This window comes from Haemaphysalis longicornis, unplaced genomic scaffold, assembly GCF_048455015.1.
Source record: "Haemaphysalis longicornis isolate Haplotype H1 unplaced genomic scaffold, Haemaphysalis longicornis Haplotype H1 scaffold_5, whole genome shotgun sequence".
Lineage (NCBI taxonomy): Eukaryota > Metazoa > Arthropoda > Arachnida > Ixodida > Ixodidae > Haemaphysalis > Haemaphysalis longicornis.
The window spans coordinates 58684039-58754788 of NW_027526385.1; the positions used below are offsets into that span (position 1 = coordinate 58684039).

General features: G+C 49.6%; 2 protein-coding genes across 4 annotated transcripts in view; both read left to right on the forward strand.

Moving 5' to 3' along the window:
- The first annotated feature begins 32599 nt into the window (after positions 1-32599).
- Positions 32600-58548, forward strand: Gw (trinucleotide repeat containing adaptor protein gawky). Of its 3 annotated transcripts, XM_077670481.1 has the most exons (12): positions 32676-33236; positions 34894-34960; positions 41317-41580; positions 41718-42410; positions 43318-43833; positions 43903-44187; positions 44278-44410; positions 44779-45023; positions 45113-45277; positions 46587-46715; positions 46824-47749; positions 47986-58548. In XM_077670481.1, the coding sequence occupies exons 2-12, from the start codon at positions 34907-34909 to the stop codon at positions 48773-48775; spliced, it is 4200 nt and encodes a 1399-aa protein (XP_077526607.1). In that variant the 5' UTR covers positions 32676-33236; positions 34894-34906; the 3' UTR covers positions 48776-58548. The 3 variants fall into 3 exon arrangements, with proteins under 3 accessions (XP_077526605.1, XP_077526607.1, XP_077526606.1); XM_077670479.1 differs by having other exon boundaries at positions 32600-33236; positions 43318-44187; XM_077670480.1 differs by lacking the exon at positions 32676-33236 and adding an exon at positions 33273-34457 and having other exon boundaries at positions 43318-44187.
- A 3972-nt stretch (positions 58549-62520) lies between these two features.
- The window catches only part of LOC144138287 (uncharacterized), a 20498-nt gene continuing 12268 nt past the window's right edge, over positions 62521-70750 (forward strand). The window contains exons 1-6 of the mRNA XM_077670482.1: positions 62521-63451; positions 64059-64220; positions 64710-64863; positions 67780-67894; positions 69390-69629; positions 69748-69918. Of these exons, the coding sequence (XP_077526608.1) occupies positions 62962-63451; positions 64059-64220; positions 64710-64863; positions 67780-67894; positions 69390-69629; positions 69748-69918 (1332 nt within the window). The 5' untranslated portion in view covers positions 62521-62961. The remainder of the gene's footprint in view (positions 63452-64058; positions 64221-64709; positions 64864-67779; positions 67895-69389; positions 69630-69747; positions 69919-70750) is intronic.

Genomic DNA, 70750 nt, shown 5'->3' on the forward strand with positions numbered 1-70750 from the left:
TTTTCGCGTGGCTTATATTCCCATAAAAGGCACAAGTTCTTGTCAGCTATTGGGTTATCACATCCACGAAACATATTTTTCTACGACGCACATATTCGAAGCAAAGCCGCATTTGTTATCTGCGCTGCAAATCGAACCAACATTTTACAGTGGCAATATCAGGTCTAAACGAGGCGACAATAAATAGAATTCACTTGTGCTGACGTGTTCGAAGGTGACAGCGGTGATATGCTGCTACCGTCGCCGACGCCCGCAAGAGCCGCCAAGAAGCGCGCAGAACCGCCTCCCCGGCTAGCTCTTGTTGGCGTTAGAGCGCTCTACCAAGACACAGCTGTTTGTTTTAAGTGCCCTAAACGTGCAGTTAGCTTACAGACGTCACCATAACAAGTTGTTTAGTACGCGGAAAGGCAAAGGGAAGCGAAGGAGAACCAAAACATCGCAAATCCCGCAAACGCCGCGGAGAAGCGGCGGCAGGCGGCGCAGCGATCGCGAATCTCGAGGCGAATAACCCGTCCCACAGATTCCACCATGCTTTGGTGGTGCGCGTGCCCTTGTGCGAAACACAGTGTCAACTAGCGTCACTAATTAAGCTACGCTTAAGAGTACCGCCACTTCGAGCACCCGGAAGCGTATGGGGGCCATTTTGTTTCTGGCTGGCAGTGTTGCCATCTCTCCCAACGAAACCGCCGCCGGTTGTGACGGGCAGAGTGTGACCGGCCGCTCTAGCGGCCGGCAGCAGAGAGACAGAGAGAGAGGAGAGGCGCCGAGAAACAAAATGGTTGCACCCATATGCATATGTAAACAAATATCCCGTGGTGCCGACCGACCAATGAAAATCCTGGCGGCACTTAACAATGAGAGAAAAGGGTGCCGATACTCTAAAAGCCTTTATTTAGTGACGCTAGTGCCAACAGTTCGAAACATGAAAGTATCACTTCGTGAAGCTCTACTCACTACTGCTTCAATAAGAAAAGCAACAGCACTGAAGATAGGACAAAAGGGTGACCTCGACCCCGCAAAAAGAAGTGTGACAAATATTTTTTGAAAGGAGAAGACAAATGACAAAGAATTGAAGCGCTAGGACAACGGGACAAGCGAGTCAACACACACAATGCGCTACATCCAACAGTTTTATTAGTTGACGAATACACATATATATACATGAACACTGGCCCACGTCATAAAATAATTCCATCGCGTCACACTCGGCTAAAAAAATCACGCACTTTCTTTGATAACGCGACAGACGCAGTACTAACACACTCATGGTTCGATCGCTTTTGCAATCATGTGAGCTTCCAGTATCTCTCGCGAGCTGATTCTTGCAAGCAGCATGGTTGCAAGCCCCTGTTCGATAAGTGCGCAGTTGTCAAGCACAAGAATCAGCTAACGCGAGAGATACTGGAAGCTCACATGATTGCAAAAGCGGACCATGAGTGTGTTAGTAGTGCGTCTGTCGCGTTATCAAAGAAACAGCGTGATTTTTTTAGTCGAGTGTGACGTGATGGAATTGTTCTACGACGTGGGCCAGTGCTCATGTATATATGTGTGTATTCGTCTGCTAATAAAACTGTTGGATGTAGCGCCTTGTGTGTGTTGGCTCGTTGTCCCTAGCGCTTAAATTTTGTCATGTTCTATACCAACAGGCCCAAACGAGCACCCTCGTGAAGACAAATAAGATAGGGAAAGCGAGACTTCGTTTGAAACATAAAAGCCGATTTCAACCACCATCAGCAAACAAATGAAAGGAGAGGGTGATCCACGAACTTCGAGGAAGTCAGCCTGGGACCAGCTATCAAAGTTGAAGCCACGAACCCCCCCCCCCCCCGCCTTCTCATCGACATGCAACAGCCAAAAATGTAACTGCAAGACGAAATTTCCAAGAACGAGAAGGTCGGTACTTTCGCGGGAACCAAATGCCCTCTTTGACCAGTTTTCCTATGACGAGTTGGCTGCGACGAGGGGGCTTGTTCCCTAGGTGGTAAGGCCCCGAGCACTGATCGTGTTATGTAGCCGACGTCACCTCTGGCCCTAATAGCCATAGGCTAATACTGTGTTACTGAAGCTAGCTTATTTCATCAGAACTCTATTCAGCCGACGGTATGCGGAACATCTGGAACCATCTCAGTTCTCTCTTACAGAACCAGAAACGAAAGCGATTTGGAGGAAACAAGCTCACAAGAACAGGAGTGGACTATATCTATCTTCAACCTTGTATTCAGCCTCTGGAACCGTCTCTGGAAGCGCAGTTCTGACAAAGACGTACGGGAGGCGACAGCACCATGAACACAGATATGACTGTGAAAACAAAACAAAAAAATTAGCAGTGGCTTAGCTCGGCTATGCCAAGATATACGTAGCGTGAGCTAAGGTTCAGCTGGTTATTCTTAGCTTTCCTGGCTGTCTAGGATTAGCTTGATTATCATGCTTACTGCTGCTTCAATGACTCACACACACACGGTGATTGATTGATTGATTGTAGGGTTTAACGCAGGCGATGAGGCGCGCCGTAGTGAAGGGCTCCGGATTAATTTTGACCACCTGGGGATCTTTAACGTGCGCCGAAATCTCGTACACACGGGCGTTTTTGCTTTTCGCCTCCATCAGAAACACACACACACGTGTGACACATGTTTATTTATCAAGCGGCTCCGGCGCAACGTCACCAATCGCCCCAGAGCTGAGCTGGTTCCACAGGCGCACGCCGGTGTTGCTGCGACGCACGAGCCATCGGTTCCACACCCGGCTACTCCTCGCATGATCATCAAGTGGACCGGGCCGCCACGTGCGGAACGGAGGTCGGCGAAGACGCTGGGCGCGTGGAGTGTGTGAGAGCACGGCCGGACTGGAGTACGCGACGCGCGCTCTCCGCGCGCGCGCGTACTCCAGTCCGGCCGTGGTGAGAGACGCCGGGCAGCACGTTCTGTGCCCCGTGTGACGTCACTGCTCCTCGCGCATGCGGAGCACGGCTCTCCAGGAGCCACGCGAAACTGCACAACCTCGGCCAGTGTAGCTCACGCTACAAAAAAAAAAAAAAAAAAAAAAAAAAGTGGCGTCTTTACAAACGGTCTGCGCCTCGGGATACGGCCCGTTCATCACATGGGGTTTCGTCATAGGCCGGTTCGTAATAGGCCGTTTGGTCACATGGGGTCATTCGTCATAGGCCCGTTCGACACGTGGGAAAGTACGTCATAGCTGCACAAAACGAATGTCCACGTGCTTTTTTTTTTTTTTTTTGTACGCATGTGGGTCTCAGCGAAGTAGGTATACAATGGTTCGACTCAAAATAGAGAAGCGATGCACAGGTTTTCTTTTTTTTCTGGAATTCTTTTCTTTTTATCTGACTCTCAGAGTCTCTGGTTTCATCGTTTGTGGAGCCACGTCTGTGAATTCAAGTGACGTCGCATGACTAATCGTTGTATGGAGCCAAGCGTGGATTAGAGCAAAATTTTTTTCTCTTGAGTTTTAGTTAAGTCGCTGAGAACAGTCGGACAAGGCTTGGTAACCTGCTAGAAATAAACACCATGCCGATAAAGAGCTAGAAAGGCAGATATCGGAGAAGGCTTTTACTAGCGGTCCGGTTTGGAGTTTTGACATTTGGGCGCACAAGCACTGATTTGATAGATTTTGGGGTTTAACGCGTCGAAAATAGATCTCGGTTATGAGGCGCGCCGTAGTGGAGGGCTCCGGATTAATGTTGACCACTTACGGATCTTTGAAGTGCGCCAAAATCTCGACACGCGGGGGCTTTCGCTTTTCGCATTCATCTGAAAAGCGGCCACCGCGGAAGACATCGAACCCTCGACCTTGGGCTCAGCAGCACAGCGTAGAGCCACTAACAGTGCCTTAGCCCTTGCGCGACCGCGGCGGGGTTGCTCAAGCGCCAAGAAGTGCCTTACTTGCATAAACACACACCGCAAAATAATTATGTGCCGATACAAAAGCCGAGTATGAAAAAAAGTGAACAAATGTAGCGCAGCAGAAACACAAGAGACGGATAGAATACACACGGACGAGCGCTCGTCCGTGTGTATTCTATCCGTCTCTTGTGTTTCTGCTGCGCTACATTTGTTCACTATGAATTACCCACTAGCCCAGTCTACAGCTTTACTTAGTTATGAAACAAAAATTCACCATCTTCCCGTAGGGGAACCCTGAGTAGTATGCGAAGCAGCCATAAGGTCGACTCAAGTTCCCATTAGTTTTCAGTTCGATCGCGGCGTTGCGGGAGGAGAATGAGGGAGCGGAGCGCGCGCGCGCGTCATTTATACCGCGGATCTACAGTGGCGCCCCCAGAGGAGTATGCAGCGGCTACCGTCGCGTCCCTAACCCTAAGCTGCTTCGCATTATCGCGCACGGAGCCGCAGGTGTTGCCATTCGTTGTGCAATCCCGGAGAGGAGAGGAGGAATGCCTCGCATACTACTCAGGGTTCCCGTATACGGGAAGATGACGACGGTGGTTGAACGCGAAGCTATCTCGTGATGGATTCTTTGGTTGGCCATCCTGCCCCAATCCTGCCATCCTGCCATCCTGCCATAATCCTGCCACATCCTGCCACAATCATCATCAGCAATGCCTAGCCAGGCATGCGCAGGGGGGGTGTGGACGCCGTACAACGGCACCCACACAACGGTGGAGGGAACAGGCTCGACCATAAGCTGCTTCGCATCTAAAACTAAGAAGCATATACCAGGGGCCATTATAGCCTTTGCGCTACAATTACGTGGTATGCTGCGGATCAGCTGGGGAACGGAGACGGAGATTCGTTATAGCAGTCCCATCTGTACAATGAAGCGAACAAAAAATGTTGGTGAATAATAGGACCTGCTGTGGAGACGTAGTGGAAATAAAAAAAATATATATACGGCAAATTTTCTCAAATTAAAAGGCTGAGAAAAACATTTTCTATAAAACGGCTTCGATAAAACGTCCTTCCATAAAACAGCGTTCGATAAAACAGCGTTCGATAAAACAGCTTCGATAAACTTCCCGGAACCCAGCGAGGTTTAAACTAAAAAAAATTGGTTCCAGTCTGCTCTGTGAAGGTGGTTGAAAAGCAAAACTTTAAACAACACCCACAACAATTGCCCATGCGGCGACGTCATTTGAATTCACACACGTGGCTCTACAAAGAGTGAAACCAGAGATTCTGCCAGCCGTTAGCTGCAATTCGCGGGGGGCGGCGTACCGGACGCAGCAGCAGGGTCGGCCACGGCAGGGCTAGAGCGGCGGACGTCGCTGCTGTAGCCCGGCCGTGAGTCGGGAGAAACAAAACGGAGAGGAGCGTCTTTCGAAGGGGGAGACAGCGGAACCTAGCCATCCTGATGAGCTAGCTTGGGGCTGCATCACCGCACGACGCAAGCGTAGACACCGAAACAATTCGGCATGCGAGCTTAGTGGGGAACATTTATACCGATAGTTAGTTTAGTAGGTTTGAGAATTGCGAGAAAGCTGAGGAAACTTTTATAATCGCTATTTATCAGAACCAGTTGCTCCTTTCGCCTTTTGTAATACTTGTTAAAACAAAACAGAATTGGTATTCACCAACTCAGAAAACGGGGTCCATTCGTGGCAAGCAGTGGGTTTCTCTAGCGTTTCTCCAGAGGCCAGATGTCTGTATGTGGTCTCTAATTTTGTTTTCCCGCCCTGGAAACCAATCCTTAACGTATATTTCCCGTACGACCATATAATTCCGTCGGATCCGGGTTACCCAGGAGGTGCTGTCGAACAAGTTAATAAGCCGTTCGAAGGAGGAGGTGCTGTCGAACAAGTTAATAAGCCGTTCGAAGGAAGTGCGCAATGGACGCGTATACATATAGCTGCTCCAAAACAGGCCCAAAACAACCGTCGCTAAAGCATACGACAAAGCCGACGGAATGGTCCCGCCGACACGACCGCCGAGGTGAGCAGCCCCGGCGCGCGGGGAACGCTGGGTGAATACGCCGCGCCATCTACAGTGTGCTCCGTGAGTAAAACCCCTCCGCGCCGCCGCGTTGGGAGTTCATTGTCCCGCACGCCACGAAAGAACTGTTGGCTGGTAGAGGGAGAAAGCTTTGCTTTAAAAACGTACTGCAAACTTGGTTACACGAAAAGGCTGGAAAAACACTTTCGATAAAACGCCTAGATAAAATGCCCGTCGATAAAACGACGTTCGATAAAACGGCGGCAAAGAACGGCGTTCGATAACAGACAATTTATGGAACGCCGTTTGATCGAACGCCGTTTTAGCGAATGCCATTATATCGAACCACCTCCGTCCGTTTTACCAGAGTCCTTCAATGCTGGTTTTACTGAAAGTGCGGTTTGGTTGCTTTCAGTGTCATTTACAATGTTTATTTTGTTTAACAGGCCTTTGCACAAACCTAATCTGCAGATAGTTTCATTCGACATTGTCTCGACCGTGCATTATGTGCAGGAGCCTGCATATATATGTTGGCGCGGGCTCCTGACAGTTTATCGAACGCCGTTTTATCAAAAGCCGTTTTATCGAAGCCGTTTTATCGAACGCCGTTTTATCGAACGCCGCTTTATCGATGGACGTTTTATCGAAGCCATTTTATCGAAAGTGTTTTTGCCAGCCTTGTAACAAAATTTTCAGTACGTTTTTTTAGTTCCCTCTCCTCACTATGTAATTTGCCAATCTTGTCTCCACATCCAGCTATTCAATAGAATTTGTAGTCTTTGCACTAGTTGTCTTTTATTTCCTGCGTGCTTTTTGTTTTTGTGATGGGCGAAATTTGTCTCCACAATTTTTTGTTTGTTCTGTTTATTGCGCAGGTGGCACTGCCATAACGAGTCTCCGTGTGTCTCTAGTCCCCTGTCTAATCCGAAGCACATAACAACATCGTGGCGTATAGATTAGAATGCCTCGATATGCTTCGTACTATTTGTATAAACCGCTCTTGTGTGGACACGCAATCTAAATATTTCACCGCGTATGTTCTACATGAGTAAGGCACTTCTCGGCGCTTATGGGTCCAATGTCAGAAAGCTAACGGGAACGCTAGCAAAAGACTCTCCCGATTTCTGCATTCCTTATTCTTAATGGGCACGAAGTTCAGTTACTACTAGGCTACCAAGCCTTGTCCTACTGTTCTTCATGCCTTGGTTAGAACTGACGAGAAAAAGGTTAGTTACAAAATTAGTCACCATACTACATGCTGGTTTGTTTTCATCCCTACCCCCCCCCCCCCCTCGTTGCACCCCAGCATGTCTGGGATTTTTAGCCCATACTCTTTTACTTTTTTATCATAAGGCATAAAAAAACTGTAAGGTCATAATAGTAAACATCAAATATAGAGAAATCGTGAAGGTCTACTCAATACTGCGCCGTCACCTGTTGCCTGGAAATAAAAATGTATAAATTGAGAACGAGCAAACAAAATCTATAGAGTATGGCCGGTACGATTAGCTGGACATAGCACACAAAAACCAACAAAATGCACTGCCTGGTCGGGTGTGTTCCTCCAAGGTCACCAAGGAAACGTAGGGTAGAGAATTATACGAAATCCTGTATTTTTTATTTGAGCACGATTAACAAGAAAAAAACCGTAAATTGTGACGGGATGGGCAACTGTCCAGTTGTCCCATCGGTTACGAGTTTCCCTATTGCGAGATGACCTATGACGACTTGTCCTACTTGACGATCGAGTTCACCTATGAGGAGTTTGCTTTGACGGGTAACGGGTTCCCTTGTGACGAGTTATCCTAGACTCAACCACCTCTGTTAGGGCCTCAGTTTCACTTTGTTCTCTTTAGTTTTAATTAAGTAAGTCGTTAAGAACAGTAGGACAAGGACCCGCCGCGGTGGCTCAACGGCTAAGGCGTTGCGCTGCTGAGCACGAGGACGCTGGTTCGATTCCCGGCCGCGGCGGCCGCTTTTCTGGTGGAGGCGAAAAGCAAAAACGCCCGTGTGTTAGATTTCGGTGCACGTTAAAGACCCCCAGGTCGTCAACATTAATCCGGAGCCCACCACAAGGGCGCGACTCATCGCTTGCGTTGCGGCGGCGCGTTAAACCCTGCAATCATACACAATCATTGTAGGACAATGCTCGGTAACCCACTTGAAATAAACACCGCGCAAATAACGAGCTATAGCTCGTTATTTGCGCGGTGCGTCACCCATGTGACACACCGCGAAATGTGTCACCCATGTGACGGGGTCCGGACAGTTTATCGAACGCCGTTTTATCGAAGTTGTTTTATCGAACGCCGTTTTATCGAACCCCGTTTTATCGACAGACGTTTTATCGAAGCCGTTTTATCGAAAAAGTTTTTCTCGGCCTTTTCATTTGAGAATTCTGCAGCATATTTTTTCGTTTCCTCTATGCTACGCGTAATTCAAAAATATTGTCTCCACAGCGGTTCCTTATTATTTACCAAAATTTGTATTATATATAGTAGACGCCCTTTATTTCCTACATGCTTTTAATGTTTTTGGGTTTATTTCTTATTCGGTTTATTGTGCAGGCGGAACTTCTATACCGACTCTCTGTCTCTGTATAGTCCCCATGCATCTGATCCGCAGCATACACGTCCTTGTAGCGTATAGGCTATAATGCCCTGATACGCTTCTCAGTTTTTCATACTCCGCCGTTGTATCGCCACATAATTATTTTCCCGCGTGTGTTTATGTAAGTAACGCACTTCTTGGCGCTTGAGCAACCCCGTCGCGGTGGCTCAAGGTCTAAGGCGGTGTTAATGACTCTTCGCTGTGCTGCTGAGCCCAAGGCCGCGGTGGGCGCTTTTCGGGTGAAGGCGAAAAGCGAAAATCACCGTGTGTCAAGATTTTGGCGCGCGTCAAAGAGTTCTAAGTGGTCAAAATTAATCCGGAGCCTTCAACTACGGCGCGCCTTGTTGCCGAGGTCTTTCTTGGACGCGTTAAACCTCAAAATCAATCAAATCAGCGCTTGTACGTCCAGTGTCAAAACTTTAAACTGTACAGCTAGTAGAAGCCTGCTCCGACATGTTTTTTCTATAGCTCTTTTGATGAGTTCACATTTGACGAGTCGGCTGTTACGGGTTCACTTGTGACGAGTTCTCCCAGACTCCACCAGCTTGGCCTCACATTCACTGTCAATTCAAGGTGTTTTTGCTAAAAGTGGGTGCAAAGATGAAAAAAGGGTGTTCGTGGGAACATCCTAAAAAATGGTCTAAGGTTGTTCAACACCCTAAAATAAGGGTGTGGGCAGCGGAGCTACGTGTGACGGTGTGGATGGGCCGAGAGCGCAATTCTAATGGATTGAGCAAGAAAACCAACTGGATGCATGGGGACAGCGAGTACATACTTACTTAGGAATACATCTGTTCTTCATGCTTTTATAGCAACCAGATGAAAGTTCTCCAATATAGCCGGCGGGCTTGTTGCAAAAATAAGATATTTTAGCAATAATTTCGGAATTGTGCATTTTAATGTAAGCGTATAAAATCAGCATGCGGATTTTAAGAAACTTTTTTAATCGAGAGGTAGTTATTATGTTCAATAGGTCATAAAATTTTATGAAGTACCAGACAAATATTTCCCGCCATCTTAACATTCTTCAAGAACGTGTTCAATATTTTAACACCCTTTTTCCCAAAAGGGTGTAAAGCTACAAATTAGGGTGTTGGAAACTAAGAAAAAGGGGATAAAAAAAAGGGTGAAAGAGACCTCCACCTTTGGAGGTATTTCATACCCGTTTACATGGGTGGACAGAACATTTCCTACAAGCGGAGTATGTTTTGTACCTCACGATGTTTCACACAACATAAATAGCCATTCTTTATTACAAGTGAAGCTGTTTAACCTTGAACTAAGTTCGGTGGCGTTAGCAAAAAAGGCAGACAAAACGAACTGCGCCTTCTGTAAAGTGTGGACCACCGCAGATAAGGTATTATACCAGTGAAGCCGGCTTTGTAGCCTGTTAGAGTGTAATCACAGAAGGCGCAAGCGTATACGCCCCTCTTACTACACTTATACTCCGTTTCATACATCAAGCGCAACGCTGTGAAGGCTACACAAGTAGTCCGCAAAGAAAGGAGGTGTATCGCTCCGCGCTGTTTTGTAGCCGAGTTCCGGTCACCGAGGCGAACGGTCGTGAAATCATGAGCTCGTTTCGAGCGGCAACAGCGGTCGACGCCGACCGCGGAAACAGGACCGAAGGAAAAGAAAACCAGGATTTTCAGATTATCTTGCCGACGCTGCCTACCGGACGCATTGTGCTCAACACCGTGTTTCTTCACGCCGACGTAAAGGGACGACCGTACCGAGTCGAAGACTTCAGGGACGCTCTGGCCCAACTTGGTGCACTGCCCGAGGTAATTTCTTTGGGTGCCTATCAAATCAATCATGTTTGGGCTGTGACTTTTAGGAGTGCAGAAGCGACAAAGAAAATGCTGACCACGACGGAGCTGCAGGTGAAGGGGCGTCGATGCCTCGTCATCGACCCACAGAATCAGGAGGTGAAGCTGAAGCTCCACTGGCTTTTGCACGGGGTGGCAGACGAGGACATCCGGTCAGCGTTCGTGCCCTACGGCAGAGTCAGCGAGGTTACGAGGGAACGCTGGCGGGTCGCCGGCGTGAACGAAAAGACTTCTACTACGAGGACTGTGCTTCTCAAGCTCAAGTCAGGAGTCAAGATCGGTGACCTACCTCACCAAATTCGTGTTGCCGGAGAACTGGCTCTCGTCGTGGTGCCCGGCCGGCCCATGAAGTGCCTTCGCTGCAACGGTGAAGGGCACGTGAGACGGGAGTGCAAGGTGCCTCGGTGTTCCCTGTGTCGACGCTTTGGCCATGCTGAGGCCCAGTGCACGAGGTCGTACGCGAGCGCGGTTGGGCCACCTGGTCACGACGATGAGTCCGAACACCTCATGGATGCCGAGGAGGCCGAGGAAGCAGCCAAGGGCACGGGGGATCAGGAAAAGACGGAGGAAGAGGCCACCACGTCAACGAACGCTTGCGAGGCCATAGCGGCAGCAGGCGGAGGAGACAACGACGTGCCGGAGCAAGCTCCGGCTCCCACGGATGACCCGTCGAAAGACGGTGGCACCCGAACGAACGCCCAGGCAACGGTCAACTACGCCCCCGACGCCATGGACGTGCTCGGGAACCCGGTCGCCAAACGGTGTCACATCGACGTTGCCGAGGGTGGCGTCAGCGACCCCGCAGTTCAGGCCGACGAGCCGCCGATGAAGACGACGCCGGGACGCCGCTCGACGACGCGGCTTAAGCCAAGCGTCGCGGTGGAACGCAGGAGTGTAGAGGCGTCGGGAGCGTCTCAAAAACAGCTCGACGACCCGGGGACCAAACGTGTCGCTTAGCGACGCGCTGGATGTGAGCGGTGAATATTATGCCCCCGGTTTCCATTTCTTCACGGGGAAATGTCTTCTCTGAACCTAGCTACCCTAAACGTCCGTGGTCTTTCGAGTAAAAGACGGCAGAGTCAGGTGCACCGCCTGCTAACAGATCTAGACGTAGACGTCTTAGCGGTTCAGGAGACAAAGGTAGAGGGGGAGGAGGAGACCGGGGGCATGGTGCAACGTTTCACGGCGCGGTATTATGTGTGCGTCAGCCACGCAGTTGGTTTTTCTGCTGGCTGCATGTTATTGGTGAAAAAGTTGCCGGGGCTTGGAGTGCGAGAGGTGTGCTCTGGCTTGTCAGGGCGACTCGTTGTATGCGATGTAGTATTGAGTGGTGAAGAGTGGCGAATAGTGTGCTTGTATGCGCCGAATGAAGTTAGAGAAAGGGCTGAATTTTATAGTAACATTAGGCCGCATCTGTTGACAGACAAGCGTCTTGTCGTACTAGGGGATTTCAATTGCGTCTTATCCACGCGAGATAAGATTAGTAATCAGCCATTTCGTGACGAGAGCACGGCTGTGCTGCAGGAAATAATAAATACTATTGGGTTAGTGGATGTGGGCGAATGTCTAGAGGGAGGACGGGAGGTGCAATTTACACATTTTCAAGGAGTCAGTCACGCTAGACTGGATAGAGTGTATGTATCGTGTGATTTAATTGAAAAATGTGAAGGGTACGAAGTAAAGCCTGTATCATTTTCAGATCACTGCCTGGTGGTGTGTAATCTAGGATACAAGAAACGGACCAATACTTTCACGTGGGAGCTATGGAAATTGAATGATAAGTTACTTACGGATGAAATCTTTTTTGAAAAAGTGAGTGGTTTGATTCGGAAAATAGAAGGGGATAAAATCGGTGAACAGTGGGAGTGGTGTAAACAGGAGGTAAAAATGAGGGCCATTGAGAGGTCCACTGTCGTACGATACGAACAGAAAATTATAGAAAAGACACTAAGGTCAAACCTAGAAAAACTTATCCGTGAAGAGTGCAATGCGCCTGGGGTGTTTAGTGAGGATATCGGAAAAATGAAACAGAAACTTGAGGCGCTTGACGATGAACGCTACCGGGGAGCCCTCGTGAGAGCGAGAGTGGACCGATTAGCCGGTGGAGAGGCCCCTACCAAGCGTGCGTTGGGTATAGAACGGGCGAACGCTCGACGTAATCATATAAGGGAGATAGAGTGGGAAGGACGGGTGACGGGTGATCAGCAAGAGATTGAACGGGCTTTTCATCACTACTACAAAGATTTGTTTGCCTTCCGCAGGGCTGAGGTGGAGGCCTTTAAAACCGAGTTTATCAGTGCTTTCCCAAGGATTGATGAAGACTACAAAGAAAGTTTAAGCCAGCCTATTGCAGTTGCTGAAGTTGAATGTGCGATCGATAGTTTGAACAACGGAAAGTCACCGGGTCCAGACGGATTAACTGCAGCCTTTTACAAGGTCTTCAAAAACGATTTATCGCCACTTTTGGCAGCACTATTTAACGAGGCCTTCGAACTAAAGGCATTGCCACCCTCTTACGGAGAAGCGCACACGATACTCATACCTAAAACAGAGGACACGGACAAACTTAAACATGTTACAGCATATCGCCCTATATCCTTGACAAATGTCGATTACAAAATTTTTATGAAGGTGCTTGCACAAAGAATTCAAACAGTCATCAAGCAGATTGTTGGGCCACACCAGACGTGTGGCATAAAAGGACGCACTATTTTTTCAAACACACACAAGGCGAGATGTGTGCTGGAATGCTGCGACGCTGCCCGAGCTCGCGTGGCTGTTCTCCAGCTTGATTTGGAGAAGGCGTTTGACTGTGTGTCCCATGAATTATTGTTGCTGATTTTAGATCATGTGAACGTTGGAACAGTCATCAAGGAGGGGGTGGCTCTGGCGTACCGAAAGTGCACCACGAGATTAATTGTAAACAAGACGCTGGGGGCCCCCATCAGCGTGGAAAGGTCGGTACGCCAGGGCTGTCCTCTGAGCCCACTTCTTTTCTGCCTGTATATCGAAACGCTCTGCTTAAATATAATTGAAAGTGAACACATTCGCGGGTTTCAGCTATGCGAGGCAGAGGTAAAACTTCTGGCCTACGCAGACGACATTGCTCTTTTCTGTACGACCAAAGATAGTGTTACAAAAGCGGTGGACATTGTTAAACGTTTTGGGTCAATCACAGGTAGTGGGGTAAACTGGGGGAAATGTTTGGGATTCTGGCATGGGGACTGGTCTTTGACACCGGATTTTTTTGCCAACGTGAGCTGGGAAACGAGTCCCGTTAAGTATCTAGGGACGCCACTGGAGTGTTACCAGGACAGCGAACCGTATTGGCGTGCCCGAACGCAGGACATACGCGACAGGGCAGAAAAGTGGAAAGGGGTTTTTCTTTCAATGTTTGCTAAAGCGACTGTTTGTAATTTATTTTTTATTGCCAAAGTGTGGTACGTTATGCAAGTGTTGCACTGCTCGCGTTTGAATGTACAGAAAATGCATCGTGCATTTGCTGTATTTATCTGGTCATCTACATGGGAAAGGTGCAGTAGAGATAACCTTTTTCGACGCGTCAAGGAGGGCGGGCTTGGGTTGTCGCACCTGTTTGTCCGCCAGTTGGTGAATAGGTTCCTTTTTCTTCGCGATACAAGCGATCCTTTTTTACGAACAGTTTGCCAGGTGCGGCTGTCTCAAGCACTGCCGGAATTTGTTGTATCCAGTTTGCACATACAGGGAAGGATTTCAGGATATTTTAAAGAAGTTGTCATGTCACTCAGGTTTCTGTCAACTCGTTTTTCGATGGAATATTTGAGTACAGTGTCACGTAGAAAATTATATAAAGATGTTTGCGACAGTCTGTTCCCGATACCACGATATAGAGAACTGTACAAAGAAGGCCCAGGGCAGGATGTACTGAAAAGAGTTAAGCGTATGGCTGTAAAACCGGGGGTGAAGTCATTTTTTTTCAAACTTCATTCGGGGACACTTACTGTGCAAACATGGTTAAAAGAAAAGGGGTTAGATACACCGTGGGGTACTGACTGTACAATTTGTAAACAACCGGATAACATAGACCACGTTTTTATACACTGCTGGATGGCGGTTCACTTTTGGGATGTTATGCAGCGAACTTTACACAAAGACTTCCCACTTACCCCGCATGGTATACGGTATTTACCCACAGAGAATAACGAAGGAGTCCCCTACGATTTAATAATGCTCCTGGGCCTTCACAGCATATGGAGGGCGCGCATGGCGTGGCTCCATGGCGACGTGGATGCCCGACCGGCCCGGCAGTTTCTGCGGGAGAGTGTCACGCAGTTCGTTGAGGGGCTGAGAGTCCAGCAGCCAGTACCAGATTGGTTGGATTTTTTAGAGCCGCTAATTTCTCTAAAGTGATGATTAAATAACAAAGCCTAGCCGGAAGCACGGCTGGTATGTTAATGTCGGTGTTTGTTGTATCGAATGCAGTGTGGTTATTTTTGTGTTGTAAGTGTGTGTTGATGACTGGTTTTAAAGAAAAAAAAAAAAAAAGCCGAGTGGTCTAACGCGTCGCTCTAGAGAAAAGACGCTGAATTTTGAAGTACATGGGTTCGAAACCGCGTTCCGACGTTTCTTTTTTTTTTATCACATCTTCTGCGAGTTCAATTCTAAATCTTATTTCGTTTCCAGTAACTTAAACACTACGCGCATGTGGAAATGAACTGCACGTATGGGTTCTGGATGCATACCGATGTTTGACGAGAAATTGCTATTTTGTCGCGATTCTATACCATTGTCAGCTACCTCGTTGATTCTAGCGAGAACTTTGTGTAAGAAAAACACGTTAATTCGTTAATTATTTAACGCAGCTGCTCTAACCGTGGTGAATTACCAACAAATGTTCCCTTTCAGCTTTCGTTTTTGCCGTTGCCCTGACGATCCACTTGTTTAGGGGCCTCTCTTAACACACTCAGCATGTTATTGATTATATCGGGCCGCCAGCAGAGCAACGGGTTCAGTTTTTACCGAAACATTTTGGAACCGACTTTGGCACTGCACCCTGGAGTAGCCGGAAGCTCTTGGTGCGAATAACGTATCATTTGTTATTCATGGGAAAAGACAGAAAACAGATTTCTGTACCTTAGAATACTGATTTCTGGCACAGAAATGCATAATATATATTTTAAATTCGTTATTCGCCCCTTTCCAGTCCAAATATATGGAACATTTTTGTGAATTCTTGTGCGTGATTTATTTATTTCTTCACTGCAATATTTCACCCCGGAAACAAGAGTTATATTTTATTTTGTGATTGGAGAAAGAGCTCTTTCGCAAGACAATCATGAATAGGTCAATTATTTTTACATACGGAACCCTGATATGGCCCGTTTTTCTGTGTCAAAGAAATGTCTATGGTATAGTTAATGCTGTGACAAATAACAGTACTAGCTCATGAGTTGGATATTTGTTGCCATACATAAATGCATACAGGGGCAATACGGATTGTGTGTCATACACAAATATTCCAAGAGGAGGCTAACTTTCGCGGTTTAAAAAACAAACTTTATTTATAGAAGAGCATTTCTGGTCGATTTCCTGGTGGGTTCCGACTTCTTACTTTCCTTCCTTTCTCCCACCCAGTTTTTGCAGAGGTTATATGGCTGCTCCAGCTGTATACACTTCACGACCGAACAGGACAGCACTACAATGTAGTGTCTTTCATAGCACGGGTCACTTGGTGACGTTAAACTCCACAAACAAAACCACACGACGAGGAAACACAGTTTGCTTTGTCGCGGTAACAAAGCCTTTTCGGGGAATAGGCGCAGCATGAAGAAGCGCGAGCAGGCTGGATAGAAAGGTGTCCACGCTCCAGCTCTGCCAGTTGACCCTCGGGAACAAAGCCGCCACTGACAGGTCACACATTCCTGGGAAGGTCATCAACGATTCCCCCCTGCCCTGTCTTCGGAATTCCTTGATCGTCCGCAGGTACCTGCGGCGCCAGACAATGATGCCAAGCTTCCGTATTCTCTTATTGTACGTGAAGCCCATGTCCTTCATTAACATCCACAAGGTGGTTTTCGTGAAGTTCGGCAAGTCGTCGTCTTCGTTGACCGCCTTTCGCACACTGTCCAGGTTCGGGATCTCCCTCTTGGCGTACATGCTCTTCACATTCAGACGGATGGCATGGACTGTGAAGCTGTCATGCTTGACGGTGCGCGTGCTTGATATCGTCACGTCGCGAGGTCTTCTCTTTGGAGACACGAAATTCCCACGCAGTCACTCCGCCTTCAATTTCGCCACGGTACGGTGAGATACTCCGTTGTCCTCGCTCACAACACTCAGTACTTCCTGCACAGATTTCACCGGGAAACGCACCCTGGTACGGGCGCACACATTTGCAATTACTTGCGTGGCGTTCTTTGACAACTTTGGTGCGCAAACCCTCGAAAAAATACGTACAGGGGCGGTATTCTCGTAACTGTCCCTTTCGAAAACGTCCCTTTTGCGTCCCTTTCATCGTGGCGTACTTCCGGTTAAGCAGTGGGCCTTTTATTCAAATAGCGTAACTGTTCTTGCAAACGCATTTTAAAGAAGAGAAACCGTATCAGAGTATCTTTTATGTGTTTATTGTTACGCGAGCGAACTGCGACGAAAAATCGTCTGCTCCAAATCGTCTGCTCCGAGTAGCCACGGCTCATAGCTCCGCCGTGCTTGCATGGCGTCACATCCGGGTGTTCGCTTTTAGCCAATCAGGGCTCGCTCAAAAGGGACACTTTTAAAGGGACACAAAAGGGACAAAACACGGGAATACCGCCCCAGGAGGCGTGGTCGAAGCCCGAGCGCTGGACGCCATTTTTTCAACGCTGCCTCAAAGAGTAAACGAAAAACGGCGTTCAAGGTTGCGCGGAGAGCGAAAACCTGATACAAAAGCGACAAACATAAAATACAAACTCGCATATTTCGATCGTTTGTCCGGCAACACGGGCGTTTTTTGTCAAGCTGATGATAAATATTTATGCTTTAAGGTTGCCGGCGAAGCATTTATTGTATCTGGCGCACCGCAACCAACCCACTACTTTTGGTCGCGGAAGCACACAGCGCAAACAAGAGCGCTAGCTTTGACAGCGTTGCACCTGATGTATGAAACGGAGTATAGTTACAGCAACGGAAGTTTCCACTGTGCCTCGTCACTGCAGCAGGATGTTACTCCGCGCGGCGCAAGTAGTGCATTACTGGGAATATTTTGAGCGCGGCACAAGCCGTTTTAGTTCATTTTTGAACTTCATATGCTCATTAAATACTGCAGCAATGACAAACAAGCTACATGAGGAAAGGTAGACGATACCACGCATTCATAGCAGTCTCCTTTCAAAACGCGCGCGCCCGTTGACATCCGGGTCCGTCGCTTATAGGCGGATTGATATCGTCATGCCGTTCTTAGCCCTCTCATGCATGAATTAAATCCAGAGAATACAAAAATTATTTTGCACCAAAAAGTATTCGCAGGGGCCACAAAGACTATGAAAAAAATTTATTTCAAGTGATCAAGAGCCTCTGTATGAAAGTATCAACGTGTCCCCATTTGAGGACATCATGCTTTAAGTTGATATTTTTCTTTGGTTTCAGCACACATGAGATATATAATACTCTAATCATTCTATTGAGCATTCATGCTAAAACACTGGTAGAAACAATTGCAATTCAAAATTGAATGCTGAGGATCAGTCTTGCACATTCAGCTTAGGTGCTGTGGAAGGACTGGAAGCACTCGGGACACAGAGGCACGTTGCACCGACCGCAGAGGTACCTTGTCTTGCTGCGGCAGGCAAGGCTTCGACAGCGGCTGGCGTACTTTTGTTCGCTCTTCTTTGGGAAATGGCGCCCGCCATCGAGCCTCTTTTCCAGGGGCACATGGTTGAACACTCTCTTCTTTATGGGGGCTGTCGGCGAATCGTTGGATGGCCGTCCTCGTCGCTTCGAGCTCTGTGCTGCTTCACCACGAAATATGAGCGCCTTGGCAACGCGACTTCGGAACTCAAGTTGGTCCATTGGATGCTCCACACCTTTGTCCCACCTCCAGACAATCCAGGCGTTCACAACTGCGGCGTTTAGTAGATGGAAGAAAATCCTCAAGTAGCCCCTCTTATTCCGGACGTCGTTTCTGTACCTTGCAATCAAGGAATCCACGAGGTCAACACCTCCCATGTGTTTGTTGTAAAGTTCCACGGAGTACGGCCGGGTGACATCCATTACTTTTCTCTCTTTTCTGTTGTACCTTTTGGTAGTGCCTTCAGGCTGCCGTCCGGCGTAGCTGGAAACAACGTGAACAAGCGAGTTGTCCAGCCACCTTGTCACTGTGATGTTGTCGGCTGAGGTGCAAATTGATGTGCTTCCCCTTCCATCCGCTTTGAGCTCCTTCAAGGGCTTGAGCTTTTTATCCGCTCCTTGCAGACGGTTTGCACGGCATGTACCGACAAACAATATTCCATCCTCTCTCAGTTTCCTGACCAGGGCCATAGATGTGAATAAGTTATCAGCATAAACTTTATAATTTTTCCTTTCAAGTCCCTTGGACAACCTGTAGACAACTTCTCCGGCCATACCAATTTCGCTTGAAACATTGGATCGCCCCCCTGTTGCGCCTTGGTATACCTCAAAACGGTAAATGTAGCCAGACACTCCTGCTCTCACCCATACCTTGAAACCCCAGCGCTTCGGCTTACTTGGAAGATATTGCTTTATGGAGGAGCGCCCCTTGAATGGTATCACCATCTCGTCGACGGATTGGTATTCCTCGGGATCAACTGCCGAGCAAAATGCTTCGTTGAGTGCATCAATGACTGGCCTCATTCCAGCTACGCGGTCATTCTGGAAGCTCAGAGTGTCGCTGTTGTCTTTGAAATGCAGAAATCTTCGAATCTCCTCAAAACGGTTGACAGGCATTGAATCGGTGACAAGGTCCATTCGAAGTCCGGATTCCGTTGACCAGTAATTTCTGATTCTAGGATATCTGATGTAAGTCATTACCAGGCATATGCCAAGGAAGACTTTTAGCTCTGGCAGTGTCAACCTGAGGTTCTCTTTCCCTTTTTTGCACGGCATACAAGTTTGTCTGAAAAACGATGTGCTCCAGTAACGATTCAGGAAAAAGAACCAGGAAGTAGTCAATGGGGAGCGCACCGTGCACATTGACTTTATGCTTACCAAGGAAATCGGGAGCCTTTCCTGCCCAGTCGTTGTCTTTGTCGGCGATCCACGGTGTGCTGTTCTTGCTCACCATAGATGTTCTGGAGGGGGCTTTAGCTGCACCAGAGCTTGTCGAAGCGCCGTTATCACGCACAGGCTCGCTGTCTTCACTTTCGTCTCCCGAGCTGCTCGAAGTGCCAATATCGGTGAGGAGCGGCTCCCAATCATCCGCTTCGGAATCGTCACCAGAATCAGAGGAGAGCTCTAAAAGAGCATCAATTTCTTCCCTGGAAAGTCCCCGCTTGGAACACATCTTCGAAATGTGTGGTTTTGCCCAAGGTTTATGGAAGCGGGAGACTTTTTCACATTCAATAAACCGCGCAAAAGCAAACTCAACGATGCACGTAAAGCGCGGGAAAAAACAAGCACTTTCAGCACTGGCTTGGCATTTTACGAGTATTATTTTTTTTGGTGGCGCTGCAGGTAAGGCTATACGTTGCTTGCATACTGTCCCCACTTGAGGACATCTGTTCTTTTCTTTCTGTACGGCCCACCGCCGAGAAGAAAACTTTAACAAAAGAAGCTCATAATATTCAGGAATTGTTCTTTGCGACCATATTTTTTGTAGTTGAAAAACACCATAACCTGTCGAGCAAATGTTTTTTTGTTTTTTGGGAACATTGAACGACCTCAAGCAAGCCTACTGCCCCTCAGAACCTGGCGATTTAAGAAACACAGACAGCTAGCGCCATCTGTGAAACAAGTTAGGAACTCTGACGCGTCCTCAATTGAGGACACTATGCGGCTAATAGCTCGATGCAAGTAACTGGATGATGTCTGTAGTAAGATAAATATGTGTCCTCATATGAAGCCCGTATGCATGAAAGGGTTAACTTGTTCCCGAGTATACACCATTTTAAAGGTACCCGTCTTTTTGGATTATAAAACGCAAAAAGATTTGGCGCAGCTTCCAATGGTGGTGCAAGGCTGGAGAAAATCTTGTTTCCTTCTTGGATGCGCTGTCAGTGTGGGGGACTCACTGGAACAGCCTTGTAAAATCCGGTTAAACTTGGCCTCACCCCTGAGAGCTTATCCTAGCTTAGCAAGAACATCGCAAAGCCTGGAAAACGTAGCAAAACTTAGCGACACCGGAAGAAACTAGGTGGACCCGCAGCTGCGCTGTTATTTTTTTGCAACTGAACATTTTTTTCAACAGAGAAAGCCAAGCGTGTTGCCGTCTTTCAACGCCCTTTTTGCCACACAACTATAGTTTTTTTTTTAATTTTAAGTGTTCACATTGATATTTCACGTGCCAAAGCTGAACTTGGGGCCTGGGACACACCGTATATGGAAACGAACGATCATTGCAGACGAACAGTCTTTTTTTTTTTGCTTTTGGATATTTCTTACGAGTGGAGGAGGGTATGGGGGGATGTCTTGTTCTTTACAGTGCAATTATACATGCATGCATGGCCTTATTCAATGAACAGCTGAACACCTTTTCCACACCCTTTCAACACCGTAAGAAAAACCAAGGGTGTTGAAGTTGATCAACATCTTTTTTTTTTCAACAAAAAGGGTGTAGAGCTAAGAAAAGGGTGTTGAGATTCAAGAAAAAGGGTGTAATGGGCTCTCAACACCCTTTTCCACTTATGCGACACCCTTTTTGGCCAAACAGGGTGTAAAAGAGTTTACTGTGATGGATGGATGGTAGCGCTGAGCATCGATTGAAAATTTTGGTGCAAGTAATTGGATTAAAACCGCACAAACAACTGCGAGGCCTGGAACCGTCGGTTTAGTAGGTTAGTCGGACAGAGCCATCTCAGGGTCTGGAAGGCCATAGAAGCTCTACGCTGCGAGGTTTCATCAGCCTCAGTGAAAACTGCACAAGAAGCACGTGGGAACTCCACCAAAGAAGTGCACAGCGTCGTCCCCGGTCTAGGACGTTTCGGTGCAGGACGTTTCGGTGCACGGACATTTCGGTGCGCAAACATTTCGGCGACCGAATTATCGGCTGCTTGCTTCTTTGAAACAGCCGTTACATTTTTATTTTCGCTTAACATAGGTTATAGACAAGAATCCATAGCGCAGCGATTGCATTTTTAGATTTATGCCGTGTTCGATTTTTACCATGTATTTTCAGAAACTGAACATTTGTATATTTTTCTTTAATAACTCGTTCAGGGAACAGCTGATTGAATTCTTTTGCACATGTTTTTTTTTTAACGACAAGACGTTATTTATATTCGCTCTTTTTGGGGGCATGCAAATCAGCTAAGACAATTAGCCGCGGTATTCACGATGGCTAACGCATTCTTTGTGTAAGTTTTTCTAAATAAAATGCATACTCTCACTGTCCAAAACTTTACAAACATTCGGTTGCCCCTTAAAATGCAGAAAATCGTATGAAGAGTTAGGCTGCGCTGTCATGCTAAAAGGAATTTGGAGACACTGGTCTCGCAAGCTTTTTTTCTTTTTTTTTTTTTTTTACGGACAAGTCTAGTAAATTGTCGCGGAGGAAGAACGGGCCTTTTGAAAACAGCTGCAGCTGCCATATCTCCTGAAAATCTTCATCATGATTCTTTTCCTTCAAACACTTGCTAAAAACGTTTTTTTTTTTTAAATCGATGAATGTATTGTTTTATTATGTGTATTGCTATGCTACTGTTCATTTCATTGCGGAAGCTTTCTGAGTTCAGCTAGATTGTATATGTAATGCAAGTGTCTCCATTATGTTTTTTTTTTTTTTGCTGTCAACCTTTTTACCTTGTTTGAATTAGTATTGTGCCAGCAATGTGCAACACGTATTTTTTCTCGCATTTTTGTTTAACCGAGTTCTTCACTTTTTCTTATTCTACTTTAGCGTTGCCTGAGCTGTATTCATTCTTTTTAGTTACTGTTTTTTTTTGCTGGTTTCTGTGTATTCTTTATTTTGTAATAATTAATCAAGGGTCTCGTTGCAGTCTGTTGACTATGGGACCCTTGTCTGTATACTAACTTGTATGTATATTTCATAGCGTTGGAAATAATAAAGGATTCAAATTCAATTCAATTGAAAGCGCGTACGGGTTGTGCGTACAAATACCACCCATTCTGTTCGGTCCAACCAACCTTCGTTTCAGCTTTACATGCTTACTTCATCTCATTTTAATTCTTTGTACCAGCCCCCCCCCCCCCCCCCCGCCCCCTTTCTTCTGAAAGTTCTAATCTTCCCCAGATTTCTTTTTCAGTCATATTATGTTTAATTTCCCGTGAAAAAGGAGATCGTGGTCTCGCGTCACCAAATGGTCCTTTTCCAGTAGCGTTCTGCGCATGCGTGGACTGCCGGTCCGCCATTCTTGGAAGGCAAAATAAACAAAAGGGCGAAAGCCCCCCCTTACCCCGCTTTCTGTTTGTGGAGAGGCTATGCTGTCCAGCGCTGCGCGTTTTTATTTTTTCTCTTTCAGCAGCTCAAGTGGGTCCGTAAGTGCACACAAAAAGGGCTTTCTAGGGAAAGGGGAAAAGACATTTGAGGCTGACCACGCGAAGCACATGGAAGCCAGTGAGGGACTAACAAAAATGAAAAGGAGTAGAGAAAAAGGGGCGATTCGACCCCTGCAAATTAGTCGGGTCTAGGCCCACTCGTCACAAGTCCACTCGTCATAGGCCAACTCGTCACAGGTAAACTGGTCAGGAATGCCAACTCGCCACAGGGCATATCGTACGAGGAATTCTCGTATCACCGGAATATTCGTCACACGGAAAACTCGCATTGCGAACTTGTTTTTTAAGCGATGTAGGCGAGCGAGTGTTCTTTCAAAGTTTTTAACGCAGAAAGTTAGGTAAATATGCCGCCATACCGAGGTATATTAAAATGATAACAGCCTGAAAATTCGTATTACATGACACGCAAAAAAGTAAACAAATTGTTATAAATGACGCAGTGAACAGGTTGTACATGAAATTAAAAAAAATGTTTATTGTACTCTCTTTGTACTGTTGTACTATTTGTACTATTGCACTGTTGTCTCGTTGTGTAGGCGTCTTCAACGCTGGGTTGCGACGTTGTTCACTTCATCAGTACCGGAAGCGGATGTTGCGGGCAATATTCCGAAGCCTATTGACTGAGGCTCAGCTGTCGTGATCAGCCAGGATTCTTGCGATACGATCGTTGACATCTTGGTATTTGCGAGGGAGCCGTAGGGGGTGCCGTCCGACGATGACTACTACCACCACCGTGAAAAGCGACAACGGAACAGCTTAACAAAACGCCCCACAAGATTTTTTGGCTTGGGCTGGCCCGAATATGTATACAGTGCAGTGAAATAAAGATTATTATTATTTAAAAAACAATTGTCCGCCGCGGTAGCGCAGCTGGAAATGACGCTGTGCTGTTGAGCCCAAGGAAGTGCGTTCGGTTCCCGGCCGCGGCGGACGCTTTTCTGATGGAGGCGAAAAGCGAAAACGTCCGTGTGTTCGAGATTCCAACGCACGCATATTAAACATCCCAGGTGGTCAAAATGATTTCGGAGCCCTCCACTTCGGCGCGCCTCGTCACTTGTGTAGCATCGGCGCGTTAAAACCCCACAATCAATCAAATCAACAAATCAGCAATTTCAAACCTAATGCAATGCCTGGTGGTGTGTGCTTCAGTGCTTACATAGAAAGAAATCCTCCAGCTTAGCTATGGTTCAAGCCTTGCGCGAGTTGGTGCAAGCTTCGCCAATTTTTTTTTTTTTTTTATTATTATTCGCAGACTGAAAGTTTGGGTGTGGGTTGTATGCAAGGGCAGGTTATACGCACGAAAATACGGACGTACACCAACTCAACACCGCTGACGATCTGCACTTGAAGAAGTGCAAATCGCGCTGACCTCTCCCCCCCTCCCCAGCAAAAGCAAAAAAAAAAAAAAACGCTCTTTATGCACACCTGCTGCTCACACAGACCTCCGCACGCCGTCTTAAACAGCCGTAACGAATTTACCATTGTAGAAACCAGCCTCACACCGGCTTTAAACGCCAATTTCCGGTCAGGGCTTCTAGGCTTTTGTTCAGACGGCCGCGGTGTAACGAAATCCATGTGACGAGAAGGCACCTCGCACGAGAGTTCCTGTCTCGAGATGGCACTGTACGAAAAGGCCGGTGTGACGAGTTGGCCTACAACGAGTTTTCCGGTGACGAGTGGGCTTGTGACGAGTGGGCTCGTTCCCAAATTAGTCACGGGAACGACGCCTGCTACCGTGATATTCACGTGAAAGGCACGGGTGACCGGGGGGTGCGGAAGGGGCTACAGTACCAGGATATTTTTTGTGGACGAGTTCTACGAAAACTTTTTGTGGACGTGCATTGCTGCCAATTTCAGTTCGCCGTGGCGGCCGCTAGGAGGATCGGTACTGGAAAAAGGTCCATTGATGCAAGAAAAAGCGATACATCCGGCATGAGCGTGCACAACCTCTCGAGTGCAGAACAAAAAGCCGCCCGAAAAGCCGCTGAGGGCAGAATGACCAGGATCGTTGACGCCTGTCGCCCCCATGCATCGAGTCACAAGCTCGCTCTCCCGCGTGTCGCGGTCACATGGAAGGCTCCCCTTTCCAGGAATCGCTGTTTCGGTTGCCCCAAGTCGCGAATATCAGAGACACCCCAAACATTCCTCCCTTTCTTCCAATGTATGAGGGGAAAATTTTGAATAGGCTGGTTTGGCGAGAGCCGCGACAGTCGTATTCAAGTTTTCGATGTACAGTTTTCACTTTGGAGAAGCACAATGGACCCCCCGCCTCCCTCCCTCCCCCCCCCCTTCTCTACCAAGGGGGTAAGTAGAATAGACGTACCGAATGCAACGAAGACGAGATTGATACAGAAAATAATGAAAAGGTAATGCACAAGCTAGCTTGTTTCCTTTCTTTTTTTCTTTTTTCGTGGCAGACTTGCTAGAGAGAGAGAGAGAGAGAGAGAGAGAGAGAGAGAGAGAGAGAGAGAGGGAGAGGGAGAGGGAGGGAGAGGGAGAGGGAGGGACGGAGGAGCGGACTAGAAGCAGCAGCATCTTGCAGCGTCGAGTGAAGTGAAATCAAAGCGCTTCGGTGACACTTGAATTAAAGTATTATGCATGGTTCTTCACATGAATGTTAAAATAAAATAAAAGGTGAAACGGAAGTAAATTAACAACGTCAATTTTTCACATCTACTATCGAAATGGGGTTTTACGCGCTGGGGCTCCGCCTCGGTTTAGCATTCGTTTCCGCGCAGTGCGGCCCAAACCCAACTCTCGAACATAAAGTCATATCGTCCGGCTAAATTAAAATATTAAAGCTAAAGCGTTGAAATAATGTCTGGGACGGTACCGTGCACCGAAATGGCCGCACCGAGACATCATGCACCGCGGCTCCGGTATTTTCGGTACAGGGCGTTTCGGTACGGTCTTTTCGGTGCACGGACCTTTCGAGACACTGGCGTTTCGGTGCAATGACGAATTCTGGCGAACGGTTTAGGCTGCACGCGTTAGGTTCTGAGTGAGTGAAACACTTTATTAAGGACGAGAGGCCGTGAGGCCCTATGGGGAAGTGAGGTCAGTGGCCCCAAAATGCACAGTTGGACTGTTGACATTGGTCGTGGATGGGTATGGCCAGTCAGACCGCTACGCCAACTTGTACAGACCGTTTTCAAGCGCGTACTGGGTTTGTTCGCAATGGACCTTTTTCCAGTAGCGATCTGCGCATGCGCGGGCTGCTGGTCCGCCATTCTTGGCAGTAGCCTCCGGCAAAATAAACAAAAGGGCGCCCCCCCAGCTTTCTTTTTTGGGGAGAGGCTATGCTGTCCAGAGCTGCGCGTTTTTATTTTTTCTCTTTCAACAGCTCGAAGTGGGTTCGTAAGTGCACACAAAAAAGGCTTTCTAGGGAAAGGGGCAAATACATTTGAGGCTGACACTGGAAGCACATACAAGCCAGTGGGGGAGTAACAAAAATGAAAAAAAGTAAAGAAAAAGGGGCGCTTCAACCACTGCGAATTAGTCACGGGAACGACGCCTGCTACGGTGACATTCACGTGAAAGGCACGGGTGACCGGTTGGTGCGGAAGGGGCTACAGTACCAGGATATTTTTTGTGGACGAGTTCTACGAAAGCTCGACGTTTTGTGGGCGTGCATTGCTGCCAATTTTAGTTCGGCGTGGCGGCCGCTAGGAGGATCGGTACTGGAAAAAGGTCCATTGTGCGTTATTTTAGGAAAGAGAATGGTTATACGGCCCGGCCTGAAAAAATGCCGGTTTATGTGTTAAATATTAGCTGGGATATTTGTAGCATTTATGAAACCTAATTGTTCATTATTTTGTTTTTTAGCGAATTGTTGTCACCAGTATTTTATATAACAAATCAATGACAGTATCGTGTTTTTCACTCGTTCTTTGACGACATATTATCAGTTGATTTTCTTTTTTTTTTCTTTGAAAAACAGTGAGAGTAACTATTTTCTTTTTGCACTTTGTGGAGTCCCTACGACAACGGCTGCGTAAATGAGTGCTACCTCTTCGGCAAAGGAACCTGTGATGTTATAAATGACGATTCTATAATGACGAAGAGATTGCAATTTCTTGGCATTTGCGTTTGTGTGCGTTGCGCCTTATTCTGATAACGCAAGTACTTGAGGCGTTATTAGCAATGCATTGCGGAAGACACCTATGGCAACTTGCCGCACGCTTCCGTCCCGACTTATTCGTAGTTTGCAGGGACTGCGGCGGGTTTATTGTGTTTGTGAATCAAAAGTCGAAAATGCTGCGTAACGACGTTGAAAGCACTCTACAATGTTTTCTGCGGCATACTTGTTATTCACTATCGCAAGGACTGCTCATCTGTAATTCTTGGCGTTTTGCCGCAGAGCATCCCATAAAATGATGGTGATCTGAGACTGCAGCTCCCTATCATGAGTACTTTTTTGAGCCACACATCAGTAAAATGATGTTCGCATTAGCAGGTGTTGGCACGAAATTATACATGGTATATATATATATATATATATATATATATATATATATATATATATATATATATAAACAAGTGCCGGCTGCAACAGGTGTGCTGCAGGTTATTATTATTATTTTTTTATAATGAGCCGCTGCAAGTCAAATCGCGTGGGATGATGTAAGTGAAAAATCCAGTGTATAACTTTAGCACTACTATTCCGACTCATAATTTGTTTCTAACTGCACTGTTAAACCATTTCGTTATTTTTTATAAGATAGGTGCTTACTTAGTTTAACAGGACGGGAGAGCGCTTAGTGCGTAAGGAATATTTTCGGCAGCAATCATGCACATCAAAGGATCGCGGCTCATTGGCACCTCTGAAGTTCCCATTCGGTACTTTTGTGAAAAAGAACTTCGCTACTACGAAAAGATTTAAAAGAATATCTAAGTAATTGAATAATCGATTTAAAGAACATTTATGCGAAAGGTAATTCCCCAAATGAAAGGGGATCGAGGAACCATCCAAAACGAATATTTACAGGAGAAATCGCTTGAAAAGTACGCGAATTCGTAAGTAGGCGTTAAATAACCACAAATAAGAGCACAGATGCCGTATTAAACAAAAAAAGATCCTAAAGATCCTCTCCAAAGAAAAATCAAAACAAAAACAAACTGTTATGTTCGCACACTGAAAACTTCTTAAAACACGTTATTTTTTTTTATTCTGGACCGAGATTTTGGACCGAAGGGGCTGCTGAGTCCGGATGGACGTTCGCCCTGGGGGTCAGCCACCTGTCTTCCCCGGATTCCGCTCGACGCACGGGAAGTAGGGAAGGAGCGTGCATGAAGCGTTTAATGAGCCCAAGAAAGACTATCGTCTTTAAAAAAAACTGATGGTAGGGAGCTGCAGGTGCCATTTATTTTTGATAGGAATAAAACCCCACCAAATTATGACAAGTATAATTTCGGGAAGAACCGTCTGAAAATCACACGCGACCAGTCCTTGCAAAAAATGTAGGTTGCAGAATACATCGAAAACACTGTAAAGGCGCGTCAACATATATAGATAGGTTTTTTATGTAATGCACGTCAGAGAGAATGTAGGAGGAAGGTTACTGCAGGTTAGGTTAATGCGATGGCCAGTTAAACAAAATAAACCCCGAAAATTACAATGCAAGCCGCAAAACCGCACTTTCGATAAAACGGACGTAGGTGGTTCGATAAAACGGCATTCGATAAAACGGCGTTCGATAAAACGGGCATTTTTTCGATAAAACGGCGTTCAATAAAACGGCGTTCGATAAAACGCCGTTTTATCGAACGCCGTTTTATCGAATGCCGTTTTATCGAACCACCTACGTCCGTTTTATCGAAAGTGCGGTTTTGCGGCTTGCATTGTAATTTTCGGGGTTTATTTTGTTTAACTGGCCATCGCATTAACCTAACCTGCAGTAACCTTCCTCCTACATTCTCTCTGACGTGCATTACATAAAAAACCTATCTATATATGTTGACGCGCCTTTACAGTGTTTTCGATAACCTTTGTTTTATTAAATTATTTTTATTTTTCGAGTCTTTATTGATTTCACTCAAGCATGTATGACCCCCTTGTTTATATTACAGAATTCGCCCCTATAGTACCAACCCGAACCCCGTGCGCAATATTCCTTAGATGTGTATCGGCGTGTTTAGGTTAGTGTTGAAAAATATATCCCTTGCGCCATGGTTCATCATTACGTGATCCAGAGTCTTGTACCCCACAATTGTTCTAGTCACGTGGTTTATCCGCGACTCCTACTCGGACCTTGGGGTCACACTGTTTGCATCTGGAGAAATGTTGGGCCAAGAACTTCTGAAAGATTAGTGCTATGTGACTGGAACAGGGGGGTTCCGACAGTGATAGTGAGACCCCAACAGACGTGGTGGAGTCTAGGAGAATTGTCACAAGGGAACCTGTCACAGCCAACTCGTCATAGGTGAACTCGTCAAGTAGGACAAGTCGTCAGAGGTCATCTCGCACTAGGGAAACTCGTAAGCTAGTACAGCTGGACAATTGCCCATCCCATCACAATTTACGTTTTTTGTTAATCATGCTCAAATAAAAAAAAATACAGGATTTCGTATAATTTTCTACTTTTGCGTCAAAACTCTTGATTCACCAACCTTACGTTTTCGTGGTGGCCTTGGAGGAACACACCCGACCAGGCAGCGCATTTTGTTGGTTTTTTGCGTGCCTTGTTCAGGTATAATCGCACGGGCCATAGTATTGCTCGTTCTCATTTTTTTAATTTTTCCATTTTTATTTAGAGGTAATCGGGTCACGACGCTGTATTTTGAGTAGACCTTCATGATTTCTCCATTTTCGGTGTTTACTATTTTGATCGTACTGTTTTTATGCCTTCTGATAAAAAGGCAAGAGCATGCACCCCAGCAGACATGCTGGGGTGCAACCAGAGGGAGATGAAAACGAACCAACCTGCAGTACGGTGACAATTTTGTACCTCACGTTTTTCTCGTTAGTTCATGCAAGGCAACGAGAACAGTAGTACAAGGCTTGGTAACCTCTTAGCAACTGAACTCAGATCCCATTAAGAATTAGGAATGCAGAAATCGGGAGAGACTTTTGCTAGCGTTCCAGTTAGGTTTTTGACATTGGACCCTCAAGCGCCAAGAAGTGCCTGACTTATGTACAACATACGAGGCGAAATAATTAGATTATGTGTCGACACAAAAGCGGTTTATACAAAAAGGTACGAAGCATATCGAGGCATTTTAATCAATACGCCACAATGCCGTGATATGCTTCGGATCAGAGGGGATAGAGACACAAGGAGATTCGTTATGGCAGTACCAGTTGCGCACTGAACACAGCTAAAAATTCTGGTGACATATTTTGCGCATCACAAAAACAAACAAAAAAAAAACACGCAGGAAATAAAAGTCAACTAGAAGACAGACTATAAATGTTTTTAAATAGGCCTGCTGTGGAGACAAGATATGCAAATTACATAGCGAGGAGGAAATTAAAAAAACGTACTACAAATTATGTTACTCGAAAAGGCCGAGAAAAACACTTTCGATAAAACGGCTTCGATAAAACGTCCGTCGATAAAACGGCGTTCGATAAAACGGCGTTCGATAAAACGACTTCGATAAAACGGCGTTCGATAAAACGGCGTTCGATAAACTGTCCGGATCCCATATACAAGCATGCATTCGAAGAACCTTCAACAGACAACCTAAAAAGTAATAAAACGTTTTTTGGGCAAAAAGGGCGAGATAACAAAAGGCACGAAAGTAAAGATTGGACCAAATCCAAAGTGTGACAAATATTTTTGCAAAGAGAAGAAAAATTACAAAGGGAAATTGAACCTTGTGTAAAACGTGCACCTGCAGACAAATAAAGGAGAGGCCAACCCATTAACTACGAAGAGATTAACCTGGATCCGGCTGAAGCCCCAAAACTCAACCCCCTTCCCTTCTCGACATCCCCCCAATCCGGAACTGCAAGACGAAATTTCCAACAAGGCCGGTGCTACCGCGTTCCCTAGTTCGGGACCACCTAGAACCAGACGCCCGCTTTGACCTGTTCCCTTTTCGCGCACCGGGCATGCCCGGACAGGCCCGTGGACCGTCGCGTACGTGCACCCCGCAGCAGACGGGATGGCGCCGTACCACTCCTAGGGAAATCACGGCGAGCTGCGGCGACAGGCACCCGCTCATTTCGGGTAGGAACCCCTCCCTTCCTCCACCGCTCACAAGCGCTCCCGATGCGAAATGTCCCCACCTTCCGGCTGTTCTAAGAAACGGCACAAGCAGGAGCGATCTTTGTCCGGATGGAGATTTCGAATGCCACGACCGGCCTCCCCTACGATTAGCCGGACCAGAGCTTTCGGTGGGAAAAGTCGACCCGGCCTGCCGGCCTTTCCAGGAAGCAGCACCAAGGAGGAGCGACCTTTGACCCCGTGCATGGAGACTTCGCGACCCTTCCACAACGTGCGGCAAGGGCCAGAATGAAAAGGGTTCGTGCGAACTCCAAATAATGAAGCGCACGTCAATTTCAGCGAGCGTAGGCAAAGTGGTTTATTAGAAAAAGGGCAGTTCACTCGGATTTCTTTAGCGCAGTTCTCTGCATTGATATTTGTTTTTGGACGATGTTTATTTCATTTCTTTGACGCGCTCTGCAATTTCTCAACAATCGAGCGATGTGCAGTGGTGAGTTAGACCATCGCCTCCTCTAGAGGAGGTGATGGTTAGACTGACACCAGCGAGATCGAGACGCAGAGAACAAATACTTGCTGATAAATAAATAAAAAAAACCTAATTGTATTTCAAGCCGCGCACGTTGGGGCGCATGGCCAGCCTGAAGCCCAGGTCTAGTCCGTATCCCGGACGCGGCGGCTGTTTCTGATGGATGCGGAAAGCAAAAATGTCCAAGGGTCGATTTCGGCGGCCCCCCAGGTGTTCTACATTGTTGCCGCGACCGTCGTAATAACTTTAATATAATGACGTCATTTCACGTCTCAGCCATGCAATCGAACTGCGTGACACGCCGTTGTTTTACGGCCATGGATCACAATATGACGTTCCGGTAGTCTGAACAAAGCCTAACTCTCCTCTTTGGCGCGCATAACATCCGATGAAAAAAAAAAAAGTGAGTGTGTGAAAACTTTATTTAGATAGCTTCAGGCGCTTATGGTAAAAAAAAAAAAAGAGGTACACCTGTCCGACGGAGACAAAATTCAGCATTTGTTGGAAGAACAATCTCGGGAAGTGTAGCGCCGTGTGAAGCGCTGGGATAAAATTCCGGGGATAGATATATCTTCGCACGTGCGCGGACAGCTTTCACTGCTCTAATCAGTCAGCGCGCTCTCGAGAGATAAGATATGCTATCGTTTAGTCAAGCAAATACAGTGTCGTCCTGCAGCAGAGTACCCATTGTTTCGAATTTGTCAATCCGCCCGTTCTACCCGCCAAGGTAACGCAAAGGAAGGACCCATCTGTATTTTTTTTTATTTGGTTGTTCCGTAACCGCCAGTGGCGCCGACCGGAGGATTCATTCAAGCGCGTCCGGGCGGCCAATTGCGCGTGCGCCGTGATTACGCCCGGAGCAGACGGCAGGCGAAAACAAAAAGCGAAGCCGTCGGTGCGCGAGCGAGGAATGTCAGAATTTGTGCCAGCCGCAACAGTCGCGCCAACCAGGACTGTTGTGTCGGCCCCAGAAAGGAGCCCGACAGGCGTAGCGCGGCGCGAGGGTTCCCTTGCCCTGCCAAAACCGGGCAGAGGTACATCACGTGTCCCGACCGACCGCTCCCGATGCCGACGAGCATAAAAAAAGAATGGCATCAAAACATGGCGAACGGGAGAGGAGGTTGAGGCGCGAGGCGACCTCGTTTTCGCTCTTGCTTTTGCGTTGTTCGGAACGGGACGTTATCGTACGGCCCTTCCGCTCCGTTCCAATGTGCGCGAATGCGAATAAATGTGATGCGATGGCGACCACACCAAGGCAAGAAACGAGCTGAAAGACTTGCTCGGACCGCGAGCTGGAAACGCGCAGCGCGCCAGTTCGTCTGCTGCTGCGCCGCCGGTTCGTGTGCGATTCGAGGGCGAGTCCATTCCGTGCGGGAGAGGGGTGTTGGTTCCGGCGCCCGCCGCGCCACCAGCCTCCTTGCCACCGCAGTCAAGGCAGCCAACATGGCTGCTGCTCGCAAACCCGATGGTTCCTTGTGATCGTTCGCGCAAGAAAAATGCTCAGATGGATATCGGACCGTTGTTGAAGTTGGACGAGCAAAATTGAGTACAAGTGAGTATCCTCCGGCACCTTTCACGCGCGGAGCGCGTCCGCATCGTGTATTCCGTCCGTTCCGTCCGTGTGCTTGCGACGTTGGAATGGCGAACCCCGGAGATGTGCTTATTGTGAAGCTGACCGGTTAGGCCTAGTTGCCCTTGAATCGTCGACGGCTGCTCGGTGCGTAGCTCGCTTCGCTCGCCGCTACTTCTTGCGCCGCGGCCGACGTCTGCGGTCGGTGTTTTAGCTCCGCTTTTCGCGGCACCCGCGATACCTCCGGCGCGGCTTTGCACCGCTAGGCCTGCTCAACAGCTGATGCTATTTTTGACCTACTCTCCGAGACGATAGTGCGACACAAAATTGTCCCGTGTTTCCATGCGCCCAGCGACTGCAGCTCTTGCGAGGTGGTGTTCCTTACGTCGCAAAGCGGTGCGGGCATCTTTTAGGGTTCCGCGCTGGCCGCGGTTTACTGTTTGACGGCGGAACAACAAACAGCGACAAAAAAACAAAAAATGCCGCCACGGCGCAACGTCGTGGTACCCTGTAGCTTACCGAGGGTGCCCAGTCTTTTAAATTGCTATACGGCGCCTTTATTGTTCATTCACGTCGAATAACGACACCACGTTGTTTTGTTGCGTGGCAGCATCTGCGAAGGCTCTCGGATAAGTGTATGGTGCCTTGGAAATGCGTCGAGGTGCCCGAACGATTGATCGGGTCGTGACGTCGCGGTATCGATTTTTTTTTTTTTCGCGGGCGTTTCTGTTCCAATCGCGCTCTGTGTCAGTGGAGGAGCAGTCTTTCAGCTGGTGCCTGTGCGCGAGAATAGGCCGGCGGTGTTGCGGCGTAAAAAAGAACGCGGCGAGAATCGCATTGTTTTCGGCGCCATTCGGCGATATGTTTTGGCTCGAGAATATCACTCCTGTCGTCGCCTGGCGGCGCGTAGTGGCGGTGTCGGTTTTCGGAGGTTTTCCTTTTCTCGTCTAGCGTAGCGTGCGCCAGATGGCGTGCCCTGATGCTCGAATTTCGAAACACTCCTTCCGCGCGCGCCGCTGTTTGTTGTGGCCGTCAGGTGTCACCACCTGTTGTTGAGATCCTTGTCTCGGAGTTCGTGCGCCGAGGAGTTGGCAAAAGTTTCCGCCACTTTTGTTCAGTCACCTTTCGGCGCCAGTCGAGGTTAATAATGCCAGAAAATTAGCCGCCTCATGTTCGCGGCAGCAGCTCCGTCGCAGTGGACAGGTAAACGCAAACTGCGAACCTTGTCGCCACGTTTTTCTTTGTTGTTCATGCAAATTTGCGCGGTTGCTGTCGAGCCAGCCTATTTTTCACTGCGCATTAGCCTTATATGTCATTTAGTTCATTTAAAAATACGTAACGCCGCGATCATACGCATACAATACCCGACTTGCATCAAAATAAGGCTCGATTGGAAGTCGGCGCTTGTCTCGTTTTGTTGTGTGCTGTGGCTGCTTGGTATGACTTACCTGATACGCTATACCATTGTTTTGGTTCCTGAAGCAAGGGAATTTAACGTCAAAATAGAGGAACGGTAGTTTGTGCCGTCAACAGGACCATTCCATTAATTCATGTGAAGGCTGATTTGCAAGACAAGCATTTCTTAGTGTGTTCATACTCCTCTCTCTCTAATGTGAAATTGTGCCCTGCTTTTTGACAGAGCCCACTGTGAGATGCAAGGGGACGACAAAAGAAGCGACCTTTTTCTTGGTCAGGGGAGCTCTGGGGTGAGTTTTTGAACTGTCTTGCCTTCATGGCCTCTGTGGTACTATCGTGGCTTGAGCATGATGCTACACCTGTTCTCGAAGTAGTAATTCCGTAGGACATTCAAAAGTTGCGACAAGGTGATCTCCTTCTGTTACAGAGGCTTGTTGAGATGTTTCTGTGGCGTTCTCTTCCTTATTATTATTATTATTATTATTTTGAGAAGTTGTTTGCAGTGAAATGACCTTCAGTGGTCATTTTCAGTTCTTATTTCTTACTTAACCGAAAGAAGTTGCAGAGCAAGGGAGTAGGCGTACGAGGCATTAACTAGTGAGGTAGCCGTTGTTAAATGGGCATAATTATTGAAGATTGAGCTGCAGTATGCCCACTAGTACCGGTTGGCCCAAAAATTGAAACTCGCAAAGTAGAATATTGACTACTTAAGCCCGTACTACATGGAGCGATTTCGCCTGCGAATTCGCTGATGCGGCGCCGCTCGTGCGGCAAAACCACCTTTTTTCGTTGCTACGGCAAAGTGCCAAACATTTGAAGCGGTCGAGCAAACGCCGCTCGTGCGGCGTAGAGGGGCTGGATCTGCGGCCAATAGGAGCACAGCTCGGCACCACTTGCACGCTTGGAAACCAGATGGCGTTGCTTGTATGAGCGCGATAAAAGCGCAGGCACACCAAAACGTTTGTCTTCTCTGCTGTGTGTGCGTATATAGATAAAGAATTGGCGATTCTTAAATAAAACCGCAAATAAACTTATATATACCGCAAACTTGCCAAGAAAGTAAAATAAAACCACCCTTGATAAAATCACGACATCCTTTGCTGGGGCAAACTTAATTCAGTCTGCAAACAAGGCTCATCTGAAATGCGAAAATCGCGGTGTTCGCAGGCCCCATGTAGACGACTATTCCAGGCATTGCGAACTTCGCAAGTGCGAATGTTCGTTCCAGCGGATTCGCAGGCGAAATTCGCTCCATGTAGAACGGGCTTTCCTGAGCTGTTGTATATGAGGGTCTCTTGCCAAGGTTACCTGTGCTTCAAAGCCTCTTGCCTTGCTATCATGGAGCTAATTTTTTACCAATTCAATCGATTGGTTAGATGTCCAATTATTTAAACCCTTTTGGCCCTGGTGGTGTCAATTGATGCCATCACATTAACATTCCTCTAGAGAATAGGGAACAAAATGTAAGGTGCTAGTTTTCTAAGGCATTGTTTTTCAATGATGCACATTGCAGTAGACATCACCGTTGTTGCATTTTAGCGGAGCTGGACGCTACAAAGCAGCAGCAGCTCCAGTGAAGACAAAATTCTGACATTCGAGGCTAGAAAAAAAACAGAGGCTCTAGTTGTATACCCAAGGTTGTAAATCTATTAATACGTTCACTACGAAGCTCATTTTTGGGTTGTAGGCTCATGTGGTCATAAAGTTTACAAAAACATGCAAAAGTGACTTCTGCCAAACAAAATTTTTAATTCTAGATGTCCTAATTTAAATAATTGTCTCATTATTAATGCAGTTATTTCATGCACTACCAGCTGTATTTCCTGCTTGTGCTAATCGGGCCCTAAAATTTAAGAAAACACACAGAAGACAGTGTTTTTCGTAAAATAAAAAAATCGGGGCTGCAAGGGTCAACTCATTAATTGGTTCAGGTCGCGTGATCAAAATAAACCAATAATGCCATGTCGAAATTATCCTCAAGCATGCTGAGAATTGTACTGGTGATGAAATAATTTCTCGCCTTATGTCGTAACACGGAATGGTGCAACTATGCTCAGAGGTGATAGTGACATAAACTGCCAGCTGGTAGCCAGGACAGGGCCATTTTTTTATTCAAATGCAACGTCTATGTATAGAAGCAGCACAAACGGGCATTCACACTGTTTTGGCGTCGAATAATCAATCGGTGGCATAAGTGAACCACAATTAATCGGACTTCCTGTAGTAGGACCAAGTTCCGCATTTCAGAACTAGTGCGAATGAGTTTTGTAAGTGTTATGGCTGTATCAGCGCTGTGGCAATGATCTGTTCGCCTCATCTGGTAAGTAAGTATTGTTGAATAAGGGGGACTTAGCCTTGCATAGCTACCGGCAATTGCTCCGCCTAATCGTCCCCAATAACATATCAAAACTCTCAAAGTCATCACACCTTACTTAGTCCTAAAATAACAGACACGCAATGTCACCACACCTCACTTAGTATGTCTGTCAGCTGGACTTGAAACATGCTGATGCCTATAAAGTTTCACAGACTTCTTTATCTGTGGAGCAACAAGAACTCTCTTATCAAGGCTTGAAATTATTCAAACGTGACTGTGTCGATCACAGGACAGCTAAAAACACTCAAGCGGGGAGAATCAATGCAGCCGATTAACTGTTCAGTTAATCAATTAGACTACCGGCTATTCAGTTTAAAATTTTGGACTAGCGCCCAGCCCGAGATGTTTCAATCCAATGCAGGCCGCTTTCGGCAGAATTTCCTTAATTATTGGGCAAACAGGGGCGAGAACTTTATGTCAGTGATTTTTTATAAGAGGCCTGGGTATTGTGTTTGACCTGACATAGTGCACTATCCCAGTGTCTTGTTCTGCACTTATAAAATGTCTGGGTACGAGTTGCTATTAGTGCAATGTAAGGATGGTGCTTGTTCCAGCACGCAGAAGGTGGGCATAGGCAGGCTTCCGAAAGTTAAGATCCGTTGTCGGGCCATGCCCGACACTGCCATAGCGGTCCACTGTCAAGGCACGCCTGGCTTGGGTGTTCAAGTTTAAATTTTGCAGTTTTTCTCGCGAGTGAGTAAAAAGGTTTTGACTGGGAAGGGTTAGGGGGCCGTGAAGGCAATAAACAACCAGGATTGAGTACCGTACTCAGCTCCATTCGAGCCGCGAAAGGCACTTTTTAACCAAAGACCCGCAAGATGTACTGAACTGCTTTCAAATTTTGCCCTTAAAGGAACGTGCTATTGGCAGGAGTGCTGCCACATTGGCCAGCACTAGAAACGAATGTCAGTGTGATGCATGCTCGTTAGGATTCAAGTGATACGATCAAATGGAATTCGGGGTCGCACTGCAATCGTCCCGTCATATGTCTTAGCGAAGGGCTGATTCGGTGGCCGCCAATTACAATACAAAGTTTTCTGTGATATCAAAGAAAATTTGCTGGAAAGCAGGGCTGGCCAGTACCGTGGTAGCATATTCTAGTAGTATGTCAGCTGTATTTCAGTATCGAAATTCACTTGAAAAATGTATTGATATCTCACTAGTGAAATACTTTTACAATGCATAGAATATATATTAGATGCTTTGGCACGTATATCTCAATGCATCTATTTTCCAGCCACGAAGGCAGTGTTCGTTGTAACCCAAGGTTGTGCTCTTCTTCAGCGGTAAAGAGGCTTTTCTCGTTAGCGAGCCTTGTGTTAATAGCAAATCGACGTTGTCTGGAGGGCAGCTTGTTTGAGAAGCTGCTTTTGCTGATGTCAGCTAATGGTTGCTTGTGCGGCGAGTTAAGATATGTAATTTTCTTCAAGATAAGCAGTGGTGGAACGGCTGTGCCAATTGCTCCAGGCTGCGCCAAGAGGTTCCTGCTGCTCACAAAGCGGGTTAATTTGAATAATTGCTCTTTGTCTGCTCCAAACAGTCGCAGGGTAACGGCGGTTTCTCCTGGGAATGAAATTGAATGTAATGCTGCCAGTTTCCGAGAGGTGATACAGCTTCTGCTATTTTCCCGCTAATATTAGCTGACTCGCAGATTGCCAAGAACTTCCAGTGTGGCAGAAAGTTTCTTACATAGTGTCTGATGGAACAACCAGTATCACCACTTGTAAATTTTTTTCTCACTGCTATTTGTGTTGGTGTAATGAATGCCAAGATGGGAGGGACTTTACAGTTTGTTTAGTGGCTTTTTTTTTTCGTCTTCCTTTTTTTTTTTTTTTTTTTGTAAGGAAGTTCCGAACAGTAACTTAGGTGCATGTTCTTGTAAAAGCCTGTATCTGGCAGCTTTAATTATGCTCAGGTTTGGAAGTTTCAATTTCAACAAGATGTTTCAATTTCATCTTGTTGCTTTTCCTCTATGACCGAGATTCGGAAAAAAGGATGTAGGTGCAACTGTCTGTTTTACTGCCAGTTGAATTTATCTTAAACTCGAACCAAAAATTAGAACTCATTAGCGAAAAAAGGTGACCCAGCTGTTCCTACTTCTGCACGTTCTCTTACGTGGATGCAGCTCGCGGCTTGACAGCGCTTGGTTTTCCCATTTGTAATGTGCTGTATGATTTTCTGAAATCCAGCTGTAATTGTTTCTAAACACTGTTTTGGTGAGTAGAAGCTGAAAGAGTTGGGACTTGGCGATTCTGTGGTAGGCAGCAGGGCATAACCACCTATGCAGTATACTTGACGGCGCTAGTGGTATTCTTCTCTAATGTAATTGACCAGCATAAAGCTTTAGGTTTGGTCTGGCTGCATGGAGCCTGAAGGTATACACTGCCGTCATCATCCAAGTCTAGTGCAGGACAATGGTCTCTCCCATAGGTTTCCAACCGCTGCTGTCAGAGTTAATTCTTTGCCTCTTGATGTTCTTATTCTGTTCCTCCTTTGAGTTAACGGGCTTCCAGTCTAGTCCCTTCGCTCAGTGAACACACTGTGGTCCACTGGTTGTCCTTTCGTGCGTGCACAGCCCAAGTGTGCTTCTTTTTCTTAGAACAGTGTTGTCTTCCACCTGAGTTTGTTCCGTAATCCCAGATGCTCGCTTTCAGTCCCTGAGCTTGTTTTTTTCCTTCCTGAAGTTTAGTAAGCCACTGAGTTTTCTGCCCCATATGCCATCACCAGCAGCATATTATTGGTTGTGTACTGTTATTTTCAGTGGTAGAGGTAGCCCATTTTTTATTTGACTGCCTGTTCACCATTCCCGAGGTGCTTATGGCACTCAATAGTGTAGCAGCAGTTCTGTGTTGTAGCTGGTTGGTCGAAGACATTTGACACAAATACGGTTTCCATTTTCAGTTGGAAGTGCAGCCACCACTAAGTGGGGCAGCGTCTGTTCTCTCGTTGCTTTCTGACATGTTTATTGTAGCGCTCTCATCAGCGCGTTACATGTTTGTCATTGCTGTTATCTTTGGGAGACGTCTTGTAAACCGGTGCATTAAAATGCCCTCATCATACCTGTCAACTCTTCTGAATTTTCCATAAAATGTCCAAATTTCGGCCTGTCTTATGATATTAGGGAAATATTTCAGTTTTCGAAAAGAAAATGTGAACATCTATTAAGATGACACTGTGGTACCTTGCGCCACCACTTGTTATTAGAAGCTGCCAGTTGGGTCTTCTCAGGATGGGCTACGCGTTAGGACTTCCCGTGTTTGCGCCGCTCTGTGTATGACTACTGCCTCCGATGCAGTATACGACCTGTGGTACGACTGCGGTAGCTGCTCCGCAGCGCAATGGTGGGCTCGAAGCTGCGACAGTACTACCAAGTGTTCATGAAATCGTACTCGTCAAAATTTCCGTGCTTCATGCCGTCGAAAAAAGGAGAGGTCTGAATTTTGCACCACATGTGCCTGTGATGTGAACCTTCTGCGTGGTGGCAAGTCTAACATTAAGGTCCACAGTGCTTTGAAAGAGCACCAGGGATATATGTGTGCAAGCCACAGACAACTAGCCAACACTGATGGTTTTCACTTACGGTTGTGAAAACGTCAGAACACTTGTCACAAAGTGATAATTTTTTTAAAGTTGCACCCCTCCCCATGCATGATCCATGGGTTTTAGGAATTTCCAAGGCACCAGGTTAGGAGGTATGCCTCATCACGGCAGTGGCAGCAGCGTAAATCCATCAGATTGGGTCTCCAAATGTGATAAGCCAAATGGTCTGTATTGCTCATTCATGTATAGACGCACACTTTGTGTGTTTAAACGTGTTTATTGTATGAGCAACAATGTAAGCTTTGGCCCCCTTCCCATTCTTGTTGACCGCTGTGACGTTACGAATTCTAAAGTCCACATGCTAGCGGGTGTGCGGAAAGAAGTGGAGAGTGTAGTGGCAAATATGTGGGTACAATATTGCTTGATGTTCACGTTTGTGATGAGTGATGGTGCCAAGCTTTTGTGTGCACGGGTGCAGAGACGTTTGTGGCAATGGTTAATGACACAGTGGTATGTTTTTGCATCAGCTCGCGTTTAAGTGGTGCACAGCAGGTCGCATTGCTGTTGTCATCATAAAGTTTGGAGCCATTCGTACCGGGGATATTTTGACTACAGTGGCTGCGGAATGCATCTGTTACCAAGCTGCGTGTAGAAGGGCTTGCTAAGCTATGGTAAGGTAGCCGGGGCACTCACGATCTGCCCCTTCCTGCCCCCGTTTCTGAACAACAGACCTGGGACACGCGGCCAGGCTCGGAGCCCCGCGATGCCGGGAGCATGTCGGCGTGGCCGACCGGCAGTGCTGCAGCCGCCCTCGCCCAGCAGCAGCAGCAGCAAAGGGGGGAGGACCTGGTGTGGGGTAGTGGGGGGGAAGAAGCATCTGTGATACACCGCTCAAGCAGCCTGGGGGGCCAGTGTGCTTCCACGGGGTCCAGCAATAGTCAGCCGGGCTCCCGACACAGCAGGGGCGCCGCCACCTCCTCCAACTCCTCCTGGGTGAGCATCTTTCTCGCCTGCCCGCGGCTCTAGCAATAAGCAGCATCTTGTGTTCGCATGCCTGAGAGAGTGTAGCCCACGCGGGAAATTTGGGACCGCAGCGAAGAGTGTGCCCCCCTCCTCCTCCCTCTGTGCAGCCCCCCTCCAACGAGAGCACCTCTGAAGGTGCCGACCAGTTACTGGGCGCCGTCGGGGGATCGGAGGAGTCGCAGCCCTCGTCGCAGCAGCAGCAGCCGCCCCAGCGCAACTGTCGGCCCCCACGCCTGGGCCTGCTGGGCGGGGGCGAGAGCTCGCTCAACAATGGCTCCACGGCCGCCCCCACGGGCTGGGGTGCCCCGCCTCCGGGACCACAGGGGGGCTGGGGGGGCTCGGCAGCGGCCCAGTGGGGCGGCGGGGGCACGGCCACGCGGGGCGCCGAGTACGCCCCGGGCGGGTCCAACCCCGGCGGCGACGCCACTGGATCGCCCACCAAGCCGGCCGCGGCGGGCGGCGGCTGGGGCGCGGGCGCGGCGAGCAAGGGCGCCGAGGCGGCCGACCCCAAGGGCTCCTCCTCCTCCTCCTCGGGCGGCATGTCGCGCAGCGTCATGGAGGAGCAGCCCATCAGCGAGCTGCGGCGGCTGGCGGCCTTCAGCGAGGGCTGGGGCCAGACGGCCATCAACCAGGAGGCGCCCTGGGAGCTGCCGCCGTCGCCCGGGACCAAAGACCCGCCCACGGGACCCCCCTGGAGGGCGCCCGTCAACAATGGCACCGAGATCTGGGAGAACAATCTGCGCAGCTCCCGGGCGGGGGGCAACAAGCAGCCCAACCCGGGGGGACCCCAGGCAGCACAGGTGAGCTGTGTGTCTTCATCTCTGGCATTGATGATGCTCAGTTTGCAAGCAGTTTTTCGTTAGTGTAAGCATGTAGTCCTGTCTGAAACCTGCAGTAAATTAACCCTTTGAGTGTCGGATTTTTTCACCAAATGCCCACCCGCAGGGTCGATTTTTTTATTGCCGATTCCAAATTCTTCGGAGGAATGTATTTCGACAAAAAAATTTTTCGGGTGACCATAAATTGACAAAAAAAATTGTGTTCTTACATACACGTAGTTTATTCACGAGTAACACGAGAAAAATTCTTTTAAAAAAAGTTTCATGGGCGCAAGAAGCACAAGAAGCGCATCAGTTTTACTGATGCAAGAAGCAGGAAGCGCCCGGATAAAGAAATCGAAACTAGCCGCTGCGCGCCGACACATGACCACGTAAAAAAAAAAAGGAAGAGCCATCGGCGCAAAAAAAATTCACATAATTCCACAGTGTGGCAGCACATACCAAAACAAGAGAAATGATTGAAAAAGGCGTGCCTTTTAAACATACCAGCGATGACGTGTATGTACGTCATTGACCATTTTGAAGGTGTATCCTGAAGCATACATGTATGTCATTGACCCTAAAAGGGTTAATTTGAACTTGTTAGATTTTCTTTCATGAAAAGTTGCTTCCAAAGGGTTTTAAAAAATGTGCTATTTTCTGCTCAATTTGGATGGGTACGTTATCTCAGCAGGTACAAGTATATTAATGTGGCACTATGCAATGGTTTTCAGTGTAAAAACCATAGCAAGATATAGTGTTCACACAAGAATCAGACCTGTGAAATCATTTTGTGTGCCTAAAGCTTCGATGTATTCTCTTGGGTGGTGGTTGTGGTGCCTTGTGTGCCAAGTTTCTCATCCTGCATGGTGATCTATCTCCTGGGCAGGGTTCCGGCCAGTGCTCTCAGCAGCAGCCCTGGGGCAGCCACACGCCCACAAGCCACATTGGGGGCACCTGGGGCGAGGAGGACGAGGCGCCGCCCTCCAACATGTGGACGGGGGTGCCTCCGCCCGCACAGCAGGGTGGGGGGCCACGGCCACCCCCCGAGGGCCCACCCTCCTGGGGTGGGGACCATCACCGGGGAGGCGGGGGGGACAAGCACTGGGGCGCACCGGCACCGCCGCCCAACTGTGGCTGGGGCGGTCCCGAGGAGCGGGAGCCCCAGGGCGGCGGCCGCCTGTGGGGCGGCGGCCGGCCGTCGCACGGCATGGACGACGGCTCGTGGGGGCCCAAGGCGGGCGGGCCGCCACCGGGCGTGGGGACGTGGTCTCCGGTCGGGGGCCCCAACGGCAAGCGGGAGCCGTCTGGCTGGGAGGAGCCGTCGCCGCCCCCGTCGCGGAGGCCCGTCACCAACTACGACGACGGCACTGCGGTCTGGGGCAACCCCACACGGCAGGGCAAGGTGCGTGGGCGTGGGCGGGGGACCGCTTGCACGGGCGGGCCAGCCGGCTCACGCGGGCCCCCCGTGCAGGTGTCGCATTGGAAGGACATGCCTTCGGTCAAGTCCATCAGTGGCGGCGGCGGTGCCCCGCCGGGCATGCTGCGGATGCCCAAGGACGGAGTGTGGGGTGGCAGCAAGGGCCCCCGCGGGGGCGGCGCCAACTGGTGCGAGCCCAACTGGGACGAGCAGCACGGCAAGGGCGGCTGGGGCAACGGGCCCCCGGACCAGGCCTACTGGGGCTCCAAGCCCAAGGGGCCGCCCTCGTGGGCCGACGGCCAGATCGACACCTCCACCTGGGGCGGGCCCTCCAAGCAGGTGGGTGCGCTCCGGGCCGAGTTGTCGCCGTGTGTGGCCGCTTCGTGCGGTGGCTTGAAAGTAAGTTCGTGGCGTGTCTCCCCCCACCAGGGTGGCAAGCCTCTTACCAAGGACCTCATCTATGCCAGCAAGCAGTTCCGTCTACTCAGCGAGATGGGTTTCAAGAAGGAAGATGTGGAAAACGCCCTGCGTTGCAACCAGATGAACCTCGAGGACACACTGAGTGAGTGCCTTCTTGAGCGGGGGGAAAGGAACGCTGTGCTAGCCTCACTTGGGGCGAGAAGTCACTTTCAAACCCCCGTGGGTCAGCCAAAAATGGCAGCTTTTGTGTCCATTGTGGCCACATCTTTGTGGTGGTTTTAATTTATCTACGTTATTCGGGAGCAGTAAACTGACTCTTTTCTGTGTTCTGGTGTAAGAAGGCACGCGCGTTTTCCCAATCAACTGTAGTCCACTGTTAGCCAGCCTATGTGGCAACCGTTTGAATCATGGCACCGGAACCTTGGCCACAGTGTTTGCGTTTTGAGATAGTGGGTGCCCCGTCGTCGTCTGGTGCCTGAGCGCTCTCCTCTCCGTGTCCTCTTGGTGCAGTGGACCTGCAGGCGATCACGCGGGGCGCGGGCAACCAGGACGGCGGTGGCCTTCTGGACGGCTCGGACTGCGGCCTGGGGGGCCGTCCCAAGATGCGGCCCGACGAGGACCCGCACGGCCCCCTCGGCGGAGGGGACGCCCCCTTTGCGGGCTTCCACGGCGGATTCCAGGGGCTGCCCGTGTTTGGTGCTGGCTACGGTGCCGGAGGAGGAGGGGCCCAGGGCTTCAAGCCGCCCCCGATCAAGGTGCGTGCCCTGGTCTTCTTCTCTTTTCCCCCGCCCCCGTTGACGGCACGGTTCCTCCTCCTGACGACCCCTGCCTCTCTCCCGTGCAGGGTTCCAACCAGGGGTCGAATGCTCCAGCTAGTCTACTTAACAGCACGGGGATGGGTGGGCAGAACTCTAGTCTGACGGTGGGAAACAGTATTAGCAGCCTGAGCCCAGCCCTGGTGCAGAAGATCCTCCAGCAGCAGCAGCAACAGCAGCAGCAGCACTTCCCCGTGAGTGCCGCTTCCGGCTGCTCCGATCAGCGATGTTGCTTTCGGTTTAGATTTGTTCCTGCCACGGAGATGGGAGGCTGCCTGAAGCAACTGTCTTTTTTCCCTCCTTTTGAATGTGGTGGGACGTCTAAGGGGCGGGTGAGGAGAGAGAGACTGGAAGGGGATGGGTTAGGTGCATACAGTCACACCTCGATGAATGAACTAGGTGAAATTCGTAATTTACTTCGTTGCATTGAAATTCCGCTACTCCGAAATTTGCTGTTAAAATGAAGTATTAACGGTGTGAAGTGGTTCCTGCAAATGAAAACGTGGCGCACATGCACAACTGGCGCACTGCTTCTGTTTCTGTAGGAGCTTAATTATCTACGTGGGCATCAGCGCGAACCGCATGGAGCGTTTTCTGCATTCAAAAACGCGCCTCAGGAGTCGAGGCACCGTGACGCTGCCGCAGGGGCCACTCGCGTGAAGCGGGTAGCTCCAGCGACCACTTCTAACCGCTCGCTGAAATGCAACACGAGGGGGAAAAGCTGATAATGTGGCGGAACTTGCACTTCAAAACGTCAGACGCGCCACTTAGAAAAGTGCCCATCAAATATCCTTCGCGTTGGTAAGCGTAATTGTCTCTGGCAAGGCCAGGCGCCATTGCTGAGCGCTTCGAAGCTACCGCCATGTGGTGCGCAACGCGGTTCGCTTTCTGGGCGAGGTAGAAGCCACTGCAGCGCGCAATTGTGGACGTGGCCATGAAAAAACTCGCGCAGAAGGTTCGTAAACACCCACCAATGCTTTGCCGCGCACTTTCTGGAACGATGAAACCCAACGAGCATGAGCAGAGTCGGAACGAAGGGCAAAGCGGTGGCAGTGGCGCCGTATGCAGTTTTACGCAAGGAGCTTGTAGGCAAGGGGTCCACTCACGGCGGACCTCGTGGCTCGCTGCATTCGCGACATTTGGCGGCCCATTTCGCCGTTAGCGTTTTATTGAAACCTTGTATCAATGCTTGCGTTTCGCAAAATCTGCTTCTGCAACCAAAATTTTGTCTAGTTTTTCATGAAACTTCGTTAACATTGAAATTTCGGCAAACGAGACTTTGTTACAGAGGGTGAAAATACATGGTGTGCGTACACTTGGAAGTTAAAAAACATTACATGGTTTGTTACATCAAGGTTTGCTTTATGTGGTCAGGCTTTGGTGGGGCCTTCCCATGGGCTGTTGCTTCTGGATCTGGGTTTAGCTACCACTTGGTGCTGCTTCTGGGGATGAATTGTGTGGCAGCATGGTCAGCTGAGGTCTGTGGCTGCTGTTCTTCTGCAGGGCAATGCGGGTGGTCCAGCGGGCATGGGTACCCGGCTGGGTCAGCCCAACGTGCCGTCAGCCACACAGCTGCGTCTGCTGGTGCAGCAGATCCAGATGGCCGTGCAGGCGGGCCACCTCAATCCACAGGTGAGTGGGGCCGGAAATGTTGCACGGCTAGAAGCAGTGTGAACGGGGAGGCTCATGGGAAAGGGTCGGACAGGAGAGTGTGTGACATCCCCCCCTCCCCCTTGGCAGATCCTGAACCAGCCGCTGGCGCCGCAGACCCTGCAGCTGCTCTACCAGCTGCTGCAGCAGATCAAGGTGTTGCACGCGCTGCAGCAGCAGCAGCAGCTTGTGCACGCCAAGGGGGGGCCCCCGCTGCAGCTCAACGTGCAGCTGACGCAGACCAAGCAGCGCATCCTCAACCTGCAGAACCAGATCGCCGCCCAGCAGGCCCTCTTCCTGAAGCAGCAGCTGCCCCCGCCGCCCCCGCAGCAGCAGCCGCCACCCCCACACGCCCAGCCCCCGCCCCAGCCCGTGCCGCCCCAGGACTTTCTGGTGGGCGGCAAGCCCGGCGGCGACGGGCTGCACTCGGACTTCCGTGACCTGAGCCTCAAGGAGGCCGTCTCGCAGCAGCAGCAGCAGCAGTCGCGCCTCAACCAGTGGAAGCTGCCCTCGAGCCTGGACGACGAGGGCAAGGCCCCCCCGTCGCAGCAGCAGAATGGCGGCGACTTCAGCCGGGCCCCCGGGCCGGCCTCCAAGGCCCCGGGGCTGCCCTCGTTCCTTGGCGGCGCAGACAGCGGGCCGTGGTCGAGTGGCGGAGGGGCGCGCACGCAGGACGGCTGGCCCGACGCGCCACCCCCGACCAGTTCTGCAGCCGGCGGCACGTCGTCCCCCGGCGAGGGCAAGGACAGCACCGCCGGCTACAACCTGACGGACCTGGTGGCCGAGTTTGAGCCGGGCAAGCCCTGGAAGGGGGCGTCGGCCCTGAAGAGCGCCGAGGACGACCCGCACCTGACGCCCGGCAGCGTGGTGCGCTCGCCCCTGTCGGTGAACACCATCAAGGACTCCGAGCTGTTCGGCAGCTGGAAGCAGAGCCCGCCCGGCGGGGAGGGCTCGCTCGTCGCCTCGCTGGCTTCGCTCACCTCCAGCACCTGGGCCTTCACGCCGGCCATGCACGGGTGGGTGGCCGGATTAAGGACTGGCTGTATATAGGTCATGTGAGATTGCGAATGGCATGCGTGGGAATTGTGCCGTTGAAGGGGAGCAGTCTTGTTTCAGTGATTGGAAATGACGGCTAAGAACTTGCACGTGTTCCTTCATGAACAGTTGTGGGAGACGGGGGGGGGAGCCTGTTTAGAAGAGGGGAAGGCCGGAGCGGTGTTTGTGAGCAGTGCGGGGCCCGTCTTGTGTGCAGGAGCGGAAACGGCAGCGGTGGGTCGTCGTCCTCCAAGAACAACGTCCCCGCGAGCGGCTGGGGTGGCGGCTCGGAGCAGCAGGCGCCCAACTCGGACCCCTGGAGTGTGGGGCCCAAGACGCGCGGCCCGCCCCCGGGCCTCGCCTCGGGCTGGGAGCAGCCGGGCGGCAGCTGCACCTTCCTGGTGCTGAAGAACCTGACGCCGCAGATCGACGGGTCGACGCTCAAGACGCTGTGCATGCAGCACGGGCCCCTGCAGCGCTTCCACCTGTTCCTCAAGCACGGCCTGGCCCTGGCGCAGTACTCGTCGCGCGAGGAGGCCGCCAAGGCCCAGTCGGCGCTGCACAACTGCGTCCTCTCCAACACCACCATGCTGGCCTACATCCCCTCCGAGGCCGAGGTGGCCCAGTTCCTGCAGCTGGCCAACGGCCAGGGCACCCAGCACCAGCAGCCCCCGCCCCACCCCATGCCCTCCTGGGGCGGAGGGGGAGGGGCCTTCCACCAGCAGCGGCCGCCCCTGCAGTACGCCCCGGGCCGCCCAGCCAAGCCCGCCGAGCCCTGGAACACGGCGGTGCCCTCGTCGTCGGCCGTATCCTCGTCGTCCAACGCCAGCCACCTGTGGTCGTTCCCGGGTGCGGGCGGCGGCCTCTGGGCCGCGCCCCAGACCAGCCAGGCCGGCGGCGGCTCGAACCCCGGCGGCCTGGACCACGACCACGGCGCCCCCGGCGGACCCCAGTCCTCGCTCAACTCCTTCCTGCCTGGCGACTTGCTCAGCGGCGAGTCCATGTGAGTGGCCTACGCTACGGCCCCCAGCTACGACGGCGACGGAGCGCATGCCGGTGCCTTGCCGCCGGCCCCTTTGTGATAACCGCTTTTGTGGGGGGGGCGGGCCTCGCCCCGCGGGCTAGCGGGGCTCCTGTCTCCTTCCGCCTGCATCTGTTTGTTGTGCGTGTCTGGAAAAAAGTCTCGTTGCGTCCCGTGTGTGTCTGCCCCCCTGCCACCAGCTCTCCCCTCCCCCCCCTTGCCGCCGCGCCTAAAAGGAATGCCAAAATGACACAGACCGCCCCCCCCCCTCTCCCCCATTTTGTCTCGTTTTCGTGGCGCTTGTGTGGGTGATTGTGTATGATTGCTTGTCGCGACGAGGGAAAGTCAATCAAGATGAAATAGTATATACACAAACACACATAAATATATATATATATTGATATTACACATATATATATTATATATATATATATATTGACCACCTTTTACACGTGACTAAGATGTAAGAAAAAAAACTGGGGAAAAAACCTGAAAAAAAAAAGATAACTATGAGAGAACACTGCTCTTCTGCACAACGCGTCTATTCAGTTTTTATTACCGTTGAAGAAGTTTCTCTTCTCTGGCATGCACAAGGGGGGAGGGTGTCTGTCAGCGGCGCACGACGACTGCCAAAGTGTGATACCTTCGCGGACAGACGAGTTTGTTTCTGTCGATTGTGGTTTACCCTCAATGTTGCAGTAGTAGTCATCATTCCCACTGCTGTTAATATTTTTCGCGTGCGCGATTGTGTTCTTTCCCCCTCGTTGTGCGGTCGAGCTCGCGGGCCCGGACCGACCCGGGTGGTAGCTCGTGCAATTGGTCACAGGGGGAAGCCAGGGACGAAGGAAGGGCTGGTGTACTACGACGATCTCCGTGACTGTGGTGGTTTCCCGGGGGGACGCAATGTGCCGTGCTAGATGATGCCTCGTTGCCTTGCTGGCCGCTTGGAGTGTCGGGGGCGTCGCCTGGGCTTGCCTCTGTTCAAAACCAAAAAGATTAAGTGCCAGTTTTATTGCCGCGGGTGATGGTGACAAAACAGATTACGCTGACGGACGGTGCGGAGAGAAGCCTTAGAAAAACTCGACGCCTCCAGTCCGGCCACTTTTCGGACCTGGACGCTAATAAGCCGAGAGGGAGTTGGCCGCCGTGTTGTTTCTTCGTTCACTTCTTCCTCCAGACACGCGCGTTCCACTTGTCGCAGCGTTCTTTGGAGGGCAGTCCGGTTTTTGTTTTGCGAGAGTTGTTCTCGTCGTCTCGGTGCAAGGTGGGCACGTCGGAGCAGCGCTGGGCACGGGGAGGCAACATTCGCACACTCGCGCAGTGACATATCGGAGCGTGCCAGGCACAATCCTATCACCCCTCGAACCCTTGCAATAACTGGGGGCTAACTAAGCAAAGTGTTCTTCTCTCTCTCGACTCCCGTCCTCCGCGTCGCGCATTCCTATGTCGTCGGGGCATCTGTATTCGTTCAGTCCCTTTCTGTACGCTACAACGCAGTGGTCGACTGCCTCCGCGTGCCCGGGCTGCCGCTCCGTTTCTTTCTGGATCGAGTCCGGAAGAGCCTCACATATCTCTCCTCCGCCGGCGACTCTCGCTCCTCGGGTAGTCGCGGACCTCTTGGATCACAAACGTGTTTTCTCCAGACAGGCATGTGCGCACACGTCGTCAGCTTCTCTGCTTGCCGGCTGAGAGCGTAGGTAGCTCAAGGCACTCCCCCTCCCCCACTTGAGCTCCCTAGCGGCGAGGGGGAGCTGCCGCAATCCCTGTCTGCAAATGCCGGGGCTCCCAACTCGTCCCCCTCTCCCGCTTCGGGGAGCGGGGGAAACACAAGGCCCAACGTCGCTCGCTCTCTCTAGCGCAATGCCTCTTCTCAGGCACACTGGTGTGGCAATCTATGCATCTTGTGCGCAGAAACGTGCAATACATCTTCTCCCGACCTGGTCTCTCTGCACTTTTTGTTTTCTCTCTCTCTCTCTCTCTCTCTCTTCGCCTCTGGAGGAGACGGGCAAAACTTAAAACTTGGTAGATGGAGAGGGAGAGGAGAAAGTAGCGTTTGGAGTCTAGCACAATCCCTGTACACTCAGCCGTGCTGTGCGCGTTTTTGTGTTTCGTGTTGTTGCGGTCTGGGCCCTGACGCCTCCTTTAGAGTTTTTTTTTTCTTCCCTCTCGCGGGCGGGTCTTGTGTTGGCATGTGGTTGTTGCATGGGGTTTGGTTTACGTGTCCTAAAAGGTTTGCGAGGCAAGGGGACGCGGAGTAGGTGGCGCGTTTCCGCCCCGTTTTTAGTGCTTTCATTTCAATCGGGTCACAGCAGCGGCTGCGAGTAGCCAATGACCTGGTTATTGGGCAGCTTTTGTTCTTTATTAGGTGACATTTGTGGCGCCTGCTGCCACTCTTAGTATTGGTTCTTTGTGTTTTCTGTACTTAAGTGACGACTCTTCTAAGCTCTCCCGCAGCCTGCATGTGTGACTGCTCGTTTTTTGAGTCCAATCTTATTACTTCGTCCATTTGAGTTCTACTTTCTGTCCGCCCCTCTGGCCTGGTAGCTGTCTGTTCCTTGCATGCTTAAAGCCAGTGATCAAAGGTTCATTTTCGTCCGTGTGTGTGCCTGCCCATCGCGCGCATTTCCAATCCTCCTTTGTGCAGGTTTTAATGAGTCAAAACGAGCTTCTTGTCGTCTTTCCGAAGTGCGTGTGTCGGGGGTTCATTTTTAGTCTCAAGCGCTAACACTGTCGCCTCGAGGGTCGTCCTCCGACCCGTCTCGATGCAGTTGTACTGTGGGGACAGTTGGTATAGTGGCAACATAGCCAGGGGCCAAAGTATGAACGAAGCCTGGAGAGATGAGGGGGAGCGCACTTCCTCTAGCCCTTGTTCGTCCCTCCGTAGACTTCCGCTCTCTCTCTCTCCCGAGCTGTCGTTCGTTGTACAGATTGTGAGTGTTACCGTGTGTGTGGCGTGTCTGTGTTTTAATGCTACGCTTTTTAGTGAGATTTGGGGGAGCGCCCGCCCCCCTCTCTGGCGTAGGAGGAAGGGGGGCAGGGGACGAACCCAGCACTGTTAAGAAAACGGAACCCAGCCATTGTCATGCTTTTGTCGCAGGGTGTGGGGTGTATTAAAGAGTTGCCATGAGCATTTCGTCGGGGTGACGCATCCCTTGTTCCCCCTGAGCTTTTTGTAGAAAATGCAATGACTGAAAAAAAAAAAAGAAAAAAAAGGTGTCGTGCCTTGACGAAATGAGGCACGACACTGACAAAAAAAAAAGGGAAAACTACACATATATATATACATATATATTATATGTAGCGAGGTGCACGCGCTTGTCCCAGTTGTTCACACGTGGGTCCGCGGCGGTGTGGAAGTCCTAACCCAGTGAGACGGCCAGCCGCTCTCCAGAGCCAAGTGCATTAGTGGTGGAATCTCTGTTTGCGGCGCCACGTTGCACACCCGTCGGGTGCTCTCTGAGGTTCCTTCGCTCGTGGCGCCCTGTCTGTGCTGTGCGGTGTCTTGTCAGCGGTGCCAGCAGCAGCAGCAAAAACCTTAACAAGCACGTAATACTCTAGGGTGACACAAAAGGCAGCCAGCATCGCTGTGTGGGCGGTCTGCTCAAGGAACTTAGGCAGGTGGTGTCGGGGAGGGTGGGGCGCGTTTTCTTCACACAGCCGGCCTTTGCGGTCGCTTCTCTCAAGGGCACGCAGAGGTTAGTCACTACCGCCTAGTGAGCAGTCAAAGTAACTTGACTAGACGTTTTCCGGGGGTGTTTGCGAGCCCCCCAGTTGTGTACAAAGTTGTCCAGGGAGACGGGGGCGGGGAGGGTGCGTTGTCGCCGACGGTGTACGCGGCAGCTAGCGTCGCATTCCAGCGGACGCGCGTGCCAGCATTTTGGGGTTCGGGGGAGGCAGGGTGCGTGCACTCGTAGTGCTCGCTTGTGAGTCATGAAGAGAGGGGGGTTTCCAAACTGGTCTCAATTGGTGGCTGGGTGTTGCCGAGATTTCCGGCCGCAGGTTTGTTCTCTCTGGCGTCGACGACGGGGCGCGCCGCGGTGAATGAGATTACGACGCTGGAGTTGTGGTGGTGCTTGTTGCTCCGTGTGGGGAGGGGTAGGGGGGTGCACTCAGAGTGCGTGTACATAGTCTGGGGGGTGCATCCCACACTACTTCATTGTTTGGGGAAAATCTCCTCCATGCCAAAGCTTGGTGCTTCCGGGCTGTCGCCGGGACGCTCTCAATTGCATTCCATTTTGTAGCCTCCGCCGCGCAGGTTGGGTGTTCCTCCAAGAGGGGCCGGTGAAGCTTCGAGGGGGTGGGGGCTGCGCGTTTGTTGTGTGGTGGAACACTGTTGGCCGTTCACGTGTGCAAGGGTTTGCAGCCCAGGGTGGAAGAGGGAGGCACCTCCGCGCTTCTCCAGTGGCAGACCTGGATTTTGTTTGCCGGAACGCCGCAAAGACAAACAAACGTTTTTTCTGTGCCTTAAGACGAACACAAAGGTCTGGGAATTGCAAAGCCGGGGTGCAAGGTGGTGTGTGTCTGTCTGCAGGGCCAGGGTTGTGGGGGGGGTGGTACGGTGGGCTTTGTAACTTCCAGGGGCTCTCTCTCTGGCTGACGCTTTGTCGGGTTCTTTTTTTGGCCCTTCCTCTAGTTAGATGCAGCTTGGGCACGGTTGACTACTGGCACGCGCGCAGTTTATGGGGGGGTGCACTCGATGTGATCTTTCGCTAGTGAGCCGCGATTTTCCTGGTGCCACTCAGCCTTGCATGTGTTGTGTGCGTGTGTGTGCAATGCTAGTTTATCCCAAATCTGAAGAAAAAGATTCTCGTCACAGCAAGCTTTATGTATTATCCAAATTTGTACCTTCTTTTATTGCGTTCATCCGTGTCTGACGTCGGGGGGTTGTTCTCCCCCCCACCTAGTGCCATCCCACAGCGATTCATCGTTCTTTTTTTCGAAGAAATTCCGATTTCTCGTTCATTTGACGCATCATAGTGAAGCCCGTAGCTGGTTGTCCCGTTGCCTTCGCGGGTAACGCTGCTGGGTAGTTGTGCTCCTATGGTGCTGGAAATTACTCGCATCATCAGAACAAACCGAACAAGGTAGCTTTAAGAAGAAATTGACGGTGATTAATACTGCGGCAGCAATCGTGCGGAACGGATGCAGTCCACGTTTACACGGCTCGCGAAAGCTCACACACATTTTAAACCGGATTTTTTTCCCCCACCCCGCCGGCACGTGGTCGTCGAAGGGAGGGGGGGTTGACATTTAAACCATGCACGGTACTACTACTGCCAAGCCCATCGTTTTAGTCATTCAATGTCGCGCGTCTTGGCTGCCCGGCTGTCGCGGAGCGCCCCTCCCCTAGGACGGGAGAGCACAATCATGACCTCCTTCGGCCAGGGTGCTGCTACCGCGTTGTTTGTCCCATTGACGGTCAAAGTGGAACAATTTAATTGTAGCCCCCGATCGGTGAAAACGGCTGCCTCGGTGACACAAGCATTTATTAGCTAAAGGTACTCAAATATGTATAGCTTGTGGGCAGGGTTGTGTGTGTGTCTGGTCGTCACAGTTTGTTTTTCGTTTTTTAACTATTATTATTATTATCGATATTCCTCGTGTAACGTTGCCGGCAATCGACGTAGCAGGTTTACTGGGGTGCCGCCGGTCAGCCGTGGTGGCCGCCGGCGCGCCTTTCTTCCTCTTTCACGAAACGGCAAGCCAAAAAAGAGAGAAAAACTTAAGAAAAATCTCAAGACTACCTCCTCCTCCTCGCTTGGGAGAGAAGTTGTTAGCTCTACGGCCTCAATGTGTTTTGCCGTTGTACACCGCATACCTGATGAATAATCATTGTCGCCCCCCGCTCTTGCCCGGCCCTGGCCGCTGGGGGAGGGGGCAAAGGACGCTGTCGGGTTTGATTCAAGCAAAGCTCACTTCATCATTTGTGGCCTGAATCTTGCAGAGTAGAAAGAGAGAGACTATTTAAATGTTATCGTTCTCTGTGTTGTGTCCCTTGCTCAGGTGCACCTGGGGAAATTAAGAGTAGAGCCTTTTCCCTGTCTAGGGATTCGTCCATCGGCTTTTTTTTCGAGTGTGTTCAGCAGTGCCACTTTAGTGCCCATTTCTTCTTTTTTTCGCGCTGCTTGCTGGCGTTACCTTAGAGTGTAATTCTTTTTTTTTTTTTATTCGGGCGGGTCAAGTGGGTGGGGTCTTGTGCCACGGGGTCGGTCTTTTTGCGAGCTGCCTAGCATTGTCATTTGCATTTTCCCGTTTTGCCTTCCCACCGCCACCGCTCGCGACACTCGTCTCGGTACCTCTGTTGCCTCTGGGGACAGGTTTGGCAGTACCTTTTTCTCTGGCGCACTTAACTAGGTCAACATCGAAGAAGCAGCGCTCCCACGCTTGCGGGGTTAGTCCGGTCCCTCTTACCACTGTCGCCTTCCCACACACAAGCTCTAGGGGAGGGGAACTCTCTCAAAAACGCCACAAACGCAAATTCTCGTGCAAAGTGTTTGACGTTTTAACTGCCAATGTTGCGCACTTTTAGTTCAAGCAGGGTGCGGCGTCCTCATGATTGACGTTTCGTTGGGGAATTGCGAATAAAACTGAACAAAATGGAGACGGGGGAGCCCTCGGGGAGTATGTTAGTGGACGGGGGGTGGGGGTGCGAGTTGAGGGTGGAGAGAGGGGGGAGGGAGGGGAAGGTGAGGGCACCGGAGTGGGACACGCAGGTGGTGCCAGGTGACGGTTGCGGGGCAGTGGATGATCTCAAAGTACTAGCTACGACCGCTGTGCCGGCGACCGACCGACCCCCCCGTCGTTCCCGGGAGGCAGACAATCAGGGCTCTCCTAGTTGCTAGCAGCTCCCTTCCCCTCCCTCTCCCGCCGCCGCTGCCCGCGTGCCAAAGCCAAGGAGCGCCTAGTCAAGATGCAGCAGCTCCCTCCAGAAGGCGCTCGGACCACGTGCCTTTGCCGCCGCCGTTTCTCGCTCCCCTCCTCCTCCCCTCCCAGTGCCTCTTACTTTACTTAATGCAACCGACGGGGGCATCACAAGGCCAGTGGGGAGGGGAGTCACTGCATCTATGGTATCTTGCCGCTGCCGCCGTCGCAAGCCCTGGTGTGTGACGGGGGCTTTCCCCCTCCTCCGCCCTTCTTTTTTCTTCCCCTGCGCTAACCTGTGCTACGTCTGGGTGGGTGGTGGTGACGCGGGTGAATAGGTGGGGCAAGTGGCAAAGGGGCGGGCAACGTGTGGGGTGGGGGCTCCATGTTTCTCCCAGTACACAACACTATGTATTGACGAAGAGCGATGACTTGTTGCCAATGTGATTTTTGTTGGTGAGATGACGATGTGCACAGCAATTGTTACTATGAACTAGTATTCCTATTAATCAACCGTATATATATTTTTTTTCTTCCGCGCACGGACGTGCATGTAACCTGTGCGTGCGCGCGTGTGTAATGTCCAGGAGAAAAGGAAGGGTGCGTGTTTTTTTGCAAATGTGTGTACGCGTCTCAAAATATGTGTATGTGTGTGTGTGTGTCATGCTCGTCGGCACATTATCGTGTAAGAAAAAAAGTGTACTGTTAAAGGTTTTTTTTTTTTCCTCAATATCCCTTTTGAGAGATGCTCAGGGTTTCCAAAGATGTGATGATTTCAATACGCGCGTTGGTGTTCCTTTGCACATCGCAATGTTTTTTCTCTCTGTTCGTCATCAGCCAATGAATTATAAGTTATTGCGTTGCTCCTCGAAAGACGCCGCCCTGCCCCCCGTTTCTCTGCATTTTTTGCCGCGGCCGAGGAAGTCGCCTCCCCCTCCCCCTTTTGTGTTTGGGGCGACTCTGATGGAACTGTGTGTTGTGTGCGGCGGGGGGTTCACAACAGTCCGCCCAATCAGTCTGCACGGCTCTCGAAAACGGACGCCGGCCACGACGACGACGTCGACTGCAACATCGGCAACAAAACCACAACGGAACAAAGAAACAAACGAGAGGGAGGAGGGGGAGGACTCTGATGGAGGAGAGGGGCTGCCAAGTGCGCGTTCCGTGTGTGTGTTTGTGTCCGAGACCTGCCTCTCCGTGCGAAACGGAACCTACTTCATTCCGAGACTCTTAGAGTGAGTCGCGACCGCGGGGCGACGATGACCGCACGCTTCATTTCTGTGTTGCAGCATGCCCACTCAAGTGCTGCTTCGGTGCAATGTCAAGTGGGCACGAGACGTAAAACGGTGTTGTTTTTTTTTTCTTTGTGTGCGTCCGTTGACAGCAGGGGCTTGCCGTCGGCAGCTCTCTACATATGCTCCTGTTTCACAAGGGAAAGAGAGTAGCAGCAAAAAATGAGAAAAAAAAAAGAAAAAAAAAAGAGCTGTGCGCCCAGTCTGGAAGCCAGCTGGCCTGAAAGGACTGTGGCACGCGTGGTGCATGTGTGTTTTGAGGGGGGGGTGTTTCATCTTCTCTGTTTGTGTCTCTCTCGTGTGTGTGTCCGGAGGCTTAGTTTTGTAGCAAAAGGGAAAACGAAATAAGAGCACTGGTTGCTTCTCTCGGTCCTAAGCACAGACGTGAGTGTTGTGGAGCACACGCTGAAGGGAGGGAAAGGGGCATTGTTCAGAATCCCGGCCAATGCAATGCAACTAAAAGGGACACAGGTCTGCCGCTGCTGCCGGCAAGGGTAGCGGGGAACGGGATAAAAGAAACGAAAGCTGCGGTCCCTTCTGGAGTGTGGTGCCCTTTAAATGCAACTATTACCGTACTACTACACTATTTGCAACTACTACATGCAGCAGAGGAAGGCAAAACGGTGGCGTTGTTTCTATCCCAGATTGGGTGGATTAATGTTTATGCACCTAGTGACAGTGTTATAATCTCAGGTTGTGTTTTCTGCCATTTCCCCCTTCAGTGTGCGTGTTGTGTGTGTGTCGCGTTTGGTTCTTCTTTTTTACCCGGCAGTTTTGTTTTGCCCCTTGTGTTGTTAACACGCACGCGGTTTGAGACTGCTTTTTTTTTTGTCCGGGGCACTGCCCCCACCCCCCGCCCCATTTCCTTCTTTCGCCAGTTTTAAACGGAACTGCAATTGTGACTGAGTGTTTTTTAGATGGCTATGACGAAGTGAAAAATATCTCACTGTGGTGACAAAAGTGTGCATTTCCAAGTTCATGCCTTTTTGTTTTCTCTCCTTTGTTTTTTGCTCTACTTTTGTTGTGTTGACATGTACATTTGTTCGACTAGAAGTATAACAGTGATGAATTGTTTGGTTTTTATTGTTTGTTGCGAGTTCTCTCTTTTTTTTAAATCCCCATGGGACCGTGCTCTTTGAATATCCGCCGCCGCCGCCACCAATACTGTATACTACCACTAACTACTGCTGTTGTCGAGGTGTGTGTGTATTCGAGGAGGAAAGGGAAAAAAAGTGCTTGCCACTTGACAAACCAAGGGTACACCTAGACGATATTTAAGGAGACGGCACTGCGGGGAACCCAACATGTGATTCAGACTGCTAGTTCAAAACCCAAGCCCCTCGCTTTGCCTGGGGGGCTCCGTGTTCGACGTGGAAGAACTTGCTTATTCAGGGGCCTTCTCACACCAAACACACACACACACATGAAAGTTGTAGATGGTTTTATTATATATACATATTATATATGCGCGGAGAACGATGCTGGCTGTACTTGGGACGATGACAAAGATACTGAAAAAAAAAAAGAACTTGTGATGTGTTGATGAATTTATTGTATTGTAATAGCAGTCAACTTTCAGGCATTAAAGGTTTGTGTAATATGTGCCTCCCTCTGGTCCCGCTCTACTTTCTTGTGTCGTGCCTTGCGGTGGGCATTGGAGCTCTCTCCGAGCCCAGCTGGGGCAGTGTTGGCGGATTCTTCACTTCGTGCTCCGTGCACACTGTGTTCAGAATGCCACGATGAATGGGCCAGGAGCCTCGGAACTTCTGCTTAAAAAGCACGCCACGTTGCATCCTTGGACGGTTTCCGGTAAAACCCCATAGTTTCAAGCCTATACCATCAAAAGGGAGTGCGGTATTGGAACGTTTTTCTAGCTGAAAGGCGGTGCTAAATTTATAAATGGCCTGGCCTTTTTTTTTGTAATATTTTAATCACCACTTGAGCATCTTAAAGAAGTCTGGTGTTAAAGGAAATCTTCCTTTTTATTGCAAAAGCAGTACTAGCCTAGCAAATTTAATTTCATCTTGGTATGGAGCCTCTTCGAGCTAGAAAAACGAGCACTGCTAGGGCCAGCGTCAAACCAGGGTGCTTGGATGCAAAGCCATTGCCTTGCCGGCTATGTCTCGCCAGCTGATTGTTCTCTGACCAAAGCATTGTATGTGCAATCTAGAAGTGCAAGTAAGCGTACCATCACATCTGATACCTGCAGGATCATCTGGGCTTAGCCTTCTATGCACACGCAGTTCATAGCCACGCTCAAACATAACCACTGCTAAGCATCTAATTTGCAACCGGTCAGACAATGGCACAGCAATGCAAAACTTGGTGCAAGAAAATGAGCTTTTGCACGTATTTTGTCGGCACACCTCGTTCTTGACCGCAACTAATTAGACCACAGCTCGGAGCGAAAGTGCAACGAGGTGATCGTAGAGAGTACGGTGGTTGTATACACATTTCTTTATTGTGATAGTGTGGGGGAAAATGATTGCGGAATGTAGGCGATAGAGACCGCGCACCAAAACCCCGGCTGCTGCTGTGAAACGCATTTCAAGACTAGGCTTTTTTCGCTCCTGAGCGGGCGGAAGCTGAGAGCATCCGATGGTGCGCGCCACCGAGGCAGACGCAGGTAAGTGCTTTCGCCGACATTTGTGTAAAACAAAATTGATCATGAAATGAGACTTTCATGTAAAGTTTTAGCGGGAGAAGTAGAGCGGTTTGCTTAGAAAAAGATGCAAGGATTGGACTAAAATAGATGGTAATGGGAAGAGAATACACCGCGAGCAAGATGTGAAGCGGAAATTTGAGTTGTGTCCGTCTCATTAGTGCCTGTTTCGCGTCATTTTCAGTAGTGAAGCGTAGGAAAGGGCGAACCGGGCGAACGACGCATTCCGCGCCCGAATATTTGTCGTTGCCAACGCCAGTGCCACTGCCTAAAATTTAGCCAATCCAATCCAACAATGAGTTCGTTCGATTCACTTTAATTACGCAAACATCATCTTGAACGGGGCAGTCCTGAACGGGGCTTCACTTTCCTGTTCTGTGGCTACACTCGAACATTCGGTGAGTAATTATGCTGCACTCCTCCTGTGCCGCGTTCATTGTTTGTAAATCAAGCAGACCAACAAACGTCTTCTCGATTGGTCTCTGATGCCTAATTATACGATGATACTTAACCACAGAACACTAAAATCCTAGGTAAACAACGTGGGAAGATGCGAAAACATCACGGCGGCAACGGAGCACAACGCTGCCATCTTGGAAATACGCGTGATGTCCGCTTCGATGCCGATTCCACCAAGGTAAATGATGCCTTTTGTGTGACAACGACTTTCTTTGCGCTGATCAAATATTTTAGGCCATAGAATGTCTTAGGACAGCTGGTCCCTAGGGACCATACTGCTACCGTTGAGGTACTGAGGGGTAGGTGAATCGGTGAATTTATTGAGGATTCACCAAAAAATTAATCATTATCGTCAGGCAGACGGTTTTGTCTGTTGGGGGTAGAGGCATAGAGATAATATACTGACTCTAGAGGGAAAGCGCGCCGCTGAGCCAATGCATTGGAACCGTACGACACACGGTGGCAGACATGCATGGAGGAAGAAAAATGTTAGGAGGGAGCATGACGTCAGTCGGCACAGCTTTGGCAAGCCAACCTCCTCTGACGCCGCATTCTCCTCTCCTTGGGCTCCTCCCGCGCAATGCATTATGGAAAAAGCACCACTCTCAGGCCCGCGGTAGCATTTAGTGGCTCCGGCTGGCTGCCGGTGGAGGAGGAGGCAAGTGGCGTTGCCGAAGGCGCCGTACGCGATTTTTCGCCAGCGTTGCGCTCCCACCCTTGTATCCCTCGTATCGTGGAAGTACTGTCGCTGTTCAAAGCGACACGATACGTAGATCCCATGCTCACGGAGCACCTTCACGAGCTGCGAGCCGAATTTGACGCTTACCGCTGGAACCACGACCGCCTTTGCTCGAACGCGCCGCTGTAAACATTCACAAGCACGGAGCGGCATACGGGTGCGTGGTGTTTGCCAGGTGTGCTTTGACGATTGCGTTTCCAATTTTGCTGGGAGTTATCGCGCCACCTTTCCTTTACATCATAGAGCTGTAACGAGTGTCCCATCAGCTGAGAGGTTGTGCGAGAAGCTTTGGTTTCGCTCGCTTGCGCATTTGCATACATTCGCCTTATCGGTGCTCCGGCATGGTGGCACGTTGTACATGCCACAATTGTCGTGACGATGTCTGTTTTGCGTTGCTGTCTCCTTCAGTGCATTAGAAAAGAAAAGGTGCAGAACCACTGACGTTGGGTGTGGGCGCGGGAAAAACAAATAATTTTCCGCCTCGCGTCGCAGGCAGAACGCGGGCTGGTTGTCCGAGTACTGCTCAATCCGTGCGATAGGTATATGGCTGGCAGCACTGCGCGCAACGACTCGTCGCCGAAACTCGAATACGCGGACGGCCCGGCAACCAAACGGATAGACGCACGCACGCAGCGTCGGCGAAGGGCCACATGAGGCGCAAAGAACTACCGATTGAAAAGTTCAAAAGATCATCTCCACTTCTGCACGCGGCGGCGGCACACAACTCTCCGACTGCGGCGTGAACTTCGACGGGTCCGAAAGCTCAGTAAACAAAGATGTTTTCAGCCTCTCCCGTCCGACCACTTTGGCCGCACGATCAGGCCGCTGCGCGTTTCGGGTTGCAGGCAGAGCTGCGCGCAACGACTCGTCGCCGAAACTCGAATACGCAGACGGCCCGGCAACCAAACGGATAGACGCACGCACGCAGCGTCGGCGAAGGGCCGCATGAGGCGCAAAGAACTACCGCTTGCCTGTCACGTGAATAGAACACCTCCCATCAGTCTTTCCTTTTTATTTTTTATGACTAGGCTTCACGATTGTCACGTGATGCTCCCTCCTAAACTTTTCTTTCCTCCATGCAGACATGATACAACGATTTGAAGGTTGCCAGCTGAGCTTTTGCTTACTGAAAACGGCGAAAGCGATGGGTTGTAATCTGGCAACGTGCTACTGTGGCGTTTCGCAAGGCAAGGTTTCAAGCATCGACTATGGCCTGTTATCACTCCCACTCTTCGAGGAGCTTCGGGAGATGGTCATTGATGAAGACGACACAGGAGCGGCGGGCAGTGATCATAGGCGACTCCGGCTGGTCTTTGGGCACGGGGGTAGCCCACCCACCGCGGACCGGGTTGAGGCCAGGAGGCACCTCCCAGAGGACGATCTTCGAGCGATGGCAGAGCGGCTGGAGAACGTGATACAGGAGGACATGGACTATGAAGCCCTCACGAACGCGATGACCACCGAACTGCGGAGAAACAACCCACGGCCAAGACGAGCGTCGATGAAACCATGGTGGGACTGCGAAGTAAGGGACGCCATCCGCAAGCGCCAAGCCGCGTGCAGAGAGCATAGGAAGGCGCAACGGAGCGGGGACCTAGGTCGCACACAGGCTGCGTGGGACACCTACAAGGGATGTAAGGCACATGCGGCAGCCCTGGTGCAGTCGCGCATACAGAGGCTGGACGCAGGGTTCATGGAGACCCTCAGGGAGTCCGGACGAGACGCTCCTCGCCGGTTTTGGGAGCGAGTTAAAGGAGTACTGACACGAAATTTCAAAGCTGAGATAACTATGTAAATAGCTTCCTCTGTATGTGGAGATATCTCCCAGCAAGTTTCGACAGTAACTGTTGAGTATAACATATTTTAAATGAATTTTAAACTTTGCCCTCATGAAAAAACTCAAAACGGCCAGCCTAAAGGAATCGGCATCAGCATGATGTCATGTAATACAGACCTCAAAACTGTCGACGTCACGGAGGCTGTGACGTAGCCCATGCCCTGCGTGTAGCTGCTCGGCGCGCAATCCTCCCTGTTCTGTGGCGCGCACGACTCTTTTGGCCGCTGCTCACTGCGCTTTGTGCGTCGTTACGAAAGTGACTGCTGGAATTGTGCTGCAGTCTCCTCTGACGCCCAGTTCTGCCTGAAGTTGTGCCTCTGCAATGTCGAGATACTGCGCGGCCAGCGACTGCCAAACGAAATCGAAGCAAGGCATAACTCTTCACCGCTTTCCTCCCGACCCGCAACAGCGACTGGGGTGGACTGAGTTCGTCCGTAGGAGCGGACGCGGAAACAGCTGGACGCCGCATCGGCAAAGTCTGCTGTGCTCGCAGCATTTTGCACCGAGCTGCTACGTTCATAACCATACATTCCTGAGCCAGTACAGCCCGCAGGCGTTGCGCATACTCGAACATGGGGCCTTGCCGACAATCTCCGCATCGCCGAGTGGCACCACGTCGGGGAGTGAAGCAACATCTCCAAAACAACGTCGCCTCGAGGTTGGGGGATTTCACGACGCCTACGAGGCGCCTGCCGAAACTCCGCAGGCATCCACCAGCGCAGATTCTGCGCCTGCTCATTCAGATGCTTCTGAAGACGTGCAGTACAGTACAAGCTACGAAGTACCTACGGCGTCCTGTTCTACGAGCTCAGGTATGTGCGCTCTCACGGCGCTGTTTGTATGGGCTTGGTCAATCGCTCACACAGCATACGAGGCAGCGTAGGCTGTGCAGGAGCTGTTGCTTCTCGCGCTGCGGTGAGCAAAAGTAAATAATGGTTTTCTCCTACCACGATTCGACGTGCTGTTAGGCGAATTTAGCGTTGCCACTTCGTCATTAAGTTTAATGCTTCGTTGGCTTTGGGTTCCAGGGAACTACGCTAACAGTATAGTGATGCTTTTTTAGCCCGAGTGGCGGCATTTATCGAGTGCCAAAATAAAGTGGCCATTGCAACAAGTGGCCCACCGGTTACCAATTTTTAGCGCATACGCAGATGTTCATGCCAACAGTACGCTCGTATTAGCTAGATAGCTGAGCATGAGTGCTGTGAAGCGAACTTGACAGCATTCACTTGGGAATGAAGACTGTTTTGTAGCAAATCCAAGAGGGTACTAAAAATGAACTGTTCTGCGAATGTCACAAAGCAATTAAGTATTTCACTTTTCTGTAATTGCGGCGTTGGCCGTACGAGTACATATGGGACCTGAGATATCAGATAATCCAGGTATCCGGGCTCATTACTCGTTTTTTTTTATTTCCAGGCGCAGATGTTTCTTTGGGAGCTGCTACTTGCTTGCCTGTGCACGTGCCATCAGGAAGGGCAAATTCTGATGCCCAAACTCGGTCCACAGCGACTCAAGCAACACTGAAGCCCCAGATCAGGAGCGTTCGTGTTCAGGCAACGCGCACGACGAGGGAAGTCGGTACGTACCATCTCACAAATAGCAAGCAAGTTTTTGACAGAAGTGGTTGGTTTATTAATGCCAGTGGTCCATCCTTACGGATAGCAACTCAGAGATCTGAATGCTGGAATTTCGTTTCAGCTAGATAGGTAATGCAGATTGTAGACACCTTATCTGACAGCAAAAGTGTGTAATGCAGCTTTTCTGTGAAACCACTGTGTGTTGCTCTGCTTTGATGTTTTCCATTTTTGGTTGAGCCCACCTGCAAAGGCTACACTTATGTTGCATTACTTTGGCTGTATGATAGACTGCGAGGTTATTGTTGCATTCACTGTGGTAATGACAGTTCATCACTTGTGAACCACTGCTCTCTCAAATACATTGTGATCATCACATTTCCTAAAGCACAGCATGTGTAATAACTACCGTCAACATTAGTGCTGAAAACCTGACATCACACACAAATGTGCATTAAGTCAATGTGTTATGATGACTTTGTTTTATTTTCAGCATGCCAGACTGAAATAGGCATCCCGGAGCTTGTCCTCATGAAGGAACTACGGGAACAGTGCTCATCACCGGTGCCATCTGAGCCATCTTTTGCATTTGAAGATGACCCGTGTGATTCCACTTTCGAAGCACCTATTTCGGACAGCTCAGCCAGGTGAGTGCACACTTGAAGGGACACTGAAGAAAAACTACAATTCAAAAACACTGATATATCGCTCTTACACATAGATTTTGTTAAATAACATAGAAAATAGTGAAAAAGTGAAGACAGGCATCACCGCTAGTGGCCACACTGCGCAACTTCCACTAGAAGGGGTTAAGACTATGGGACTGATATTTTGACAATACGCCTTCACCTGGATGTTTTTTTAGGGTAACGTTTGATTGTCGAAGAAAACAAAAAAGAAGGCAAAAACCACTATCATAAGAGCCCAGCCAATAGATCGTGGGGGACCCTAAATGCCAAGCAGTTAGTTTGTTTTGGTGCAACACTCGCCCAGATAATTGTGCAGCCGCTGTACATTGCCTCTGTGCATTGCTACCTTCATTGTGACCCTCTGTGTGGTTTGCCTGCGCTGCTAAAAATACTGTGAATGCTTCTTTCGGCTAAGTACAGTATTTTCAAGCGTATGCACCGGCTCCCCTGGCTGCCACTTGATGGCACTACTTGTCCACACTTACGGCGGTACCACTATGTGAGGAGACAATAACACCAACAGTCGCCCGCCCTAAAAGGACAATATGTTTTTCTTCCACCAATCATCACTACTGATCACGGGTCCCATGAAAGAACATTTTGCATAGTGGTCCTGAGCAGCAAAGGATGTGCCAGTTGGAGAATGCATGACTGATTTGACCGAAACTGACCAAACTGCTTGGTACGTGGTAGCATTATAGTGTGCTATAGGGACCGGGCAGCTGGACGGGTGGCACCACCACTCTGCACTTCCCTCGTCAGTGGACTGAGCCGGTGCATTGGACTGCACCGCCTCCCATTGTTTTTGTCATGTTTGCTTTGGTGCTTTGAATGTTTTGGTGGCGTTGTAAGCCGACATGTGTGATGAAACGAAGTCTAGCCAGATGTGTTGGGTTCTTAGATGAAGTAATCACTACGTAAACTTGTCGGACGCTTCTAAAGTTGGGTATCGGCTGCAATGGCATGAGCGCTTTTTGCAGCGATCTGCGCTTGGCTCCACCCGTTCTGAGTACACATAAAACAACTATTATTAGTATTATTTTCTTCTTAAATACACTAACGGCTACGCAAACTTGTTGGATGCTTGGAAGGTTGGGAGTGGGCTACATTGACACGAGCGCTTTTTGCAGCGCTCTGCGCCTGGCTCCGCGCTATCTGAGTAGGAATAAAACTATTAGCAATATTAGCATTCATTTCTACCACTTTAAATTATCTTCACTGGTTTCAATGACTACGGTACCCACGCCAGCCTTAGCGCTGGGATACCTCGATACGTGTGCTTTGAAGAGAAAGGCACCTGCATATGAGATGGATTACCGTGTAGCCGTAGAAATGTTGCGGCAGTTTACACTTTCTGTGACCGTGAGCTTTGTGCCTTCGCTTTTGGTAAGCGACACTGTGACAGCATGGGAGCCTGAAAGCCGAAGTGGAAATCCCACATTTGTGGTGGTCATTTTATCAAGAGCCAAAGTTATTCACCAACTCAACAGCCCAAACTACAACCCATCCCTCCTCCCCTTCCCGTTTTACCACCTGCGTAGAATAAAGGCTGGCACCGATAGTTAAAAAATGTGGCAGTGTTAACGTCAGCCGGTGTTTTTTAATGCTTAAGTATTCTTTACAGAGTACCTAAAAAAATCGTGTAATGCCTGGTGAAGACACCAAAAACGCGCAATTAGTTGCCTCAAATATGGGTGCATCAGCCAGAGTCCTCCAGCAACAGACACATTTCCGATACGCTGGAAAAAGTTTAGATTTGGAGAGGGGGGCATGGAAGTTCAAAACTAAACAGCAAAATCATCTAGCCATTTACCAACTAGCCAGCAACCATTGAAATTCTTGTAAACTAATGATTCTCCATGACAAGCAATAACGTTCTACTATCATGCGGTATTTATTCTATCAACGATTCCCGATGACTGTAATAAGAGCATTTCTGTGAAATTAAACACGTTTCAGCCGTAGGCAATGAAGTTACGGAAGCGTCGTCCATCACAATTTCTCTTTTGAGGTAAATCTTACAAGACACCCCCCAACTTTGTCTTTTGCTTGTGCACGACGTCGACGCTGTTTCGTCATCAACTGCCAGAGGCCAGCGCTGCAGTATTCCTAGATCGGTTGCACACACCGGCTTTGTGGGAGCATTTAGCTGCAATATACTCCTCGATACGCGAAACTGCATGCAGGCATGGAAAAATTGCATGAAGCAACGAACTTTCACTTCCAGCTTGACTTCCAGCTTGGCGCATTGAGCGTCGTCTGCTATTTGTAAATACTGAGTATGGGCGCCTCGTAAACATCACATCCACGCCCAAGATTTACCGATCTGAAAAGCGCACGTGGGGTTACATACGCTTTGCAAGCCGCTCCGCAGAAAAACGACAGAAAGCCATGCACAACTACGCTGCGCTAAACGCCACCGGCATTCCACTGACGAGCGGTTCGCCACGGGCGGCGCTGTTCGCTGAAGCGACGGTGGTGCCATACAACGGCCGCCTGGTCCCTATACATCACTGCTGCCGCACCTGCTTCCGGTGTATCATCACGTCAACAACAGCTGCAGGAGCCACTGTTTGCGTCATGGAATTGCTGAGAGGGGAATTGGAAAAGGAAAGGCGTTGTTTCATTAGCAATTGAGGCATCTTTTGGCACTGAATCAATGCTAAACTTGCTATGGAAAGGGCAGACTTTCATTTGAAACCAACTTGCTCGTTGCCTACAGTGTCTAATAAATTTGTTATGCTTTTGTGCGCATAGTGTATACAAGTGCTGTATGTTTGACAAAGCTTACAAACCCTTCAAGGATAACAATATATATGTATGTGTAAGATGTACAATTTCTTTTACTTTGCTTTATTTTCTGCGGTTTTTCAGTGCCATCCCTGACAGCCGCCAATCCGCAAGAAAATTTGTGGTGTATGAAGACTGCCTCATACAGCTCTTCACCTCGTGCAAGCACTGTGGGTTTCGCACAGTTCCAAGCTTGACGGTAAGAGACAGCTTCAGGAAGGTTTTTTTTCTAACATGCCCTTGCAATATTGCTGGGCACTAGGTGTGTGTATGTGTGTGTGAGAGAGAGAAAGGGAGAGAGAGAAACCCAACAGTCTGGAATGCCAGAGTTTCATACAGCAATAATAAAAGAGGAATGTGGTGTAGCGAACGTGTTCCACGATGGACATCATGGGTATAAGTGGGCTCAGACTGGCAGACTAGGTTGCTGACGAAAAGTGCTGTTGGTTGTATTACGCAGCCAGTTCAGTTTTCATCATGGTTTTGTTTGCACGTCTTTGCCAGTCTAGGTAATATGCGGCGTGTTGGAAAGGAGCGGTCAGAAATACTTTTGATTTTGAACTCACTGTCGAACGCATGCCAGCAGCATGGCGAGGGGAAATGTTCTGCATCCGAACATGCAAGCGGGGCGGGTTGTTATTTCATTGACCACAGAGCATGTGACAACTTTGACTACGAATTGGAAGTTGCAATGCCACTTGCGGGGCAGGGTGTTTTATTTTCCAAAATGACAAAAGCTGCAAAACATGCTTGCCAGAGTCAAACTTTTTCATCTGCGGGTTGCAGGTTAGTTGAGTGTTCCGGTTTCGGGCTGAAATTACTTTTCCAAGCGTAAGGATTTTCCTTTTTTTAGGAGAAAAACCTAATGGAAACATATATGCACATATACACTTCGAACATAACATAGTGAACATGTCTGGCAAGATTCCACTCCACACATCCCTGACAGCCTCAGAACAGAGAAGAAAAATGCCAACAAACACATTCTGCACACAGAGGTTGTGCCTTCGTCTCGCGATTGCAACTGATTAATGCGAACTTTTGGTCCGTAAATAGACATGTGAAACGGTTCATAAAGCTCATGCGTTAATATTCTAGCATTCTTGACTAGCTCGTGTAATCAGAAATATACAGTGTAGGTGAAAGTCACGGATCATTTGTTGTCAATCGTTAACCTTTGTCTCGTCCTCGTCACGATGCGTAGTCAGGGGTACGTTAAGGGACCGTGCAGATAAAATACAAGTTTGTTTTATTAAAAAAATTTCGTGTTTTGTAGTGCCCCCAGTGCTTGTCCAGCAGCAAACAATGCCGTATTCACTGAGAAAATTGATCTAGGTCTAAATTTTGATTCTTCCGCCAAATCGTGTGTTTTCGTGACGTCTGCAATAAAGTCATAAGTGTGCATGTTTAAAAGAACTTCCATTGCATCATTCGCCTCCGCACTGTGGGAGCAGGATGAGCAGATGGCGTCATGCTGATGCCAACTGTGAAAAGGCATCGGTTCTGAGCTTTCTCGTGTACGCTGATGAAAATGGATTTAAATATGTTGTACTGAATGGTTACTGTGGAAAGTTGCTGGGAGACATCTCCATATACCAAGGAAGCTTTTTACCTAATTGTCTCGGCTTTGAAATTTTATGTCAGTACTCCTTTGATTTCCCTGATGCAAAAGAGTTGTGGATATCTCTTTTCAGACACTTGGCTCTCTTGCCATTGTTCGCACCATGTGCCATTGTGGTGTGAAGGAGTGGCGTAGCCAGCCGATGCAGGCCAAATACGCCATGGGGAATGTGGAGCTGGCTGCAGCCATAGTGTTTACTGGCTGCAGCCCCATGCAGATCATACGATTCCTCCAGAATGCTGGAATATGTTGCTTCTGCGAGAGGACGTTTCATCGCCTGCAGGCTCTATACCTCCTTCCGGCTGTAGACCAGGTAATGAGGTCAAGGTGCAGTCGTAGCCATTTCGTGAACTCATAACTGCAACCATTCTGTTTTTAACCTGTTGCAAATGTGCGGCATTCTTTAATGGAGTGCTGCTTTGTCAATCCAGGTTTGGAAAAAGCAGCAGGTGGCACTTCTGGAGGCTATGAAGGCGTCGGGAACCGGGGCCAAGCTGGCAGGAGACAGCCGGGCAGATTCGCCGGGACACTGTGCTAAATTCGGAACCTACTCGCTGCTTGACACTACCCTGAATAAGATTGTTGACGTCAAGCTTGTGGAGGCAGGTGGTCAAGTTTTTCTTAATCGGCTTACTGGTGCTTCTATCCAGCATGCCAAGTCTTTTGATGTATACAGCTGTGCACTCTCCAAACACTAGTCTTGCATGACAGCATCACAGCTAGCCAAGAAGATGCAGGCAGTCAGTTAAAGCAGATGTGCCTTTTCCGATAAGGCACAGGACTTTTGAAAGCGGTTAAAGGGACGGACAACCGATTTTTGTCTTGTATATGTTCTCTAGCTCATATGAAAGCCACCGTTTTATATAGCCCGGTAACCACAAGCAATGTTTAAACAAATTGGCGGAAATAATTTTAATTTGGCACCAAACTTTCTGAAATAGGAGGGGTGGTGGTTCGTAGTGTCGAAACTTGACACTACAAACCCGCCGCGGTGGCTCAGTAGCTAAGGCGTTGCGCTGCTGAGCACGAGGTCGCGGGTTGGATTCCCGGCTACGGCGGCCGCTTTTCTGAAGGAGGCGAAAAACAAAAACGCCCGTGTGTACGAGATTTCAGCGCACGTCAAAGATCCCCAGGTGGTCAAAATTAATTCGGAGCCCTCCACTACGGCGTGCCTCATCGCCTGCGTTGCGTCGGCGCGTTAAACCCTACAATCAATCAATCAATCAACTTGACACTACAATATGTGTTCCTGTCACGTGACCTGCAAACCTAGCAGCTACTGTAATTGCTGAAACGTTTATACACTTATTGAAAGCCTTCTAACACAAGTATTTGAACAAGTTAAAATTGTATATGTGTTTTGAAACATTATTTTGAAAATTTTACAGACACGTCTCCCGCTTGCGCTGGGTTGCTCTCGGTGCTGCTAACTGA

Bases quoted from the DNA above. Each gene is read 5' to 3' on its own strand.
- Gw (XM_077670479.1), top strand. From the start codon at position 34,907: ATGCAAGGGGACGACAAAAGAAGCGACCTTTTTCTTGGTCAGGGGAGC. The intron at 41,581-41,717 runs GTGAGCATCTTT...CCCTCTGTGCAG, and splicing joins CCTCCTCCAACTCCTCCTGG to CCCCCCTCCAACGAGAGCAC. The intron at 44,188-44,277 runs GTGGGTGCGCTC...TCCCCCCACCAG, and splicing joins GGGGCGGGCCCTCCAAGCAG to GGTGGCAAGCCTCTTACCAA.